Source organism: Pinus tabuliformis, chromosome 7 (genome assembly GCF_031772625.1).
Source record: "Pinus tabuliformis cultivar Carrire ecotype Pingquan chromosome 7, CPIR1, whole genome shotgun sequence".
Taxonomy (NCBI): domain Eukaryota; kingdom Viridiplantae; phylum Streptophyta; class Pinopsida; order Pinales; family Pinaceae; genus Pinus; species Pinus tabuliformis.
This window is the reverse complement of record NC_142293.1, coordinates 1,125,932,892-1,126,004,980: the sequence shown is the minus strand read 5'-3', so window position 1 is coordinate 1,126,004,980 and position 72,089 is coordinate 1,125,932,892. Positions and strand designations below refer to the sequence as shown.

General features: G+C 36.8%; 1 protein-coding gene across 1 annotated transcript; it reads left to right on the top strand.

Annotated features, from left to right (window-relative positions):
- Nucleotides 1-28,012: 28,012 nt before the first annotated feature.
- Nucleotides 28,013-29,424, top strand: LOC149251477 (1-Cys peroxiredoxin A-like). The gene is made up of 4 exons (XM_089459457.1): nt 28,013-28,416; nt 28,509-28,657; nt 28,834-28,980; nt 29,075-29,424. The coding sequence occupies exons 1-4, from the start codon at nt 28,299-28,301 to the stop codon at nt 29,318-29,320; spliced, it is 660 nt and encodes a 219-aa protein (XP_089315583.1). The 5' UTR covers nt 28,013-28,298; the 3' UTR covers nt 29,321-29,424.
- The last annotated feature ends 42,665 nt before the right edge of the window (nt 29,425-72,089 follow it).

The following is a 72,089-nucleotide window of genomic DNA, read 5'->3' as shown; positions in this document are numbered from 1 at the left end:
TTCCTTTTTCAGAAACATGCTCCACACACTCAAAATCTAACAAAAAGACTAAAAATGCTTACAATGCAAACTAACCTAATGCAAATTATAATGATGATGCAAGATTCTATGAATGCTCATATAATAAGAAAATGTGTTTCTTTACAAGATCAATAGGCCAACTTGACTACAAGGAGGGCATACATTCTATGAAAAGCTTCCCTTGAAACCAAGCAAAACCAACCGAGAAAAAGTTCACAATTGCTCAAAAACAACGAAGAAACCAAAAACAAAACTGAAAGAAAAAGAAAGGCAAGAACTATGTTTTTGTCTTTTTATTTTTAAAAGAACCCAAAGAAATTTTTGAGACCACAAAAGACTACTAAACTTCAAAGACCAAAAACAAGCGTAAAGAGTCCCAAAATTCGCAAGTTATGCACATCATCTATGTAATGAAACTTGAAACGATAAAGGACTACATACTTGCATAGATTGATCTGAACAACAGTACAAAAAACTTCAGCAAACCAAAAGAACGTCAAGAAAGACTTTCAATATTGCCAAAGAGGCACTCAAAAACCATGAAAAACAAAATAGGTCAACCAAAAAGGGAAAGCAAAGTAAAGCAATCTGAAAATTGGGTTATAAACAAAACTGCAATTAGTTTCTTGTTCTGCAAATTCAGAGCATCCAACAACTTCCACAAGAAGCCTTGAACCCAAAGCCCAAACTGAAAAATTACTCAAAGTGAAAACCCTAGGTTAACTAGGTTTTTCAACAAGAGGAAGATTAGAGATTGAAAACTTACAAGAAAGCAAAGCTTCACTGACAGTGAATGACCAAAAAATAGCAAACAACACCAGGCAACAATTTTAACTGGGCCAAAAATTTTGAAAAATTAATTCAAAATAAGGTATACGCAACTGCGTACAAACACAAAAGCATGTATACGTGACTAAAACAGAGGAAAATTGCATATACGGTAGCCTATTCAAAGAAACTAGTGTGCATACACTATTGTTTCCTCTTATAAATGCATATATAATGCTCAATCAAGAAAAACAAAAAATCTAGGTCTGATCCAAAAGATCAGATTTGATGCCCAAGAAGCAAAAAGATCACAAACACTGTAAAAGTAAGAAACCAATCAAATAGGCCATGATAAAAAAGAAACAACCCAATCTAGGAAAAACAAGAATGTTTTCCCTAGTGGAGTTGCCAATTTTGTTATGGGTAGAATCACCCTAGGGTCTTGGGTTGAGAACCCCAACAGAGCGGAGGGCATACCACATAAAGGGACATGCAAACAAGAAGTCCTAATACTTAAAGTATTGAAGTAGGAAGAAGATGTATTAGCCGGAGGTCCTCTGTTTGAGGTCGTTCCTGTAGGGTCCAAACCCTCTGCTTCTTCCAATGCTTTAGAACCTGCAACTCATTCAAGAAAAACATATACAACATCAGTAATATAAATAATGTTCATGATATAGGTGTTAGGTAATATAAGCATGTAAGAAAATAAGCATTAACATAAGATTTCATAAGCAAATCATAACATAGATTAATGCATTAAGACCTTAAACATCAGGAACAAGATAATGCCTCTTTATTGATGTAAACTAAAGAAAGTACGGAATAACTACAACTTGAGTCATTCGCCGGCTCCAAGCGAAACCATCCTCCTGATCCATCCTACCCAAGCCTCAACAATCCTCCTCCATAGGTATACACAAGGATGTCATAAAAGGATGAAGGACATCTCAAGAAGGAAACAAAGGTTTCCTGTGACTTGGGGGTGCAGAAGGCACAAGGATTTCTTTAGACTTGATCAGGGATGTAATCAACTATAATATCAATATCTAATCCTTTTTCCTCTTTTAGGAATTCCCATGGAGGTTTATTTATACTTCTCCAAATTAGTTTTTTAATTGGGAAACAATTGGGCCACAGGGTACAGTAGGTGAATAATAGGTAAAACCTGTAAACTCCTCCCAAATTTAAGGAGATTATATATTTTTTAATGTTTTAACACATATACGCGGGTTCGGTATAGACTGACCCATTTGTACATGATCTTTATATAGGGCAAAACAACGTATGGGATTTAAACCATTGTTTTTTAAAATTTGGACCAGGTCTGGAAGGGAAGGGTTGCCCTGGGCCATAACACAGAGCATCAAATCTACCAAGGGTGGTAAATGGTGCTATAATAAGGAAGGCTGCAAGAGTTGGAGGACGTTAACCACAATCTTCAACTAGAAAATGAAGAGCTCAAGAAAGTGCTCAAGACGCAAATGAGGAGAAGCAAACATTGTGTCTCGCGCTGCAAAAGGTCAAGGAAGAGAAAGTTGGAGAAAATTATGCTATACCTCTTGTAATTAGAAATGAAAAGATGTGTGTACATTTAAAGAATACGTCATATGTGCCAGTGACTCAAGATGAAATTGAGGATACCTGCTATGTGCCAGCCATGCAAGAAGATCAACAAGAACCTTCGTTTGACAATAAGGCATGCGGGATGTCAAGTGGAAGAATGAAAAAAAAATATTCACAACATGAATTCATTAGGAACGATAATCTAAGGTATAATAAAGTTAGTTTTTTAGCATTCCTTTTGATTTTAGGAAGATTTGCGATGTGAAAAGTTTATGGCATAGAAAACCGTGCACTTTTTGTGGGTTATCTAACCATTGTGTTTCCAAGTGCTGGAAGAGAAGAACTTTGTATAGGAAGATGATGGCCATGAGGAAGGAGGAAAAGTATGAAGAAAGTATTCCAAGATTTTATGACGAGAAGAAAGATATGAAATGATCTTGCTCGTACTACAAGAAAGATGGCCATGATATAGAACACTACTAGGAGCTACACCTTGAACAAAAGCCTAAGCAGTTCCAAGAACCAAAAGGGAAGCAAAAGGGCAAGCAAGAAATGGGAAGCATAACACATTAGAATCATGGACTTGAGTCTAAACATGAGATTCATATTTTATCAATGGGGATCAACAATGAAATTTTCCTACTCATGTTTATAGAAGTGAGAAAAGTAGTTGAATTGAAGCAAGAAAGCGAGATGGTGGCAATAGGTAGATCTAACCATGCTATGCTTCAAGAAACAAAAACACCGCGACATGAGGAGTTGTCATGCAGACTTGGAAATAAGGGTAAACATATTGGTTTGTTTGCATTAGCGTATTTGCTCCTATTATCGATATTGATATGTTGTATATGGGTTATGGCGAAATAAATAGAAAAAGAAAGATGTGGAAACATCTAGATAGCTAACAATGTGTTTTCAGTTGTGATGGTGGTTTTACAACAGATTGCGTTGAGACAGGTGCACCAGACAAAATGGCTTGGTGATATAAGACAGGTGGAGGAGCATTGTCTTCACGTCACAACCAAGTAAATCCTTTTGGTGGTCCAAAAGGTCTTCGTGGGGATGAATGATTCAAAATGATCTAGATTGATCTAAAAGGGATTAATGGCAAAAAATTCAAAGTCATCGGATTCAAGCAAAACCCATTCCATCGTGTAGAGCTCAAAAAAACAATTCCAACGCAACTTGAACAAGCAAAATTTGACTCCATATGTAGAAGTTATTAAAGGTCAAAGTTATGGTTAAAGAAGGTCAAAGTCAAAGTCAACGGTCAACTCATGGTTACGGCTGCCACGTGGCATCAAGATGGGGCAACAAGTGGTAGATTATGATTGGAGTAGGAAGACCAATGCGACGTTGACAAGTGGCAATCTTTTAGTTGGTTGAATACAGACCAACCGCAAAGCGACACGTGGCCCTATTAGAAAGTGACACATGGCCCTATTAGAAAGTGATACATATGACCTTTACGGATTGGCCAAAATTATGATTAATAAACCAATAGATCAGACATGATTCAATCTTGATACCTCTGCTGAATATGACACCTTACCAATTAGGATAATGATGTTTCATGTTATGAATAGCCTACCAAATATATATATAGTGATACAAATGATATTTGACAAAGAAAATGGCAGAAACCACCATGGTTGGCGGCTCCATCATATCCATCACTCTCCATACTTATAACAACTTTCCCAATCACCCCCACCAAATAAAATTCAATGGTCAAACGTATAACATAGTGGTAACCATATATTAAATATGGTTTAATATTTATGGTGTTGCATATTATATATGAGGTTGTTATAATATGTGGTATGGAGTGATACTTATGAGAGATATACGTGGAAAGGTGGAGATATGGCGTGGATATGGAATGTTGATTAGCCATATCAAAAATAAAATCACATTTATTATATACTTCGAATATTGGGTGGAGGGATAACGATGAGGAGAAAAGGTATGGTTTACAAAAAGGTGGGATTTTTTATATGGTGAATTTATTAAGTGGCTATTTTTGGTTTATTATAAATATTATATATGTGTAATGTTATGTGAAGAAATATATATGAGAAATAAAAATTTATCAAGTTTTTATGTTGAGAGAAGAGGCGACGTAACAAAATTTTGGAAGCTCGTTGCGGGAGTTTTAGGAGGATTTTTTTAGAGCCAAAAGTTGCAATGGGTTCCAAAGGTCGAATAGAACACAGTAAGATTGACTAAGAGTTGTTTTGATGTAAAATCATTGTATTTTTTTGGATTTTATTAATTAATAGTTAAGACCTCTTCACTAAAGACTGGGCCAGAGATTTAGGCTTGAAGATAGCCGAACTCCATTATCAACTTTCTAGTGTAATTTTATTTTGTGTGTTTTTCTATTGCTCTTTATTTGCTATAATTTCCTTTCAAGTTGCTTATTTCATAAATTGAGCTTTGTTTAATAATGTTATTAAATATATGCCAACATTTTTAAAAAACTAACAAAGCAAGTATCAATTTCGATCAAGATTCAGATCATTCATAATGGAAAAAAATAATAGTATATTTTCCAATATTTTAAGTATCATTACTATTAACAAAATAAGGATGCAAATTTGACATAAAACATGATGAAATAGTACATGCACACCAACAAGCAAAAAACAACCAAAAAGTTTGAAAGTTATAATGATGAAAACTAAAATTTGCATCTATTTTGGTGACAAATTGAAATGTCTTCTTACCAAAAACTATGCCAGTTGGCTAATGCAGAGCACCAATCTCTTTTCATCTAGAGATCATTTAGCCAAAGTGAAGATATTAGGCGTTTTGGGATGTTATAAATATTGCATGTGTTTTCATTCTCACCGAGGTGTTCAACAAATTTTAGACAAGGAAACCAGCGTAAAATAAATTTGTGTGAGGATATCTACAACGTGAGGGATTGCGTCAAGGCTTGCATGGAAGTAGTCAGCCTAGCAAAACAATTAAATATAAAAGGTTGTAAGTCTTTTTTCATTAACGTGGAGTTTAAATTGGAAAAACACATTTTCAAAGGTTTAAGAGTTTAATTTTAAGTTTAACGTGAGCATCTTTTTATATATATCCTTAACTTCATGTTTGAAAAGTGTGAAAAAGTGCAAAGGAATGAATACCTTTGGAAAGTAAAGTCTCTTTTTATGGAGAGATAAGGTGTTTTAGGGAGAGATGAGTTATTTTTTCTTAATGTGTAATATTTTGGGAGTGATATGTGATCCGTAGAGTGATAAGTTTATTTTTATTTTATTATTTTTGTATATTTTCTGGAATAGTAAAGTGTAATTTTGTTTTGTAAATTTGAAGTGATAAAGTGTGATTTTTGTAATTTTGGAGTGATAAGATGTAATTTTGGAGTAATAAGGTGTAATTTTTTGTTTTGTTTTGAGGGAAACAAAATTGTAATTTAAAGTAACTTTTACTGAGCAGGGGGACTATAGTCAAAGAAGCCAAATTGAAAGAGCATTGTAAAAGTCAAATTTTGAAAGTTTCATTGTAAAATTTCAGAGAACTTGACTAGAGCTAAGTACAAAGCTCAATCACTTTTCTCCTCAAATGACTATAGGAGGGTGAAGGCCAAACCTCGATAGACCATTTTTTGTTGTGGCGTTATGTGTGTGGTGTGTTGTCCATCTTTTTGTGGTGCATGATCTATCTTGGTGCCTGTATTTACTTTTACAATGTCCAAGCTGGTAAATTTATTTTGGGAGTCTGACAAACCCTAAGGCTCAAATAATTACAATACATGGAAAATGCACATAGAAAGCAATCACATTTACAATGAAATTTGGAAATATGTATGTGATGCTGATGCTAAATCAAATAAACATATAGATACAGACTCACTAGCTTAATGAGATATCAAAAATGCCAAAGCATTAGCATTAATTAGATCTTCAGTTAATGATAAAATGCATGTTCACATTGGAAATGCTTCTAATGCATGGTCTTCCTGGAAAACATTTAAAGATTTATTTGATACACAAACATAATCTAAGAGAGTTGATCTTCAATTGAAGTTGCTTCAACAAAAAGTGACAGAACGGGGAGATGTACTTGAGTACATTTCCATACTTAAGATCATCAAGCAAAAAATAGTAAAGGTTGGATTTCAAGCAGTCGATGATAGCTTCATTACTACTATTTTGGTTCATCATTTTCCTTTTTCCTATACACATTTCTTGGAAACTTTACAAGTGACTAGAAAACTAGAAAAATTAAAATTTGATGAGTTAAGTGAAATGCTAGCTAAACATGGAAAAAATCTTGGAAAAAGGAAATAGGTTGGAGAAGATGTCTTCTTTACAAAAGCTAGCACTAGTAAATCTTCAACTAAAAGTTCCAGAGGTAAAGGAAGACGAAACAAAAATAAAATTCAAGGAGCATATAGAGGACAAGGTCGTGGTAGAAGTCAAGGCAGAGGGAACAACTTCAGCAGAGGCAACAATTTTGGCAAAGGAAACATTCAAGGTAGAGGACAAAGCAGAGGTAAAGGAAAAAATCAAGGTAGAGGCAATGATTTCAATAAAGTTTTTTATAAAAGATGCAACAAAGTTGGTCATTATGCTAAAGATTTTCAAACTTCTATTGAAAAATTCCAAAGTTTCAACAACATTTGGCACAATTTTCTAATGATTAGGAAGATGATGGCTTAGAATATGTCTTCACTACACTTCAAAGTTTAGAATCAACATCCTTACAGGTTTCCACATATCTTTAAAGTGATTATGAAGATGTTTGGATCTTAAATACAGGGGCAACACAACATATGAATTTTTAACATGACTTCTTTTGCACTTTTCAACAATGCCAATTCAATTCAATATTTCTTGTAGATGATACAAGACACACTACTTGTGGAAAAGGTGTAGTAAAAGTTTCTCTTCTTGGAATTGCAAAAAAAATAATTTCAAATGTTTGGTATGTACCAACTTTCAAGAATAATTTGTTGTCATTAGTCACAATTTGACAGGCAGGACATCAGGTTGTTATGGAGGATGGCTTAGTAAAAATCAATTCTATTAAATAGAATATGAAGACAATCATGATAGGATATGAAGATGTAAAATTTCTAAGGATGAAAGGAACAATCATTCCACGGAAGTATGATTTTGCAGGAAAAAGTACAAATATTTCACCAATAAGGTTGTGGCATGTTGGATGTGGGCAATTAAAATTTGAAAGCCTCTCTCAACTTCAAAAGAAGGGAATGGTTAAATGACTTCCAACTTTTAAGAAAGAAAATGCAAGATGTGAAGCTTGCTTTTATAGGAAAAAAAGTTGAGACACTTTTCCAACAAGTTCATGGCATGCAAACAAGCGTTTGTAATCACTTCACAATGACATTTGTGGGCCTCTATAGACTTCTCTAGGAGGTTGTAGATACTTTTTACTCTTCATTGACGATTTTAGTATAACAAATTGGGTTTATTTTTTGAAACAAAAGTAAGAAACATTTGAAAAGTTCAAGACTTTTCGCCAACTGGTTGAGAATGAAGTTAAAGAGAAAATTGACTCTCTTAGGATAGACAATGGAGGGGAATTCACTTCCAATGAATTCAAAAATTATTGTAGAGACAATGGTATCAAAATATAACTTGTAAATGTATACACTCCATAGAAAAATGGAGTAGCAGAGAGAATTAATGACACCTTATTAGGGATGGAAAGATCCTGCTAACTTTCAAAAATTCAAGTCCTTTATACTGGGAAGAAGTAATACATACACCAATCTACTTAAGGAACATGTATCATACTGCTTATGAGGCATGGTTTGGTTTCAAGCCTCGAGTCAAACATCTCAAAGTTTTTGGTTCAGTATGCTATGCCTTAATTCCAAAAGAAAAACGAACTAGGCTTGGTTCACGAAGTTTGAAGTGTACATTGATTGGGTATTCTGATGAAAAGATAGGATATCATATTCTGTCCAATGGAAAGTTTATTGTGAGTAGTGATGTTATATTTGATGAAATAGAAAGGAAGAGTGCCCTAGAGATAGAAAGTTTTCTACAAAAATTAGAAAGTAAGGGTGATAAAAAAGAATAGCATAATTCAAAATCAACCAAGTACACAACATTGGTATCATATTGAATTTCCTTCTTCAGAAAATGATCCTTTCAACTCGCCTTCTTAATATGGGCCATATGGATCTTCTGGAAGCTAATCTAAATCTCCTAGCAGTAGTTCATTTGACAGTGACTCTCCACCCCTTGAACCTTTAGATGATTGAAGGACATCTATTTATATCAATCCACTTATGTTATTATTGGGATATCATTTGTTGATAAGGCATAATTTTCTTCATTTCTTTGTGAACTTCTTGTTCCTAATTTTTTTTGTTCATCTAGCTTGACATCCTTAAAAAGTTGAATGGCCCATTTAGGGAGTTGATGTTCACTTGTTTATGGATTTGAATAATCACCATCATTATGCATACAAACTATTGAAAAGATTTGGGATGCAAGATTGTAAGCCACTTCTCACCCCAATGGAACAAAACTTAAAACTTTATGAAATTTGATTGGTAGCTTGGCCTATTTGACAACCACTAGTCTTGACTTATCTTATTAAGTTAGTGTTCTCTCACGATTTATGCATGAACCCAGGGAAAGCCGTTGGAATGCAATAAAAAGGGTCTTTAGATATATCCAAGGGACAAAATATTTTGGTATTGTTTACAAAAAGACTAATAACTTTGTACTTGGTGGATATTCAGATTTAGATTTTGCCGAAAGTATCAATGATTGGGCATCAACATCAAATTATTTGATGAACATGAGGTCATTTACATTTTCTTGGAGAAGAAGCAAGCTACGGTGACCACTTTTTCGACAAAAGAAAAATATATATCAGCATGGAAAACAACATGTGAAATTGTTTGGTTGCATAGAGTTTTTCAGGATTTAAGCGTTCCTCAAGCATAAGCCACATCTTTATTGATCGACAACCAATCAACCATAAAACTTGCCAAAAATCGAGTTTTCCATTCCAAAACAAAGCATGTGGAAACAAAGTATCATTACCTTAGGACACTCATTGCAAATGACATCATCAAACTAATATATTATCCTTCAGAAAATAAAATCTCAAATATTTTCACAAAACCACTTGGCATGATCAAATTTACTAAGTTCAGGGAAGAGCTTGGTATCTGTTGTAATGTACCTTTGGATCAAAGGGGGGAATGTTAGATGTATGATCCAAAGTACATAAATTAATATTTAATTATTTAGAGTTTTCTTAGATTAATTATTTAGATTCCTAGAGTCTTCTTAGAATATCTATTTGTTATATAAGATATGACATCTAGAAATGTGTCATTTCTTAGGAACTAATTTAGGAAAATAGTTAGGAGTGTTGTTACAAGTGTATTAAATGTAAATGAACACTTGTAAATGAAATAAGTGATCCATAAAAAAAATAGTTTAGGACACAAGCTTATTTAAAGCTTGTTTCTCTCTACTCGCAAGAATGTTGAATGATTATATGTAAGCTCTCTCAGATTTTATGTAATTTTTGTTTTCCTTATTAATAAAATTTACATGTCTAAGGACACTTCTGCTATTAATATTCCATCATAGAAACTACAAATATACCATCTATAAGGAACCATTAGATAATTCATGGAAATTATAATTCATGATGTTATAAAGACATAAAACAAAAACATTAATACACATTGAGACATTAATATTGTTTAATAGTGCTTAAACAATGTTAAAGAACTCTATTAGAGCATATTATACAAGGGGGCATACAATTATAAATACGATGGAGAAGCATGCTATTGAAAAATAAGCAAAGAGAATGAGACAAAAAACAAAAGGTAAAACTCATCTTTATAAGGATAACATCTTGTAATAGATGTTTTTACAAAAACTCCTCAAAAAATTTATCACTTCTCTATTTATAGTGGAGGCTGCTAGTGGAGGTAGGAAACATGAGGTTTTTACAGGGATTTTTCCTTTGGTGTGCCTCACTTACCATGATAATCTAGTATTCTCCAACTTACAGTACAATGTTGCTAACATAGTAAGGACATCAATAATATAAAAGAAAAATATTAGTTTTTATATTTAAAAAAATAAAACACATATTGGTGCTCTACATTAAAGTTATAGCTCCACTGAACACGTTTTCATATTAGGTTATAACAATTGATTTCCTAAAACACAATACTAGTGCATTTGAAAATACACACAACATCGGTGTATATCTATAACACATTGCAAGCTTAGGTCTTTCAAAATATAAATTTCCATGGTTAAAAACATAAACATGGTGAATTGATGCACTCCTATGACCCAAATGCTCTGATGCATCCCTTTGTTGAGTGAACTATAAAAAGGTCCAATAAAAACAAAATTACCAAACTGAATTTGTGATCACATTTCTTTTTGTTCTTCCAACCATTCATATAAACATCTTGTATGACCACCCCATTTTTAGTACTATATAGTTTTGATTTCTCAATTTGATAGATTCATATACGAATTCAATTCATTTTGGAAAATAGTGTAGATTTTAGTTTTTTTCTCTACAAGGAAAACCAAACCTCCTTGGGTGGGAAGAGCTCAAGTAAATTGTTTGTTAATTCCTTATTTTTACTTTCACTGGATTAAAATTTTCAATTAGCCTTAAATTTCACCATTTTTTCATATTAAAAAAAATATATGTGTGGTGCATTTCATGAAATCAACTTACATAGAACACTTCTTCAGTGCTTAATGAGTGGATAAGGCACACCACTAACAATGAAACTTGGAAAACTCCCTTTAAAGGTGTGTTATAAAACAAAAGACATTGTAATGATGCAAAAAAATAAAATAAAATCCACATTAATTTTTAGAAGACACAATGATAATGATATGTATCAGTGCCTTTAATTAGTACCTAACCACTACTACCTATGGGGGACACCTTGTAACTAATGCATTATAACGCACCATGCACTAAAACGGCTATTTCACATTCACGGTGTGTTTTGTCTTAAGAAAGGCACCAATGTGAATATCAATGCATATCTTAAATCCAAGCACAACAGTGCATTATAAATTAAAATGCATCAAATTCAAAGTGTGTATATATTTATCATAGGAATTGTTGTGCATATCATTGCATATATATCTTTTTTTCTTATGTATTAATTAGACCTTGTTTGTTGTTTTTGTAGGTTTGTCAATATACAGACGAGTAGCTATGCCTATCGATGAGAGCAAGCTTATGAGAATTTGCATATTGAAGTGCAAGAAAATACTTTTCTTAAGCCATAAGCTGACAAGTTTTGGGTTGTTCAAATACTTTGAGCACCCTACATTTTTGCTCAAATGAAGACTTATTGACTGACAATCTATGGATGTTGAGTATGTAGGAGGGTATATTTGTATTACAAGGGAAACTAATATCCTTGATCACCTTGATTGATATTTGTTTCTTGATATTGATCTCGATTTAAGGGGAGAGTGTCTACCCTAATTCAATATTAGACATAGGCATATCAGTGGATCAGTTGGTTAGCAGGTATTATATAGGTCTAGAGGGTTGGGAGGGAGGAAATTTGTATATTCTATCCATTTGCTACCTATTGACCCAAGTAATGGGTACCATGGTAGTATGGATTTATGGCTTAGTGAGAGGTCATCACATCATAGGGGGTCAAATGAAAATTGTTGAGTAATTTTTTTGTGGTCGATTATTTTTCTGGGAATTTTTTATGAGAGAGGTCGTAGCATTATAGTTGACCCAATGTGTTAATTGATATGGAGGGGAATTTACATTTGGGTATATGTTGTGGTGTTTGTGTTAAGGGTGAGTACCCTCTTTATGACCTTTCCTAGATGTACATTTTGGGGGCTCATGAGAGTATGATGCATTGGTGGGGGGAGGTGCTTACACTAGTTAGTCATCCCTCCTAGTGAGTTATGGAGTTCACTTGGTGTGTTATGTAATTTAAGTTCAAACTAAGTTGATTTGTTTATTATATAATGGTGTGTGATTGATGTTCTTATTATGTTGATGTGAAAATATTGGACTTGGGGGAAGGGGTTGTTTGGGAGCTTGGTTATAATATTGTTAAGGCCTTGGTAGTATCACAACCAGTTCCTACATAGATTATTTTATGGGGGAGGTTCATTGGTCCTCATGACCAAGAGGTATTGCCTTATGTACCGAGACTTATAAAGGAACACTTAGTGGAGGCGAGATAAAATATTACATAGCTTTGGATGATAATAGGGGATTTTTAGTTGTGGTTTAGCATAGCGTTGGTGGGGATACTTGACTTGTGGGAGACAAGTTCTTTAATATATGAAATTAGGAGGATTACAATAGTGTTGGTTGCTAAATGGTGGCCACTTTTGTGGCATGCAATATTAATAATGGGAGTGGTGAGAGGTTAGTGGTCACTAGTAGAGGAGGGAGATGGACCCATTTTCTCATAGAGGGATCTCAAGCTTCCACCACCCTATATGTGGTTATATTGTTTATGGAATAGGGCCACATTTTTGCATATGGTCTAGGCCAAAAAATTTGTACATTATTCACTATTTTTTTGGCATAAGCGTATTGAGGGCTAACTATATGTACCATTGATTTTAATGAAATGTATATTTCACATGTATATTGATATGTATATTTCTCATGTATATATATTTTTCATGTCATGTTTGATGTTGTTATCATTTGATTTATATATTGTATTATGAGAAAACTAATGATTATAAACATTATTAATGAATTTTTTATTTTTAAAATAAATTTGATATGTACCACTCATTTAAGTTTAGAGTTGTCATATAATTTTTAACTTTTCCTTAAGATTAATTGTTTGTTGTCCAACAAGATACAATGTGCTTATTAAACATGTTTACAATCTTGATTAAATTATTTAATTAGTGATTTCCCGATTTGATTAAGTTTTTAAATATATATGTTTTTATTAGATAATATTTCACAAATTTAATCTTAAATATTTTTATTAAAATTTTCATGGTAAAATTAAATTATATGATAGTTAAATTTAAGAAAAATGTATTCCTACAAATTTATATAATTATAACATCTTTCATGTTAAATAATGAAAACAATCCTAAACATTATGATGTATAAAGAGAAGTAATATGTAGTGGAGAATAATGGAAATAACCGACACAACCATAAGAACTTGCTAAAAGGTAGATTATTCTTATAGTAGCACTAAAACATGGAGAAAATATGATTATGAGAAAAAGGAAAAAAAACTTAACCATAATAATGTTTTTCTGTGGAGAAGAAGTGGCTCAGTAAAACTATTTTTCAAACTAGGGGCAGATCCAAAGGTAGATATTGTAATTTTTTCACAATATTAATATTACAGAGAACATGGTACTTTTAGAAATGGTGGAGAAATTAGGGTTGATATGACAAACAATGTCTAGACATGAAATACAAACATCAACAATATTGGCTTAGGAAGTGGTGTGACATATTTGTGAGAAATCAATGTTTGATAGCTTTGAACATTGTAGAGTATCAAGATTAGGTTCTATGTAATATCATTCTAATGGATGTTTTCCATATATTGATATCTAGTTCATGGGATTTTTATATACATCTAATGCATGATGGAATGGAAATTTGAATCGCTATTGCTAATGGTCCAAGAAGAACCAAATAAGATTTTTGTATTTGGGTCGTGTTGTTATTATTATTAGTTATCATGGTGGCTTATATTTATATGAAAAGTTAGCTTGTATTTCTGTGAAAGGTTTATGTTTCAATTTTGTACAATTTAATTCTAACTGAATGTTATATGTACATTAATATATGTTGAATCCTTGATATCTACCTAAATAAATGCCACCAACAAAAATGTGTTTGGATTTGGGACTTCTTTTTTTTGTAAGGTTAGGAATTTTCTATTAGATTTAAAAAGGATGTATATAGTTGTTTTCCTTCGGCTATTGGTATGCCACTTGGGAAACCATACCAGTGGAAAAGGTTCAAAATGTTTACGTTATATATTGCAAAATTTATTAGTCTATCACTTAAACAAAAAGATCAATAACTGAAATACATTTCTAGAGATTAATAGCTAAAATAAAAACATTGCCATTGCAAAAAATTGTAACATACTAGCTAAATCTCCTGATCATGTCAACTTAAAGGTGATTCCACCTAGATTGGTGGGGAGAGTCACTTTATTTTCAGAGAGAGAAAATAATATCATATTGCATCTCGACTAAGATTATTTTTTTTGGTTTAGCTTCTCATTTTTTTCCATCATTTCTACCATGCAAACCAAAATCCCTTGTTGAGTGTCTAATAGTTCAATAAGAACTCTTCACATAATATTTTTGACATGCCAATAAAGATTTATAGCCTGCACGTAAACGTTCTGGTGAGATTGAGTTGAAATACCATCTTTTGGTATCCATTGCCTTGTTTCCCTTTCCACATGGTGGTCAAGGATAAATCTATGACAATGTCGCACTTCCTCTTCGACCTCTACAATTGTTCACTGAACCACTTTAGGAATCACTTCCAAATAACGAGTCATATCTTAGGGAGCTACATATTGAGTCTAAGTTTGTGAAGTGGGCAAAGGATGGGCATCATAACTCAGTAAGGGGGAAACTTTACCCCTTCTTCCTCCTCTGTGTCTTGTAGATATTCTATGCCAAGCCATAAAAAGATGGGTGAGGGTAGAAATGGATAAAATAGAGAATAAAGAACAACCCAAAGGAAGGTTAAGGGAGAGGTACATGAGAACAATGGAAAAAGCTACACCTTGAAGAAAATACTTCCAAATCGAGGGAGAAATCAGGCCAACTTACACGGTTTGAAAGACTTTAGATATTCTCAGACTTAGAAACCTAAAAGGGGGGATGGGGGGTGGGGGGACGCATAGGAGTTTAGAAGGAGAGGGAAAAATGGGAGAAGAAACGAAGACCCAAACCAAAAGCTATTAAGGGACTGAGGGATTAGTAGGAGAGCCAATCAACTAGAAAAGAGAGAATGAGATGTGAAACTAGAATCGATAAACTTGAAAAATGAAAACCAATTGATATTAGAATTACCATAAAACTAGAGCACTACGTCTCTTGAAGTTTGGGCCTATAACTAATCATGTTGAATCCAAAAATATCTATATTTAAGCCATGTATCTAAATTAAGCTCGAGAATAGGGACATTATCTCTGGAGAGAAAACTTTTCATGGGCTACCCAAAGCATGACAACCTCCAATATCATAATAAAAAAAAATTCCAATTACAGTACTATAAAAACTAGAAAGGGAAATTCTTGAGCATACCACAGAAAAATATATAACTTACAGATGACCTTCCATGCCATAACTTCCACCACATGATATACCATTTAAAATATTCTACCAAATTCTTTGTTTCATCCACCATTCTTGGTCATGACTCCTTTGATTTTCATCAAATCCAACATAATTATGCTAAGGGTGGGATTGAAGGCAATGTTTATGGTTGATTGTCCTTCTAGAGTTACCTTTATTCCATTTTCAATGAAACAAATTGCACATGTCTTTACCTCGTGTTCAACCATTTGAATGCATTGCACATCGCATGAGATCAACCATTTGGCTGGAGTACAAACCCCATAATTTATTGACCTAGATCTCATATCAAAGCATGGGCTCCCATCCCACTTCTAATCACTTACTGCAAGGAGTGTTTGGTTTTGACACTCGTTATATTAATTCCAAAGTTATTTAAAATTCCGATGTGTCTTCTATATTTGAATTATGTGGTTAAGTTAAGCTAAAAATAATAAGCTTGAATTTATCATTACTTGGGATATTCTTGTGATTGTAGTATTACATTGCAAATATAATCAATATTCTCACTAAAAAAATTGAATTCTTACAAAATCCCACCTAGGTACATTGTACCTAATTTAGTTAAGTAATATCATTTACAAAACATCACAATGATGACTATTGAATATGTGTGTTGTATTCATTCTCTTCATATCAATAATTATTATTTGTTTATGTTAACTTGCATATCCTATTATGGAAACTTTGTGTATAAAAAATAATAAAAAGATAAACAAATAAAAATAAAAGAAGGCCTAACATCATAGAATGCACAAGAAATGGTATCTTTGATATTAAATGTTTAAAAGCATAGGCTAAAATTTTCATAGAACTTCTTTAGTTAATGGCTAATTTTTTCATATGCTATCAGGAAATCTTTTGTCCACATTAATTTTATAAATCTTGCTATGGATCCTTTATATAAAAATACACAAAATGATAAAAAAATAAACAATAAATCAACATCATAGATTGCACAAGAAAGAATATCATTATAATAAATGTTTAAAAGCATAAACATACAATTTTTCCCAATAATAACATGCAATCAACCTCTTCATAAAACAAAGTTTGATTTAAGCAATACATTTACATTAGTTCCAATGAGAATTCAAAAATACAATTACCCAATCATCTTTTTTTTTATGCCTCGGGGGATATCTAAAGGTAGAGATAATACAATGCATTTTTTAGTAGTTCTTAGTGGTCTATGAAAACTATAGCTTATTTACAACTCTTCACTAGGAGATAAATTGTGTATTGCATGCATACCAACAAAGGGAAAATTTTCACTAAATAATGAGGATCTACAATTATTTATGTACCCTATAATGTTCCCATGAGTTCTCGGATGAAAATCATATATAATAGACTTTTCCTATTAAAGTTTCTAGAACCATAACCATTTATGCACATAATATACATGGAGATGCTATGTTTGTATTTAACAATATTCAAGTAACATGATTGACTACAAAGAGGAGAAAATAATGGCATAAGTGAAAAATTGATTATTTCGGAGGAATAGATACATGTGAAAGGATAAACAAATCAAGATTTGCAACATCTGTTTTAGACTTGGCAATTATATAACTATTAACATAAAAGGAGAATTTGGTTCCAATATCAAGCATAGGCATGGAAGATGACCAACCACCATAAAAAGTGTAATTATGATAGATTTGGTATTTACTTTGTAGATGGATAAAGAAAGGATAGTTATTACTGCCTTCCAACAATTAAACTATCTTTAATGCATACCTGGAACTTTTTTTTCTCAACCCATACAACTTTCATATTTCCGAGAAGATATGTTTTGGGTTTTATTGGTGTCATACTTTAGCTCACAAGAAATCTCTATTGACTTAATGAAAGGGGGCAAGTTGATGAATTTGGGATGAAACTTAGTTGATCTAGCTTCCAAATTTTCAAAATGGTAGCATATGGAAGTGTTCCTACATGTATTTTTTATATCACCTATAGGATTCTAGACTATTATAGTGGGAGGTATTGTACTGTCAACTTTGGGTAGTCAATCATTATTATAATGGGTAAATGTGACATGTTTAGGGTTCCCCTTTAACCCTTTACATTTTGAACAATCATGTACTATTGGGGTTTCATAAAAGATATGGAAAATACACATTGCAGTACCATTGACCCAAGTTGGTTGTCGGAAGATGACATGTTACAATTGGTAGGGTAAAGCAACTGTCCACTTCCGTCAAACATCCTTCTGTGGTATATTTCTTTTGATAAGAGCTTGTCACATTTTTGGACCAATGGAATATCTTACGCATCCAAACTCAATCCTGAAATATGATCCTACAAAATTCAATCAACAATTATTCAAGTGCACAAACATAAATAATATAAATTAAATGGCATAAAATTATCGTAAAAAATATAGAATTATTCAAAATGTCATGGGAGAATTTGAAGAATTTGCAGTGACATGGAATGAGCTAGAATTTGGATCACTGAGAATTTGATATTATTCATTTTTTCCCCTACATTTGAACCAAAACAATCATCAATACATTAATCTATTTTTAAAAGAAAGTTTGCGAGCATAGAACAATCTAAATTCAAAGAGAGTTTTGAAGGTATTTTAAAAGTTAATTATGTGCTATATTATTTACCGATGCACTGATGCTCTAAAAAATGATATGCACCAAAGAGTGACCTATGTTTTCACCTCCACAAAGAAAAGCTCTATAAAATTTTAATTTTAAGGGTTTACATTTTTAGTTTGCCAATTAAATTGTTCAATGGTGAATTTTGTATAAAACAAATGCATTGACATGATTTTACACTATGTATTGCACCAAATAAAGTAAGTTAAAATAACAACCATTCCACATTTATCATCAATGTGTCAAAATATACTACAAAAATACAAGAAAGAATTTTATTTTTCTAAATGTGAATTTTACAAATTAAAATCATAATTTGTATTTCATTGTTTTACCAAAATTTAAAGGAAAGATTTGTGCATGAGAGATTTACCATGAAAGACTTATGGTAGTGGGTATATTTATTTGAAGAGCCAAATTTGTAAGGGATTACTATATGCACATAGAAATCATTAAAGGAAATTTTTAAGATATGTAACTTCATTCTATGATCATCTCAATCTTTCTAACCTATTTGATTGAAACAATTTTTAATGCTTATTAAAAAATTAGAAATAAATTACATTTCTTTTAAATGTGTGTTTATAAAAGAACACCCTAACCTTTGTTTCATTAATTTTCCAAAACTTAGAAATAAAGGTTTTTTTAAGACTCAAATTTGTAAGGGTCATCATAAGCTACATACAAATTTGCAGAAAACAAAATTTAGGTATGTAATTTCATTCTATTGATCATCTCAATCTCTTTCCTATTTCATTCAAATAATGTTTTTCGAGCCCCGGTACCATCCCGGCGGGCCGATTCTGGTGAAAAACAAAAAAAAGTTTTATAATTACTTTTCGTATTATGAGCCATATATTTCTTGTTGTTTCTCTTAATTTCCTTATCTATATTTCACATAAAAATTTGATTTTTTTAATAAGTAAATTTTATAGTTTCCCACTTTATATATAATAGTTTGTGTCCATTACAATTAGACCACTCATTATATTAAATATAAAATTGTATTATTGTTTATTTATTTGTTTGTTTGGTGTCCATTACCATTAGACCACTCATTATATTAGATATAAAATTATATTATTGTTTATTTATTTTTTAACATTTCCATAATAATTGATATACACAATGCAATATTTTACACCCTAATATGTATTTTCTTATCCACCACACTGCTTAATAAAAATGTAAAATCTGTTATTTTTTAAAACATTTTCATGATAATTGATGTACACATTCTAAGAATTTATTATTAACAACACCTCTTAATAAAAATGTGAAAAATATTGTTTTTTTTTTCAAAAACATTTTTTGAATTTGTACTTGGTTTCGGTGGTGCACAATAAATAGTAATAAAGCACATGTGCATGTATCCCTATATAAAACATTACACAAATATAGCAATATGTAAATAAGGTTTTTGAATTTGCAATGTGATTGTAATCGTATACTCTGTAATGCATTGATGCGTAGATTTTATTAGGTTTTATTATCCACACCATTATCTTACTTCGTAGGAAAATTCACAATTTCCAAGAAAAGTAATATATTGTACTAAGCACAATGTGGCAACTCTTTTCAAGAAGATAACAATGAGAACCATGCAAATTATTTAAGTTTTATTAAAAATTTAATACATTTAAATTATTTGTAAGTTTAAATGAATGATGTGTATTGGTTAATGTAGGTTATGTAGAACAAAAAATTGGAATAAATTTAATAATATTGATTACAATATAGTGTAAAAGTTTTATGGAAATGTTGCCAAAAAAAGAATTACGTGGATTAAAAGTAATTAATATGAATCTTTTATTTTTATTAAGTTTTTTCCTTTTAACTAAAAATGAATTTATTAATATTAATTATTCACATGTTTTAAATACTTGATTCACAATTTTTTTTAATCTTTTGTAAATAATGGTAGAGAAGGAATATAATGTTTTCATAATAAAATAAAAATTAATTTATGAAGAATGTAAATGATAATGATTTAGTTCCTTTGTAGTGGCATGGGAAGTTAACAAGAAGGGGGAGGCATGTGCATTTTTAAAAAAATATGAGATATTTAGTATAAAGAAAGTATAGATATTTTTTTTTTTTGTATTTACAATATATGAAACATTTAAGGAACAATAGCCAATGAGATCGGTGAGACTTGCAATAGAAAAAATATTTCACCCTTCAATGGACATATTTTAATAGCTGTTAACATACAAAGAAAAGTCAATTGAGGAATTGATCAATATTGAGTTACTTATGGGTTGTGGTTATATGTTGAAGTATCAAGGTTTAATGGAGAAATTCGCTAGCAATTATGTTGTTTACCTTCCCACATTTTATGATTGATGGAAGAACAAAAAATATTTATATTTATTATATTTATGCTTTTTCATAACACATTAAACATGTAGGAAACAAAGTATGGAGTGGATCCAATGGAAGAGAATTTGAGGAAAGACATTGAGCATGAATTTGAAATAATGTGTATTATTTATGAAACACTTGCTACTATGGTATGCTTTTTTATTTATGCAAGCATCTATATTCAACTATATAAATGATGTAGATATATTTACTACACTTTATTTTTATGTTTGTAGATGGAATATGAGGGGAAAAAATGTAAAAAAAAAAGTCAATCAAGAAAACATTAGCTTGGCTAACCCACCTAGAATATCACTTTCAAGTGATAAAGAATGAGGCATGCACACAACTCTAAATAGTAGTTCAAGTGATGAATGTCAATCAATAATATTGTATATTACTCAAGTTGTATCATTTGGAATATTTATCTATGAAAATACATGATTTTGTTTAATTTACACATGTTATTTCAATTGCATGTGAACATGTTGCCAACAAGTGTAACAATTACATATTGGTACTTTGTTTAATGTGTATTGTCCCCATTAGATAATATATTACCAATATGGGTTACAATAACATATTGACTACATTTTGATTATTGTGGACCTTTGTATTGTCCTATTTTGTATAATGATAGGTCTCTTATTCATATATAATTGAGTTGGGTCTCTTATTTAATTGCATTATACAATGTTGTGTTTCTAATTAATTAATATATTGATCATTTATATTATTATTGTTGCACCGAGACACATTCTACAATCTAGTATGGAGGAGATGTTGTCACATAATGTTACATTTAAAATTAATAAAATAATACATACATTAGCAAATAAAATAGTAATACTCAATACAATAAAATAATAATAATAATTCAATGTCTGCAATAAAATAAAATATTTCAATTTCTACCTTCATTTTACATCAATTCTATATAAAGAACTAAATTAATTGAAAGTTAAAAAAAAAGAAATAATTTCTTCACAACTTAATATGAAATTGATAGAAAATAATATTATTGATTCATACAAAATAATATTATGTAATCATTCTACCCGGATGCGGGTGACTCCAACTGCAATCAATGACAGAATCCGCTATTCAGACATCTGGCCTGACGGATGGCAGGCGGATGGTATGCAGGGTACGCGTCGTAGGATGGCGTATCAAGTTCAGGGCAGAGGAAATAAATTCTGAGCAGTCTCGAATTTGGTTTGAAATTAATGCGAGTATGGCTGCATTGCTCACAAGTTGTCTTATGGGCATGGAACCGCTCAACGCCCCTGTCGCAGTTAATGACCCTTTTTATTATGAAGCAGAGCCGCTTCAGCTCCCCTGTCTGGTCTTTCGGGTCTGGATGTTAGCTTGGCTCTGGAAGCGTCCTGAATCTTTCAGCGCTCTTATTGTTTCTGGTCTGCTTTGTCTTAATCGATCTCCCAGCTCATTTGCCTCTTTGATCATGCCTCGCAGCCGAGGAATCCCACGTCGAGGAAGCCATTCAAGGAACAGAGGTCTCCCTTCTCGACCTGCTCCTCAGAATGTTGCTCCCATAGCCTTAGCTCCTCCTTCATCTCCGCCTCTGGATCAAGATAGGCTTATCCCGAACAATTCTTATCAGACCTCCAGGTTTACGTTTCAAAGTCGGCTCAACAGGCCTGTGGTGACTGTAAATTTTACCATATTTGTCTCGGAGGAGGAGAGCAACCAGCTCAGTTCGACCCCTTCCATCTCCTCACATTCTCAGGATGATAGTGTTCTGCTAGGGGACTTGATAGGGGTAGTGTTCCATGCGGATCACATGCAAGAGGACACCCCTGTTTCGAAAGCGCCTCAGCAGCATGATCCGACTCAGAATGATGCTTTAGTCTGCGGGCCATCTCAAACGGCAATTAGTATTTTACATCTAGTTACTAATCCTGATGGAGGTGCACCGGTACTGGATGAAGACGGTTTCATGACCTGGGCAACTTCCACTAGCCAGGTGAATGAGGATACGCTAGCTTCACCAAAACATGTAGATTAATCATGCCTCCTCTCTGCCGGGTGGCCTTCTCACCTACATGCTATGCAATTTTGGTTTTGTGTCTTTGATTCTGAAGTTAGATGTCTATGTCTGGTTCATTCTCATGCTACAGGCAGTGGCAACAATCAACACAGGTTCTACTTTTTGTCTTAAATATGGCTATGCTAGTTGCTCCTTTGTTTTTTTGGTCAGTAAAGGGCATGACGATTGTAGTCCTGGTAAAACTTTTCAGTATGTCAGGGTCCAAAGTCAAAATTTTGAAGTCTGTACTGTAAATCTGGTTGAAGGCCTGAACTGTAATGTCTCTGAGTTTCTGGTTGAGGAATGGCCTCGGCCTCCTCTGAGGTCTTGACCTCATTGTATATATTTTTTCACCTTTTTTAATAGAATTAGTATTTACGAAGAAAAAAAAAATATTATGTAATCATTCTACGTTCATTTTACATGTAATACTTAAAACAAAAATATATTAATAAGGAAAATGTTTTACTGTATAAAATTTATTTTATTCTCAATATGGAGCTCATATATAAAATTTAAAAAATATTAGTAACAAAGAAAAGTTTAACGTAAATATTTAATATACCTGTTCTACTAAAAGATTTTAAAGCACAAATAGAGTGAGATAATTCTTATTCCATTAATAGGTGTTTTCTAATTTAAGGTATGTTAGAGATTTATAATTCTATCAATGTTTAAAATAGATATGATATGCAACATTTTAAAGAATATTAATAATAAAAATAATTAAATGTATGCATATAGGAAAATGATGTTAATAACAAAAATAAGTCAATGTGTGTGTGTATAGAGAGATGTTTTCTATTTTAGAATATGAGGGGATATGCATTAACATTTTAATGTGTCAAATGTGAATCATAAATAAAATATTTCAATATCAACTATGTATGTATTATATAAAACAAGTGAAAAAACAAAACAAAAAAAATTAATTAACATATTTTATTAGTGTGTTGCTCAAAACTAACATAGATACATCTTAACTCGGGATCTACCAAGAGCCTATTGGAATCAAATTTTTGAGGTGCAAACCTTCCCTCAACTTTTGCACTCAGAAAAAGGTATGCAACTTGAGAGATTTGATCCCTCTTCACCCTTAGTAGATCCATAGTTAAGATGGATATATGTTAGTAGATAATAAAGATACAAAAAAATTTATAATATAATAATGCAATCTTATATCAAAACACAATAATTAAAATATAAAAATATTCGATTTTGAGAAGAATATTTGCAATTTTGTTGGAAAAACAATTGGTTAAGTATATCATATTGGTACATTGTATCCTTTTGAACTCATTAAATGGTGTTTTCCATAAAAATAGAAATCATTGGATTTTTATGAAACCTATGCAACAATACTTTAGTTAAATATATGCATAGGTTCTTAGTAGCAAATAATGGTGATGGCATATCACATCAAAGTGGTTAAAATTTCACATCGCTTTAGTGCACTTGGTAATATAGGCACCAATGTTGTTATGTGTACAATACAAAGCTCAATACACCATAGTGTTGCATTTAGGTGTATGTGCATTGAAAATTTTATAAATAAAAGGAGAAAGATGGTGCCTAAAAATTATACGAGCATCAGTGTGCCAGAAAACAAAAAACAACCCAATACCATCACATCATTAAGCCAAATAAGTTGTTGTGGTACACAATAATTATAAGAGCATCAATGTTTCTAATTTTGGTTATGCATTAGTGTGTGTTAATTCGAAACACATTGGTGCATGTTTGTTGAATGAGAATTGAATAAACTTCGCTAAAACCTTCACTTACCTATTTTTTTATAGTTATAGCAACCATATGTTAAAACATCTGCTAAAACCTTGAGTATGAATGACAAAGGTTATAATGGAGGTTTTATTGCAAAACTATGTCAATCTTATAAAACTAAAAACCTGCATTACAAGGGGTTCTTCTAGTAGTGCATAGAAAAAAAAGTTGAAATTTGTAGGAAAAACCAATAAAGAATTAGAGAATGGGAAACTAACAAAAAAAAAACAAAAAATTTAGTTTAATATTAGGGAACCAAAAATTAAACCTTACCCTTGACATCTCGACCATTTCATGAGCACGAGACTACAAAATTATAATGGATATCATTAGATGGGAATACTAACACTGTGAGGAAAGAAAGGGATACTTTATAGCCATATAAGTTATTCCAATATGCCACAAAATAGGTGTATCCTGAAATTTTCTTCACACACATGTGCCTATGTAATAGATTCCGTAGAGGAGAAGGGGAAGGTTGAGTAAGAAAGAAATCATAATCACCCTACAATAAATGAACCATAATGTTAGCAGGAGACACCACTCCCTTGCAACTACCCCAATTGGCATAAGGATCATAGTAATTTTTAACATGTATTCGTTGTCTCAAATGAATGTGAACTATTAGTTTTCAACCTAGTAAAAATATACATCAATTCCATGGTAGACTTTGAACACAACAACATTAGAAAATATTATCTTTTATTCATAAAGGACACATCTCAATCTAAGTTGGGTCATAGTCTAATGGGAGGCCAATATCATTCTACCACAATTATCCAAGGTTTGATTATCTTCATAGTTGTGCATGGAAGCCTCCAAAGAAATAATAAGTAAAATGCAATTTCAATACTTGCAAAAGGGAAATTAGTTAACAAATAATTGATATTTCTATTAGGGATCATGCATTATGGCAATTACAATAAAAGTGGCTTTTCATGAAATTAAGTTTTTCGTGGAATTAACATGTGAGCTTTACATTGGAATGAGCTTATGATGCTAAAAATTGTAAAGGATTACAAAGTTATTAAGAATATTTGTGGCTTTACTGTATTGATGATTCATTTGATATGCCATCCAAAGATCTAGTAGCAATAGTGATGATGATATTTTAGAAAATTATTATCAGTGTACTCACAAACAAGTGCATTATAAACTTGTCTTTCAATGCAACATTTTCCATCAATATATTCTTTGATTCCTTTGAGTAGGTTTCTTTGGTGAAGTTTACAAATGATGAAGCAACTTTGCATATCTAGAGAGTATCCTAGTGAGACACCATCAACACTCTAGTTGTACTTTTAGGCTATGATGTTATGTGTAAGAAGATTCTACCAAGGCGTTGAAAGTTGAAAGTCTATCATATGGTAGACAATTTATCCTTGGCTAATTCATGAATTTTCCACCAAAATATCTTGATTCCAATAAGTATGTGGATACACAAATCCTTTTAAAACCCCTCCAAGATCGTAATCACTTTGAAAATAGAGAGCTTATATTATATCACTCATGTTAAACCTAAAATATAAGATAAAAAGTACTTGGATTTCCATTAGTGAGCACTCTAGTAATAGAGAACTCATATTCTGTCACCAATGTTCATCTAGAGAACTCATATTCTGTCACCCATGTTCACCATAAAGATGAGTCCTTGGTTTTCCATTAGTATGGTGAATAACTAGATAATAGATATACCTTAGATGAGTATGACATTTAGAGAGATTCTATCTTGTTTCTAGCTTATAAGGTAATCAACATCTTTGCCAAAATATATGTAGAATTTAACTTCAATAAAAATATCCTTAATCATATCAACATACAATATGGAGAAAGTTAATAGTCCTTAAGTCTTAAATAATGAGAGCGTGATGAGAGCGTGACTTTTCAACGTTGGATTAGTCGATACACATTGATTTGAAGGATTCTACTCCATCAACCTTATGGCTGAAAAGGTAAAATCAATATAAAACTATGGAGGCTATAATAAAACAAATTTTATAGTTATAAAATCTATTTCAAAAAGTTACATGATAAACATATCTCACCATGAATAATGACCAATAATGGAGAATCATGACCAATAATGTTTTTTTATAAAAATAATATCCAAACAATGTATAACTTGATTGAAAATTTCACCAAAACATAAGTACACATTCCCCCTCTTTAGCTGTCATATTCATATGGACTTAATGTGTGCCTCTTCTCTAATGATAATCACAATTAAAAAACCATTAAACAAGATAAAGAAGTTCTAACTTAGATAAATAAGTTAGATACTTTGAAACTTTGAAAAACGGTTTCTTTATTACATTTAGAAGCAAGGTTTTAGCAGAACCGAGTTTCCATTTCTAGAAACCTATTATCTCGCTAGAAATTGGTGAGACGAAGTAAAAATAAAAGTAAAAAGTAAAGTAAACCAAGTTTCTTCAAAATGACAATGTAAAAATGTACGCACGAAGAAATTTGACAATGATTGAGCGAAAGTATTCCAGTTTATAAGTGTTTATTTTTATTTATATCTCATTGGAAAAAGAGTTTCCAAATAAATATCAAACCTCAATGCTAAGTCGATGGGGGTGTCTTAACTTTTCAGGTTTATCTCTTTTTAAGATAGGCTATTTAAATGAATATCAAATCTTATTATATATGTTTTTTTTTATTTGCGGAATTTATGAATATGTTAGTGAGTAGTTTTTAACATAGGCTATTTAAATGAATATCAAATCTTATTAATGTCTTTTTTTTAATTCGCGGAATTTTATGAATATGTTAGTGAGTAGTTTTAATGGTTATGAGTATTTGTTTCTTCTTAAAAAGTATAGATTTAAATTTAATGTTAGAGCGTGAGTGTTGTTATTTAAATTCAATAATAAATTATTATTTTGTTGTTAAATTTTAATGATAGAGTATGATTGTCGTTTTAAATTTTAGTAGTTATATAATTTATATTGTGCGAGTGGTTCTAATGGTAAAGAGTCTGTTTTTTTTTTTAAACTTTAAATCTAGGGTTAAAGTACTTTTATTGTTTATAGATTAATTGGTTTGTGTACGATTTAGTGCCCACCAGATTATAGGTTCAAATCTCATGAAAAAAAGTTGAAAAAAATTGAAGATGAAAATTACCTTTAAAAAACTATTAAACTATCCTAATATTACTAATTTAATATCTGAGTTAACCACCACCCTAAAATTAAATTATTAATATACACTAATATAATATCTAAATTAACCCTAACTTCAAAACTTAATTATTATCATTATAAAAAAAACTATTCAGATATTCCTCGTCACAAAAATTTAGTTATTATTATAATAAAAGAACTATTTGCATATACCTCATCACAAAGCAACCGTGGCAGAGTTAGGGATACGTGTGAAGCTACCAAATGTAGAACCTTTCGGGTTACTGGCACGTTGCAGCATGCATAGCCGCCGGAAAGCCTCACAGGACTTCTAACTAATTTTATCTTTTCTTCTGCAATTTTTTTTCCGCCAAGCCTGGGTCTGTGATTCATTTGTCTACTTCAAGACAATCACAAGCAACCATGGCAGATTTAGGAAGACGTGTGGATTTTAGGACCTTTCCCACTATTGGCACGTTACAGCATGCATAGCCACCTGAAAGTCCGAGAGTTGGTCCTTAGTACTATATAGAGGACTCAACTTTATTCTTGATTCCAGCAAGTTAAGGCCTGCAAATCTATTGAAGTTGAGGTCTGTAATAGAACTATAAAGCTACTGAAGTTGTGGTCTGTAATTCTATTGAAAATCATGCCGGGGCTTGCGTTGGGAGATATTGTTCCAAATTTTGAGGCGCCTTCCACTCATGGCCATATTAAGCTTCATGAGTATATTGGAGATAAATGGACTATCCTCTTTTCTCACCCTGGTTAGGAGATCCAGTAATATTACAAGCATGGTCTGATTTCTGTAATGTATGTGCTTGTGTCCATTCTGACTCTGCTAAAATTTTGATTGCAGCGGATTTTACACCCATCTGTACTACTGAGTTGGCAAAGATCGCTGACTACACTGATGAATTTGAAAGGCGTGGGGCAAAACTTCTTGGGCTCTCATGTAATGACGTTGCAACACATGAAGCTTGGGTAAAAGACATCGAAGCCTTAGCGGTTAGTTAATTCTAACTCATGTATCTTTCTTTTCTCTTCTGATAATGATGATCTGGAATTGAAAATGATGTATCTGATAATGGTGATCTGGAATTGAAAATGATGTATCTATATGGTGGTCATTTGTGATTTTGAAAATGATGTATCTATGTGGTGCTCATTTGTGATTTTGACAGAATGGAAAAAAAGTGAGGTATCCCATAGTGGGGGATCCAGAGAGGGAGATTCTCCTGCAGCTGAACATGTTGGATCCAGATGAGAAAGATGCCAAGGGGACTCCATTGCCCTCCAGAGCCCTTCATATTATTGGTCCAGATAAAAGGGTGTGTGAAAATTAACCTATTATCTATCTATTTCAGATTCATATTCATGTTTTGAGTATTAATGTTTCAATGGTGGTGACATGTTTTGAAGCAGTTGAAGTTGAGTTTCCTGTACCCGGGCACAACAGGAAGAAATTTTGATGAAGTGCTACGTGTATTGGATTCTCTTCAATTGGCAGCTAAACATCCTATTGCCACCCCTGCAAATTGGAAAGTGGGTGAACGTGTGATGATATCACCCTCTGTCAAAAACGAGGTGGCAAAACAGAAGTTCCCACAGGGATATGAGACGATCAGCCTGCCATCTGGCAAAGATTATATTCGGCTTGTACATGTTTGAAGTGACAGTTTCCTTCGTTTCTTTTTCACTGTTTAGTGCTCTTACCAGATGTAATATCTCATCTTTTAGTAATATAAGCGGAGTGTAAATAGTTAATTTGATTATTTTTTTCCATGGGTGTGAAACTTGTGAATCTCTGGTAATATCTCATCTTTTAGTAATATAAGCGGAGCGTAAATAGTTAATTTGATTATTTTTTTTCCATGGGTGTGAAACTTGTGAATCCGTGTTCATATTGTACATTAAATTGAAGTTGAATTTCTATGTTGCAAAAGGCACTCTACGGATTTTAATATTGCTCACAATCAATGTGCCAACTAATAGATTATTGATTCATTCCATAATAAATTACGCAGCTTCGAAGTCACTAGTTTATATGCCTTTAATACAAAGTTCTTCAGGAAGAAAAAAATAGATACGAACACAAACAGAGCATAATCAAAAGAAGCACTTTTGAAGTGCTTTGAGGCTACCACTTTATGGGCAACTTGGGTTTGGGTTTGGGTTTGGCAATCCTATGAGAGTAGTTTGGGAATCCTATGAGAGTTTTTACCCCATTGGAAGCCATCCCATTATCCAAAAACAACTAGTGAACCCGTCCCATTATCCAAAAACAACTAGTGAACATTGGTTCCTTTGGTTTCAATGTTGTTTTTCTTTGTTTTCAACGTTGGGGCACACCAAACACTAAGAAGACCTAACTGTTTTTCTGTTCGGAATTCACTAATAATATTATTCAACCCTAGATTTTCTGATTGGAGTTCATTAATAAATATTATTGAATCCTTCAGAAGGGCCTTAGCATAGCCATCTATAACCCAACTAGACTCGGGTTGTACATGGTGATGTGTGGTGCTTTTCCCTATTTCTAATTTCTCCACCAAGTCCTTAGGGTTGTTAATACCCCAATGGGTTGTTAATACCCCAATTTCTCCACCAAGGACTTGGGGTTGTTAATACCAATGTACTAATCAGATTGTCATGAATCAAAGCCTTGAACTCATTCCAAGGGCCAAATGAAACTTTTGTTTGATCTTGGGCTGGTGCAACCCTGTCTCACTCTGAACATTAAAAATGCCACTCGCTTATTACAGGTCTTTCTTGAATAATCTGAACCCTGAAAATGTAATGAGCCTGATCTTACTAACTCATTACAGGCCTTTCTTAAACAACCTGACCCTTAAAAATGTAATGAGCTTGATCTTACCTACCCTTAAAAATGTAATGAGCTTGATCTGACCTACCCTTAAAAATGTAATGAGCCTGATCTTACCCAACTCATTACAGGCCTTTCTTAAACAACCTGACTCTTAAAAATGTAATGAGCTTGATCTTACCCACTCATTACAAATGTAATGAACCTGATCTTACCCACTCATTATAGGCTTTTCTTAAACAACCTGACCCTTAAAAATGTAATGGGCTTGATCTTACCCACCCATTACAGGCCTTTCTTAAATAACCTCCCGGTATAGAACTTAAAAATGTAATGGGCTTGATCTTACCCACCCATTTGTAATGAGCCTGATCTTACCCACTCATTATAGGCTTTTCTTAAACAACCTGACCCTTAAAAATGTAATGGGCTTGATCTTACCCACCCATTACAGGCCTTTCTTAAATAACCTCCCGGTATAGAACTTAAAAATGTAATGGGCTTGATCTTACCCACCCATTACATAAATAACCTCCCGGTATAGAACTTAAAAATGTAATGGGCTTGATCTTACCCACCCATTACAGGCCTTTCTTAAATAACCTCCCGGTATAGAACTGGGTCCATCTTAATCAAAGGTTTTTCCTGCTGCTCTAGGTCATCTCAATTAAAGTTTTTTCCTCCTGCTCCAGAGATTTTTAATGATTTTTTATCATTAAAGGATTTAACCCAGATCTGATCGAGGGTCTCTCCCATGAGGGAATGGACTCGATGATCTTCAGAGTTTTGGAAGACAACTGGGTCATCTCAATTAAAGGTTTTCCCTCATGATCTACCGGAAAAGAAAAGATCCTTGTCAATTGAAGGAAAGATTGTCATCATTGAAGGATAACCCAGAGATGAGATAGGGTTGATCCTTATCATTAAAGGATAACCCAGATATGAGAGAGGATTTACAAGGAAGGGCTCGATGGTCTCCACGGCTTCCAATACTTTACACGATTAACATCCCAACAAAGGCTATGCATAAGGAAAAAGACAGGTGGCCAGAGCATAAGGCAAAAGAGAAGGTAGGCAAAAGACGCAAAAGAGAGGGTAGGCAAAAGGCTATGCATAAGGAAAAAGACAGGTGGCCAGAGCATAAGGCAAAAGAGAAGGTAGGCAAAAGACGCAAAAGAGAGGGTAGGCAAAAGACGCAGAAGAGAGGTGGCTAGGGAACAGAGCATAAGGCAAAAGAGAAGGTAAGCAAAAGACGCAAAAGAGAGGGTAGGCAAAAGACGCAGAAGAGAGGTGGCTAGGGAACAGAACATAAGGCAAAAGAGAAGGTAGGCAAAAGACGCAAAGGGTAGGAAAAAGACGCAGAAGAGAGGTGGCTAGGGAAAACAGGTAAAAGAGAGGGTAGGCAAAAGACGCAGAAGAGAAGGTAGGAAAAAGACGCAGAAGAGAGGTGGCTAGGGAAAACAGGTAAAAGAGAGGGTAGGCAAAAGACGCAGAAGAGAGGTGGCTAGGGAAAACAGGTGGCTAGGGAAAACAGGTAAACAGTACTTTACAGGATTAACATCCCAACAGAGGCTATGCATAAGGAAAAAGAGAGGTGGCTAGATAACAAATAACATCCCAACAAAGGCTATGCATAAGGAAAAAGATAGGTGGCTAGAGAAAACAAATAAGGCAAAGGAAAAAGATAGGTGGCTAGAGAAAACAAATAAGGCAAAAGAGAGCTAGGAGATTCATAAAGAGAAGGAAAAAGAGAGGTGGCTAGATAACAAATAACATCCCAACAAAGGCTATGCATAAGGAAAAAGATAGGTGGCTAGAGAAAACAAATAAGGCAAAAGAGAGCTAGGAGATTCATAAAGAGAAGAGAGGTCGGCTAGAGAAAACAAATAAGGATAAAGAGAGGTAGGCTATGCGAAATAAGGATAAAGAGAGGTAGGCTATGCATAAGGCAAGAGGTAGGCTAGATGCATAGGGAAAACAAATAAGGATTGAGGTAGCCTATGCATAAGGCAAGAGGTAGGCTAGATGCATAAGGATAGAGAAAACAACACAAGGCAAGAGGTAGGCTAGATGCATAAGGCTAGAGAAAACAACACAAGGATAAAGAGGCAAAAGAGAGGTCGCTAGATAAAGAGGTCGCTAGAGGAAGGCAAGAGGTAGGCTAGATGCATAAGGCTAGAGAAAACAACACAAGGATAAAGAGGCAAAAGAGAGGTCGCTAGATAAAGAGGTCGCTAGAGGAAGGCAAGAGGTAGGCTAGATGCATAAGGCTAGAGAAAACAACACAAGGATAAAGAGGCAAAAGAGAGGTCGCTAGATAAAGAGGTCGCTAGAGGTAGCCTTAAAAGGATAAAGAGAGAGGTAGCCTTAAAAGGATAAAGAGAGGTAAGAGGTAGGCTCGATGCATAAGGCCAGAGAAAACAACACAAGGATAAAGAGGCAAAAGAGAGGTCGCTAGAGGTAGCCTTAAATGGATGCATAAGGCTAGAGAAAACAACACAAGGATAAAGAGGCAAAAGAAAGGTTGCTAGATAAAGAGGCAAAAGAGAGGTCGCTAGAGGTAGCCTTAAAAGGATAAAGAGAGGTAAGAGGTAGGCTAGATGCATAAGGCTAGAGAAAACAACACAAGGATAAAGAGGCAAAAGAGAGGTCGCTAGAGGTCGCTAGAGGTAGCCTTAAAAGGATAAAGAGAGGTAAGAGGTAGGTTAGATGCATAATGCTAGAGAAAACAACACAAGGATAAAGAGGCAAAAGAGAGGTCGCTAGATAAAGAGGCAAAAGAGAGGTCGCTAGAGGTAGCCTTAAATGGATAAAGAGAGGTAGCCTATTCCTTGTAAGGATAAAGAGGCAAAAGAGAGGTATAAGGATAAAGAGAGGTAGCCTTAAAAGGATAAAGAGAGTTAGCCTATGCCTTATAAGGATAAAGAGAGGTAGCCTATTCCTTGTAAGAATACATGCATAAGAGAGGTATAAGGATAAAGAGAGGTAGCCTTAAAAGGATAAAGAGAGTTAGCCTTAAAAGGATAAAGAGAGTTAGCCTATGCCTTATAAGGATAAAGAGAGGTAGCCTATTCCTTGTGAGGATACATGCATAAGAGAGGTATAAGGATAAAGAGAGGTAGCCTTAAAAGGATAAAGAGAGTTAGCCTATGCCTTATAAGGATAAAGAGAGGTAGCCTATTCCTTGTAAGGATAAATAGGCAAAAGAGAGGTGCTAAAGAAAACAAATAAGGATAAAGAGAGGTAGCCTTGTAAGGATAAAGGGAGGTGGCTAAAGAGAGGTAGCCTTAAAAGGATAAAGAGAGTTAGCCTATGCCTTATAAGGATAAAGAGAGGTAGCCTATTCCTTGTAAGGATAAATAGGCAAAAGAGAGGTGCTAAAGAAAACAAATAAGGATAAAGAGAGGTAGCCTTGTAAGGATAAAGGGAGGTGGCTAGCGAAACAGACAAGTGAGGGGAAGAACGCTAGCGAAAATAGACAAGTGAGGGGAAGAACACTAACAGTTTGTATTTTTTGCAACTTCACTTATAATCCCATCACTAGATGATCAACCTCATATTCCCATCACTGGATGATCAAGCTCAAACTGTTCAACCTCATATTCCCATCACTGGATGATGAACCTCAAACTGTTCAACCTCATATTCCCATCACTAGATGATCAACCTCAAACTGTGTTCTAAGGCCTAAAAACTAGGCAGCTATCATGCATACAATTGTAAGCCATAAAAACTAGGCAGCTATCACGCATACAAATAGAATGATAGTATTCCCATCACCAGGTGATCAACCTTGAACTGTGTTGTAAGCTATAAAAACTAAGCAGCTATCATGATAGTATTCACATCACCAGGTGATCAACCTTGAACTGTGTTGTAAGGCATAAAAACTAAGCAGATATCATGCATGCAAATAAAATGATAGTTTGTGCATCGGTTGAGACATATTGTATATCATGTACATATCTTCAACCAAACTTGTGCATATAAGAATTAGCAACCAGAATAACCCTTTTCAACAGGATGACAATCATCAAATCAGCCTTTATCTCCATCCATAACATCATGGACATACATTGTTAACAGTAATATAATCCTATAACATAACGGACATACATTGTCAACAGTAATCCAATCCTATAACATAACATAATATAATCTTATAACATAACGGACATACATTGTCAACAGTAATACAATCCTATAACATAAGGTGATTCACTTCCAAAGCCGGTACACAACAAGACTAATTAATTCCATGCATGGCACACATACAGTAACAAGGCAATGTATAAACTAGTCAGTAGTTAAGCACACATACTAACGTGCAAACATGTTAGGTTTTAAACCAATTAAATGTATGATCGTTATGTTATCCCTAGAAAAACATGTATAAACAAGAGAATGAACCATCAACCAAAACAAGTATAAACAATAAATTAAGCTAAGCAACAAATCTTCAAGTAGATGAGCAATATGAATATTATACACTATTTATTATCAAACACATTCAATATGTACAATTCTATAATTACCATCATACTAGTTACCATCATACATAAGATGTGATATTAAAATTTTATATATATGATATTAAAATTATGTATAATATTAAAATCAATAGATGAGCAATATGGCTATTCTTTAATATTTACAATCAAATACATAAGGTTTACAATGCTACAATTATCATCCTACATGAACATATAATATTCAAGATATGATATTAAATTTAGATAAACTAATTATATTAAAACGAGTGTATATATATATATGTTGTATAAATGAAGGAAAGAAACAGAGAAACAACAAGATAAGAAATCGAATGCTAAACTGAATTTTGGATCGGACTGTTTTATTTAACAATGAGTTTCACTGCGTTTCATTTCATGGGCAAATGCCTGTTTTATAGTTACATAACTAATCAACCATTACAAACTTATTCGTTACAAGGAACTGTCTATACCTAAATTTACTAAACTGACTAAATTGTTGTCAAACTAACCAACTCCACCTTGACAACAATTTTCCCATTCATCATCTTTCCTGCAAGCCAAGAGAAGCTGAACACCACCGCAGCTTCTCTACTGTAACTGGCTTTGTGAATATGTCTGCACAATTTTCTCGTGTATGGACCTTTTTAAGAGCTACTTTTCCGCCATCGATCACATGTCTCAGAAAATGATACCTTACATCAATGTGCTTGGCTCTGCTATGATAGGCAGGGTTTGTAGCCAAGTGAATAGCGCTTTGACTATCACAAAGTACATTCACTTTCTCTTGCGTCCTTCCAATCTCATCGAGCAAACCCTTTAACCAGATTGCTTCTTTACTAGCATCTGAAGCAGCTATATATTCAGCTTCGGTAGTGGACAACGCAACTGTTTCTTGAAGCTTTGACATCCAACTAATTGCTCCACCTGCAAGAGTAAAGACATAACCTGTAGTAGATCTTCTTTTGTCCAAATCACCTGCATAGTCAGCATCTACATATCCGCAAACTGATCCTTCACTACCATTAAATACGATGCAATGGTCACTTGTGCCTCTTAGATATCGAAGCACCCATTTCACTGCTTGCCAATGTTCTTTACCTGGATTTGCCATGAACCTGCTGACAACTCCAACTGCATGTGAAATGTCAGGTCTTGTAGATACCATCGCATACATTAAGTTGCCTACAGCGTTTGCATATGGTACATGAGACATATACTGCTTTTCTTCATCAGCTCTAGGACTCAAAACCGAAGAAAGCTTAAAATGGGAAGCTAAAGGAACATTAACAAGTTTCACATTATTCATAGAGAACTTTTCAAGTACCTTCTCCACATACTTCTGTTGTGACAACCAAAACTTACCATTTTTCCTGTCTCTGTGTATCTCCATGCCCAAGATATGTTTTGCTACTCCAAGATCCTTCATATCAAACGTCCTAGAGAGTTGAGCCTTTAACTTGTTGATCTCTTCCATGTTTTTGCTTGCAATAAGCATATCGTCAACATACAAAGCTAAGATAATGAACATGTCATTGAAACTTTTGAAGTACACACAATGATCATACTCACTTCTTATAAAGTTCTGGCTCACCATGAAGGAATCAAACTTCTTGTACCATTGTCTGGGAGACTGCCTCAGACCATACAATGATTTCCTGAGCTTGCAAACTAATCTTCTGTTGCGACCTCGTACAAAACCTTCTGGTTGTTCCATATATATCTCTTCGTTCAAATCACCATGTAGAAAAGTTGTTTTAACATCTAACTGTTCTAACTCAAGATTAAGCAACGCAGTTAGTGCCAACACAGTATGTATAGAAACAAGTTTTACAACTGGAGAAAAAATCTCATGAAAGTCTATACCTTCAACCTGAGAATACCCTTTCGCTACCAGTCGCGCCTTATACCTTTCAATACTACCATCAACTTTCCGTTTCAGCTTGAAGACCCATTTACATCCAACAACACTTCTCCCTTCAGGAAGCTCTACAAGATCCTAGGTATTGTTCTTGGCTAAGGAGTCCATTTCTTCTTCCATAGCCATTTTCCATTTCTCGCTATCTATATCATCTACTGCTTCCTGATAACAAGAAGGTTCCTCATCTTCAATAACCAAAGCAACAGATGAAGCAGAATCTTCATACCTTTTGGGAGTTTTCCTTTCTAGCATATAGACCCAAACTCTACGAGAGTAATCATCAATGAACGTTAAAAAATACAATGCACCTCCATATGACATAACAGGGGAAGGCCCCCACAGATCAGAATGAATGTAGTCTAAAACATCTTTACTATTATGATTGGCAACTTTAAATCTCTGTTTACATTGTTTTCCATACACACAATGTTTACATAAATCTAAATTCAAGGATTTCAGACCGGGAAGAGATTTATGTTTCATCAGTATGTGAAGACCTTTCTCGCTCATATGACCCAAACGCTGATGCCACAGACGAGTACCTGCTTCTTCCTTTTCTGACGCAACCGCTGCTTCACCGACCTGAGTACTTCCTTTTAACCTGTAAAGATTTCCGACCTTTTCTGCCTTCATAACCACAAGGGCACATTTGAAGACTTTCAAGACGCCATCCTGACCTGTAAACTTATAACCATTGTTTAGAAAATCTTCGGCAAAATCACATAACCAATATTTTGTCGACGCGTTTCGAACCAACCAGTGTGGTTCATCGTCAGGACAAGTTGAAGAACCAATCCGGCTTAGCTTGATTAAATAGAGCTCTATTTAATCAAGCTAAGCCGGATTGGTTCTTCAACTTGTCCTGACGATGAACCACACTGGTTGGTTCGAAACGCATCGACAAAAGATTGGTTATGTGATTTTGCCGAAGATTTTCTAAACAATGTTATGGATCACAGAAGTCTTAATTCCTTAACTTATAACCATCTGAATCCAACACTCCCAAAGAGATCTGTATAACTGTCGTTTCAGATAAATTCTGTTGGTTAATGATTTTGTCATATAAAGGTTTTCAAGTTTTTCCCACAAACCTGACGCCGTAGTCTCTTCAACGATGTTGAAGAGAACTTCATCCGCTAGACATAACCGGATGGTACTGAGAGCTCGGGCATCCAAGTCCTCCCAGTCTGAAGTAGTCATGGTTGTAGGTTTCTTAGTAACCCCATCCAATGCCTTGTGCAACCCTTGTTGCACAAGCAGATCCTTAACCTTCAGTTTCCAAAGAGCAAAATTGCTCTTTCCGGTGAATTTCTCCACCTCGAATCTTGCATTCGACATCTTGGCCATTTTTCCTCCTTCCTAGGGTTTCAGTCTTTCCAAAAAAAAAAACTTCCCCAAATCAAACAGAAAAAACCAATTTCAAATCCTTTGTTTCCTTTCACCCTTTAAATTTCTGTGAATTTCTGGGAAAAATAATTCTTGCTTTCCTCCAAATTAAAAATTTCTGAGTTTTTTTTTGGGAAAAAATAATTCTTGTTTTCCTCCAAATTCAAATTTCTGAGTTTCTGGGAAAAATAATTCTTGCTTTCCTCCAAGTTAAAATTTCTGAGTTTCTGGGAAAAATAATTCTTGCTTTCCTCCAAATTAAAATTTCTGAGAAAAATTCTCTATAAAGGAAAAATTTACCCGGTTCCACACGCCAGCAAGCAGGCTCCTCCTCTCCTTCACGCAGGACACACGCCAAGCTTCTGGCAGCAAGCAGGTTCCTCCTCTCCTTCACGTAGGACACACGCCAGGTTTCGGGCAACAAGCAAGCTCCTCCTCTCCTTCACGCAAGATACACGCCAGGCTGCGGGCAGCATTCCTCTGCGTCCCAGCTACACAGCAGATACAATCCACCACACAGGGTCTTCAACAGGCAGACTTCACGCAGGCAGAGTCATCAAATTCCTCTGCGTCCCAGTTACACAGCCACCACGCACCAGCAGACTTCACGCTTACACAGCCACCACGCACCAGCAGACTTCACGCCTACACAGCCACCACGCACCAGCAGACTTCACGCTTACACAGCCACCACGCACCAGCAGACTTCACGCCTACACAGCCACCACGCACCAGCAGACTTCACGCTTACACAGCCACCACGCACCAGCAGACTTCACGCTTACACAGCCACCACGCACCAGCAGACTTCACGCCCAATCGCTCGGCCTCTGCGTCCAGACTTCACGCCCAATCGCTCGGCTCTGATACCAATTGTTGTATAAATGAAGGAAAGAAACAGAGAAACAACAAGACAAGAAATCGAATGCTAAACTGAATTTTGGATCGGACTGTTTTATTTAACAATGAGTTTCACTGCATTTCATTTCATAGGCAAATGCCTGTTTTATAGTTACATAACTAATCAACCATTACAAACTTATTCGTTACAAGGAACTGTCTATACCTAAATTTACTAAACCGACTAAATCGTTGTCAAACTAACAATATATATAATCAAAACACATCCAATCTTACATAAACATATGATATTTAACATAAGAATGTGACTCATGGTTAATGTTCACCATTAACACATCCAATACTTAGTATCACACACTGTAGAAAATTACCATAGGGCTAATGTTTGATGATGTTTGATGGTAAACCATCAAACACATTCAATATTTAGTATCAGACACTGTAGAAAATTACCATTGTTATATAAGCATACGATATTAAAACCAATCAAATACATCCGACATTTTAATTGTAGAAAATTAACCGCCATATATTAAAACCCGAATCCCTGTTGGGTACTATCACAATTTTAGGCGATCACCATGATGATATTAAAACCAACAACCCAACTGTCTTGTATTAAAACCAACAACCCAACTATCTTATCAGGAGTAAAGTTCTATCACAGTTTTTGTATACAATGGTACGTAACATTTAATGTAAACATCAACATCAACTTGCTAGGTATATAGTTATTCAAGAGTATACTTTCACCATGTCTTTTTCATGCAATGTCATGCATGAAAACATCAACTATTTCCTTCCTAACCATTTATGTTTTCGCTCTCTCTCATTGTTATCCTCCTTTATTACTGCAACTTATTTCCTTGACCTTCACTGAAAATATATTAGGTTATCTTTATTTGACATTCAACATAATATATTAGGTTATATTTACTGAGTTGCCCATAGTCCCATTTTTTAATACCCCTTATTTTAAGAGCAAAATAAAAGTTTTCTTGTAATTTTAATTTTGCATGCAATGTTATACCATATCAATTACTAACTATACATATATACAGTGGTGAATATAATAACTCTTATATAGTGGTGAATATAATAATTCACTCTTGTTTTTTGGTATGTTGAATGATATGTTTTATTATAAAATGTATTGATTTGGTTTTTTTGGCATATTGAATGATATGTTTTTATTGATTTGTTTTTTGGTATATTGAATGATATGTTTTATTATAAAATGTATGGATTATTGTCATTGTTATGTGAGTTGTTTGATAATTAAATAGTTGTTTTTAAAAGATACAATTTACTAGTTTACAAATTAGTGTTTAGTTGAAATATATTTTCAATTAGTTCATGGTTTAGTATTTAATTGAGATATATTTTTAACTAATTGATTATGCAATTAAAATAGTATTTTATATACTTAAATATTTATATATATGAAATTATTGATATTTAGTAAAATAATATTTATATATATGAAATTATTGATATTTAGTAAAATAATATTTATATATATGAAATTATTGATATTTAATAAAATAATAAATATATTTGTATGATTTTTTTTAAATTGATATACAACTAGTAGCTTTCAAAGTAACTCTCTAATAAAATATATGTGAGATTAAGTTAGTGTAAATTTATGAAGAGTGTTGTGTACTTGTTTGATAAGCTATGTGCATATTGTCTTGAGAAATCCTACAACGCCAAAATGGGATTTAAAAGATAATTTCATTTTTACTAAATGATTGCACAATCAGTATAAGTATGGAATTACAACTTCACAAGTTGAAATGGGGTGGCAGATTATATTATGTATCATAGCATTTTATACGAGCCTCTTTTGCCTCAACGTAGAGGAATTCGTGTCAACACGTTACACAAGGTGTTAATAAGGGAATTGCTTGGAGAACTTGTTGCTCTTATCTCAAGGACATTGAATCGTCATAAATGAAGTTGTTGTGCATGTTGACATTTTGTATGGGTGTTGTAATCAATCAAAGTAGCTCAAGCAAATCTAGATCAACAACGAATATATGTGGTAATTGAGTTTCGTTGCAAGGTCAGTTTCATATTTGAGCTTACATGTGGAGGATGTTATGATCGAGGATGGAGAATCTGAGTGCCAATACCCTGCGACAAAATTTGTGAAGAATTTTTCATGGGTGAAGGTGTCGATTTGTTGTCATTGAGGTGAATTGGAGTAGCTGAAATGAAAATGTTTTATCTTCTGCATCTGTTATCACCTCTACTTCAGCGGTTCTTCAAGTTGGATTTTTTTTAATGTTTCTATAATTTTAGAATTCATGTTTGTATACATGAAGAGGATAGATCAATATGTTGAAGTAGCATGTGGTTTGAAATGTACAATGAATTAAACCTAAAGGAGAATCGAGCCATATTTTTTTGTTGATTTATTTCAGAAAATTGGATAGATGAAGTGTTCATGGCATGGAGGATATGCTTCTCTTTGTGTTGTATATAAGTATTATTTTTGTTTGTAAAATAAATGATCAATAATGATTAAAATTAGATATAAAGGTCATGATGTAGGACTAACTAGAGTACATTCAGTATCTAAACTATTTTTTTCAGATAATTGGTGAATACTACTATTGGCACCCATGTATCTCGGTTGAAATTGGGTAGCATCCAAGGTACTCTCACATGTCCTTAGTGCTAGGCTTGTGAGAGAGAAACACTCATTTTATGAGTGTGTGGGCTTTCCACCCAAGTTGTGGGCTTTATACCCAAAGTGATGGGGTTTTATGCCCAAGGAAAAAATTTATTATTCTAATATAATGTTGAGGTTGATGTTGGAGGTTTCTTGAAGGACAAAAGGGATTCCAAAGGGACCTAAAGACAAGTATGAATAAGAATACAATGGAGAGGCTTGATGGCAAGGAGCATAAAGGATCATTCTTCTTGTGTGATGTTAAAACTGACCTAGTTGAAAGCAACAAAAGGAGCCACAGAAGAGAGAAGACAATTGGTTGAGAATGAGCTTTGTATGAGGCATTCATTAGCCTAAGGAAAGGATCTGTAGGACGAAGGAAGTAAATCGTGCCCTAAGGAAGGGCCAACAGTCTGAGATAGAATGTCGAGAAGGATTTGAGGCTAAAACAAAGTTGACAACAACCTAAAGGAGGTATGTTTAAGTAAGCCACAACAAGGGAGGGTTGCATTTATGGCCTTCTGGTGATTTTTAGTGAAACCACAAGTAGAGAAAGGACAATCATGCCCTAGGTAGGGCCATCTAGAATATTTAAGGTTTTAAGGACCAGACTATAGCTAAAAAGGAGGCCAAGGACCTGTTGAAGTAGCCTACAATCAAAAGAGAAGGGGTCGAGATTTAAGGAGACATGCAACAGGCTTGTAGGTGGATCCAAGGGCCTTAGGGAGTAGGATGAGGCTATAGGAAGGTTGAATAAGTTGGCTGTAAGGGAAAATAGGTTGGTTGTGGAGAGAAAATGAAAGTTTCTTGCTACATGAGGGATACAAAGAATTGTGAGGTAAGCAAACTATTGTTTAGGTAATTTAAGGTGGGTTGGTAAAGCCCTAGTTTGCTACAATAATGTTGTTAGAGTGTTGTAGGTGTTTATATTTGGGCATGAAAGGTTTAGAAGACAAAGCCTCAACCTTAGGTGATTTGGTCAAAGGATTAGACATGATAATTGAGATTATACAAGGATTGTAAAGGGCCATTATCCCTGGTATAGGAGCCCTATGGATTTTCCTATTAATGGAATTGTAAGAAATCAGTTTGGGAATTAATTCTTGTGTATAATACAATTATATAATTGTTGGTATATTCCCATATGCATTTTTTTTTAAAGTTAGGCATTTTTAATGTGTTTATGTTTTCTATCTAAAGCATAAACCAGACCTGGGGTGCATGGAATTCTAACATGGTACCAAAGAGAGGTTAGAAAATAAGTTGGGTTAGAATTGTGAATAGGTGATAGCTTTAAGAGGGAGATGAGTTGTCTTGTTGTTAAAGAAGTGACAACTAATCTCTTGGATTTCTGAGTAAGAATCCAATAGAGAAAATGGTTTCTAGCTTAAGGTTTGAGGGTCGATTCGAAGGGATATCCAACTACAGTTCGTGGAAAGAAAGAATCAAGCTAGTGTTGTTGGTGAATGATCTATGGGATTATACCGACACCCAGATCAAGATATCCAACTGATGTAGCATCTCTGGCTTTGTATATTCTCGCTGATGCAAAGGCCAAGTTGATCATTCTTGATGGAGTCAAGGATCACCTGATACTTCATCTTACCAGAAAAGACACTACATGGCACATGTGGGAAGCTATGAAAGCGTTGTTTCAAAATATGAACAACAACCGGAAGATGGTATTAAAAGAGAAGCTCAAGGATATTAAGATGATAGGTTTATAGAACGTGACTTCATATCTCACTAGGATTTCACAAGTTCATGATGAGCTTGTAGTTATAGGGGACATTGTGGAAGAATCAAAGTTGGTGAGGATTGAAATAAAGGGCTTCTTTGAGACGAGGATCCTTAGTAGAAGAGTCCAAACAATGGAAATGTTTCCCTCGCTAGTAAGCTAAAGAAGGGAAAATGGAAGTTCAACAATGGAAACAAGAAGAAGGACTTGAGCAAAGTGAAATGCTTTGCATGTGAAGAGTTTGGTCATTATGCATGCAAGTTTCCACATAAGAAGAAAGGAGGGAAAGAGAAGAAGCTCGAGATGGTAATGGTTGTTCCAACTATAGTCGACGAGGATGAGTTCATTAGGAGATTTCACAAGGAGTTTTCTCTTATATCTCATTTCTCCTGGAGTACCATTCATGAGGGTGCTTGGTTCCTAAATAGTGGGGATTTGAAGCATACCATAGGAATAAGAGAATTTTTTGAGAGTCTGACTAAGTGGGACTCTGATCTACATGTGAAGATTGGTGATAAGAGTCATCATGTTGTGGGAGGAATGGGGATTGTACCATTTAGGATGGATTCAGGTGGATTGTTGTGATTCCAGGATGTACTTTGGGTCCCATAACTCACATGTAGTTTACTTTTAGTCTCTAAAATTGAGGAAAGTTGTTTGGTGTTTTATTTCATAATGGAAAAGTGATGCTCAAGAATAGTGGATCTAAATATCACTTAGGGGTAATTCTTGGAGTTGGATAGAATGGTTTGTACAAGTTAAAGGGAAATCCTATTGACCAAGGAAAAAAGATAGTTCCAGAGATTCAGAGGGAGTCTTGTTCCAAAGGGAGCCTAGTTCCATAGGGAGTTCACCGATTTAGAGGGAGAGTCAACAACCCCATAAGAGTGCATCATAAGAGAGAAGAAAGGAGACTTCCATAATTGATGGGAAGGAGCCATGGATTGGCTTGAAGGCCTATCAAGAAAAGAAGAGGTAGGAGGCTTCTAGTAGCAAAAACACTTCCAATAAGAGTTATGTGCTCACAACAAGTTTTGCTTCTATGATGAAAGATGAAGCTTATGATGAATGTTGGAGAGTAGCTATGGAGGAGGATTGTGTTCCAATGTGGGAGGCATAGAGACTTATAAAGGATGGAAGTACCTCCCTCGCCAAGAGGGAGTGTTTAAATTAGGTACCATAAGGAGGTACTCTCACATTTCCTTGGTGCTAGGCTTGTGAGAGAGAAACACTCATTTTATGAGTGTGTGGGATTTGCACCTAAGTTGTGGGATTTGTGTCCAAAGTGATGGGGTTTTGTGCCCAAGGAAAAAAATTAGTATTCTAATTTAATGTTGAGGTTGTGTTAGAGGTGTAACAACCCTGGTGAAAATTCCATGTAATAAAAGTTAATAAAGGGAAAATAATAACCACGATTATGGGACACTTATTCCAAGATGAAGTAAAAACATCCTAATGTGGATGTTCATTTGGTTTATTATGGCTAAGGAAATTGGCAAAGGCAATGGAAAAGGCTTTGGAAAGGCATGAGGCATTATTTGGCATTTTATTTATGAAAATAAAGAAAATTAGGAGAAAAGGAAGGTGAAAGGTCATGGGTTGCATGTGAGGAGGAAAATGAAGGAAAATAATGGAAAATTGAAGAAAATAGAGGACTCACTAATAAAAAGGCTTATGAGAATCAATTGTTACCTTTTGTCAGTTCAGTTTTGGAGCTCTCTCTCTCTCTCTCTCTCTCTCTCTCTCTCTCTCAATCTTGGACACAGAGTTTTCTTGGAGCACTTCAACATTGGATCAAGGAAAGAAAAGAAGGCAATTTGAAGTAAAGATCCAACAAGGAAGGGTAGGATCAAGTAGCTACAATGAGATTATTTGCATATTTAAATTTGCATGTGTTATTTCCTTGTTATTTTTGGCATGCATGGTCATGCATGTGTGTTCTTGGTTCTCTTGTTGTCATGGGCATGGGTTTTTCCAAGCGTGACAGTGTTATTCAACCTCGCCTTTCCATTTATGGATAGCCATGGTGTGATTGGTTCTCATGTTTTTGGTTGAGATGGATTGTTGAATGGATTCGAAACTGAGTGAGGTGGATCTTTGAAAGAAAGAACACATGGCCTAGTGACCCCTGAACTAGATTATGGGTTGCGGTAAAGCCAAAAATTTTGTTACCTTGGTGGGCCCAGGAATCATTGACCAATGAATGGTGGGATATACGGTAAAGCCTAGAGGTGGGTGCTCTCCATCAGGCCTAGGAATTCCGAGATGGGATATATAGTAAATCCTGAAGGGTGGAGTCTCGATTGGGCTTAGGAATCCCATGATGACATATACGGTAAAGCCCAGATACTGATGTCTTGATTATGGCCTAGTGATCCCTGAATCAGACTGTGGATTGCAGTAAATCCTAGAGACTAGGAGACAGGAAAATTCCTCACGGTGTAGGTGGAGAAACTCTGGTGCCATCCATGCTTGTTTTGGCCTCATGATCCAGTGAGGATTACGATAAAGCCTAGTAATGTATGTTTATTGTTTAGGGCCTAGTGATCCATAGAGGATTGCGGTAAAGCCTGGTTATATTGATGAGGGTAATGTGGTTTAGCCTCAGGAAGCCCTGGTTGATTTTGTTGGTTTGAGTCCCACATTCATGCTTGGAATATGGTACGAGGGTGATTAGTTGAAAGAAAGATTTGGTTAAGCTAATCTATGGTCGGGTGGTTCATGGAAGTCCCATACCTGGTTGGATTTTGCATCCATTAATAAGATTTCCTTTCTTTGGTATTTATGAGAAAATGTACTGGTTCATGTGTGTGCATTTATGGCTGATGTATCCCTATTATTTATGTTTTTTATATGCTAGTTATGATTTATGACATTAATGATGTATGGCTTTCATCATTTCTTGATTTGTAAATGAATGAAAAATGAATATATGACCTAATAGATGATAATGCAACTAATGTGATAATTCATCAATGCTTCTTAGAAATTCTCAGATAAGTATAACACCCTTATGCTTAGATTTTTTGTTATGACCTGTAGATTACGTATTTGTGACATGTTTGATGAAATGACTATCATGGCTAGTAGGGGTCTAGTCAAGTATTTATTCAAATATTTGCAGTTGTATCATTGTCTCAATGTTACTTTTCATTCCTGAAGGTTTCATGGAGTTCTGAGCAATGTCATGAGTCCTAGCCCTCAAAAGGTGGCACTGAATCTGGGGTCGCAAGCTTAGAACTAGCTAAAAAAGGCCCTAGTCGCTCGCATGCCCATGCCGTGAGAGCGAGTGGAGGGCCCCAGTCACATGCATGCCCATGTCATCAGAGTGACTGGAGGGCCCCAGTCACATGCATGCCCATGTCATGGGAGCGACTGAGGCTCTAAGGCAGCGAAGTGTCAGGTTGTATGAGGGGTTGATCACCTGGAAGAGTTGGTTGGCTCCTGTTAATTTTAGGTATGTTTTATGCTTAGAGCAATTTCTTTCAGTTTTCACAGTTAGCTCAATATCTTTTCTAGATTAGCAATCACATCAGCATTAAAGTAAATTGCAGATAGAACATAAATATAGATCGTAGAAGACAAGCCAAGACAAGAGGACACAAGATCTGGCGCTAGCCAGGGACAAACCCCAATGTGGGGAAACCCTTGATCAATTCTTCTTATATGTTCTTCAATAGTTCAACATAGAGAGAGAGAGAGAGATAATACATTTACAACATAAGTCAGCACTTTGACTTATCTTCAATAAGAGCATAGATCATCTCTAAGTAGATGATACATTAGGTAACTGAACTCAGTTGAAGACATGCTGCTTCAACTAATTCTCCCAGGTGACTCCATCACCCATCATAGTGATGCACCTCGTCATCATGCTGCACCTCACTGTGCTACATCATGTTGCACCCATCATCACTATGTTGGACCTCATTACCATGCTGCACACATCATACTATTGCACCATGATTGCTTGTTGTCCTATGCAAGCACCATGTCCTTGTTGTCCCATCGATTAGCATTATTGTGCCATGTCATAGCTTGTTGTCCCAAGTACCAAGCTCCAAAAAGCACCATGTCCTGCTGTACCACTTACCATGTTGTTGTCCCACTGTTTAGCATTGCTACTGTTGTCCTAATGTCCTTTTGCTGCCACATGTCATTGTTGTTATTATGCTGCCCATACATCTTGCTGCATTATCACATTAGTATGCATTCAAACTTCATGGGTCACTTTGTTGTTGTTGCTATCCCGTTGTGCCATCATTGCACCATGCCATTGTTGTTGACCCACTGTCATTGCTATTCCATGTTTTCCATACTCTTCCATGTATTCTAGGAAGCCTTTATCATCAACAATCTTCACACTTTAGCATGCTGCTCCAACCCTGTTCGTTAGTGCATATTGGAGTAATCCAATATGCCCCAAACAAACCTTGAAAGATTGTGGCTTGATGAAGGTGAACTCCTTCCTTGCTAGGTTGCTTCCATGGGGTATATGACAGCTCTTAACAGCCCAATGCAAGCCCAACTGTGGGCTATGGCCTGAGGCCTAGCACAACAACAATTGGCTTTTGGTTATGCTCAAAACAACAACATTTAGCCCTTAACACTTCGACCTTCTAACCATAGTTCAGATATCCTTCAATGAGCCTTAGAATGGTCCTTAAATTGCCTTGCTGTTAGTTGTGTCTAAGGGTTCCATTAAACATTCTATTCTCTGTGGCTAGGGCATGTTTTACTCCAGCTATGGTTCCTCCAAAAGCTGCAGTTATAACCCTTCTTGTAAGACTTTGTTTAGGGCAGTGTTAGTGTTATATATCTAGGGGGGATAATATGGGGTACCAAGGGAGGTACCCAAGGTAATAAAGTAATAATGTAATGGGCCCATGGTATTAGTTGATGGTATGAGGGAACCATGGTAATGATCCATGGTATTGTATGTATGAGGCCTATATAGAGGCTAGAGACTCCAGGTGAAGGAATAGTGTCAAGGAATATTGTATGAACAGGCATATGGCTTGTGGAGTGTTCTCCTTCCTTAAGGAGTGAATGTATGGTGTTGCCCTACCTTAAGGGTTTGATCAATAAAGTGAATCATTTCTATCTATTTCTCTCTTATTATTTCTGGGTTTATTTGCAGTGTCTTATATTTTCATATCAGATCTATAATATTTCCGGGTTAGATCCATAACAAGTGGTATCAAAGCACTTTCTTGGGCAAAAAAGTGGAGATTTTTTTTATTTTTTTTTTTTGCAGGATTTCGGGGGTGGCGAGCTTACAGATCAGATCTATACGTTTTGGTACAAGATCTACAAAATCTAATTACAGATCTGGATTTTGTGAAAAAATACCTGATTTAAAAAAAAATCGGCTGAATCAGAGTCCGGATGAAGGAGATATCACTGATCTAAAAATCAGTGGTGTTGTAGACAATTTTTCGGGGCAGCGAATTTTCGGCGCCGATATGGACGTCCTGGCACAAGATCTACAAAATCTAATTGCAGATCTGGATTTTTTGTGAAAAAATACTCAATTTCAAAAAAAAAATCAGTCGAATCGGAGTCCGAATGAGGGAGATATCGTTGATTTAAAATCAGCGCTTTTTTGCAAAAATTGTGGTGAAGGCGGGAGAGTAGCAACGCAGATCTGAAATTCCAGTGTCTGGATCAGGATTTATATCACATAGGCAGATGCAGAATGGTTGTTCCATTTCCGAAAACAGGTCATAATATGAATTCTGAGCAATATTGACGAAATTGTGACCATTTCAAATTTTGGCCAATTTTTTTGTGATGGTGGCCCTAGGTCAGAATTTCAGGGACTTGTATAATTTGATGGCTCTCATCCAGCCAAATGGATAGCAAAAATGGAGAAATATTTTAGATTGAATTACATCATGGATGATGAGACTCAGTTGAGTGTGGGAAAACTGTACCTGGACAATGAAAGACGACAATGGTGGCAATGGCATCAACGTTGCTATCGAAGGCCCTTGACTTGGGACACATTCACAAAAGATCTTATGGACCACTTTGACCGTAAATCTAATCTTGTGGATAAGATCACACAGACAGACACACACCCTAGCAAAGATGTTATTTTAAAGAAGGAAACCAATGAACCTAAAGGGTTATTTTCTGCTGGTATCCCCTTATTGCAGGTTCATGGATTGATTAAGAAAGAGAATATCACTGTTTCTATAAATCCTAGTTGCAAGCATAATTTCATCAATGTTAATTTGGCAAAAAAATTGCAAATTCCAGCAAAACACATTGAAAACACACAAGTGGATAATGATGATGTTCTAGTGTATAAGGATTTGAAGATTTCTATGGATAAGTATGTGTTGCATGGTGATTTTTATACTTCAAAGATGGATAATATGTGTTACACTAAAAAATGTCACCATGACTATTTGCAGTTAGTATGGCTCCATCCACTGTCATACTATCCTCCTTGGCAAGTCTCATGCCTCTGCTCTCCATGTCAAACTTCAAGAAAGAGAGAAAAGTCATTTAAAGTCAATTATCTCTGGTACGCAGTTTCTCTTAGCCTTACCTGTGGGTACGCAATCCAAGTTCACAATACCTGCGTACTTGTACGCTCTGTATGTAAAGGGATGGGTGCGTACTCCTGTAAAGGTCAAAAGGCGCAAGTTTCACTCCAAAAAAGTTACTTGTGGTCATTTCTAGAGTCTTCTAGAAGTATGTTTGACGTGTATGAAGCGCCTCCAGATGGTTCATGTATCCCTACCAAAGAGGAACTTATCCCATCAATAGGGGAGCTATCCCATCCAAAGAGGGGCTTATCCCATTGATGGTGGACCTGAATAACTTCCTCTAGAGCACTATAAATACAGGCATTGGGCCAAAGGGAGGGGAGGTTGAAAGCTGAACATTCCTAAGGGTAGATGCTGCTGGAATTAGGACTTCCTTGTAGAAGCTTGTGAGGAGAAATTACCATCTTTACTTGTTTCCATTGGGAGGTGGGTGAGCTGATCAGAGTAAGGGAGAACTCTTGTGGACCCTGGAAGGAGCTTGCACAACACCAAGGCTCAGGTTGTAATGGTTCCTTTTGTTACCTTTTAATACAAATTAGTCCATTCTTCTCAACAATTTGTTATTAATGAGTTGTTTCATGTACTCCTTGGTCTATATGTTAAATATGTTTTATTTTATGTGATATTCAGGTGCTATTTAATCGTTTGATTGTTGGTGAATGCAGGTTTCGAAGGGAAGGAGGAGCTCATCCGGATCAACGAAGCTGGACTACTACAACAGCGTTGGATTACAGGTAGGATCTAAACACTTTATTTCTCATATTGTAAAAGCATATTTAGGGAAGGATTGCTCTTATTTGTCTTGTTTGTCATTAGAGAGTCTTAGGCTTTCTAGGAAGGTCAGTTGTGTCCGCACTAACGACTCTTTCCGTGTGACAAAATGGCGACTCCGCTGGGGACTCCATGAATGTGTTTGAGTTCTTTTTGATTTGATATTTTGGTCTGAGAAAAATTGCTTGTTTTCTGATTTTTGGTTGTCTAACCGTGTATTTGGGTGGGTTAGCTTAGAGTCAATTTAGTTTTTTATTTTTCTTAGCTTTGCCAGCAGTACGCAGTCTCTGGGTTTAACACAGTGCGTACTTGTACGCACTGCGTCTTTGCGCACAGTGCGTACCCGCGCCTGTGTGAACAGATGACCTGCGTACCCCTGTCAATTTTGAGAAAATTTCAATTTTTGCTTGTTTGCTCTTTAGATTTTGTTTTCAATTTGTTTTTACTGCCCAGATCCATCAGTTTACTGTCAAATATCTTCACCTGAACTTGTCCCGTTAGTGTCGAGGGTTTTGGTGGAATTCATAGGGATTTTGCCTTAGGGTTTGATTTTTAACTGGTCCTGTAGTGACTTTGGCGTTAGAGGTTGTCAAACTTTGGATCTCCCTGGTTTTGATCAGTCCTCTTAGGAGTCGGACCTGTCATAGAAGTCACCCTAGTGAGAGACCTACCTTTGTGTCTTCTCTTTGCGAATCTCGAAAAGTTTGTTTGTTAAAGCCTTGAATTCCATTCTTGAGAAAAAACAACAAAAAGATTTCGATTTTGTTTTTGGTTAGTTTATGATTCTGCATGAACTGATCCTTAGTTGCATTTTGACTAAGTAAAACATCCGGGAATCATCCTTGTAGGCTTTTGTCCTCATTATTTTTGCTTTTAGGTAAATTTGCTTTTGATTTGCTTTTGAGTGAATTTGATTTGATTGTATTAGATTTCTTAAATTCGATTTGATAAAATAGTTTTACATGCTTTATTAACATAGAAAAAACACAAAAATTCTTTTGGAAAAAGTTCGCTTTGGTAGCATTTGTAGACTTTTGAGAGAAAAAGGAAATTTCGTAGAGTAATTAGTGGTCATGAGTTGTGTGTTTTGAAAAGATAAAGAGAATTGTTTCTTTGATTGTCTTTACTAAGAAAGTTGTTTTGTATAAAATTTGCATTTTCCAACTCTCTTAGTTAGGAGATTCATTGAAAAGGAAAAGTAGTGTAAATCATCTTAGGTGCGTCTGTTTCACCCTCAGCAATGTCGGCTTTGGAAGTGCTGCAATCATGCCCAGCACAACGAAAATTACTCTTGTCGGCTATAGGTGCTGTTGATATTCAGGACCCGAACCTGATAATCTTTGATCTAGAAAATAGTACATTGCGTCTCCCTCATCAAATGGCTTTCCAGATTCCAGTGATAGTAAAAAACAGGCCTATTCATCGGACTGTAATTGATGAAGGAGCTTCTACGTGTATTATGTCGATTCAGTGTTGGAGATCGCTTGGTTCTCCTTCACTGAACCAATCCCCGACGATTCTTAAGGCCTTTGATGGCCGTGGGTTCCATCCGTTTGGCATTCTACAGGATTTGCCTATAGGGGTTGAAGGAAAAACCGTTAGTCTGGATGTGGAGGTGGTTGATGCCCCTCTAGACTACAACCTTCTTTTGGGTCGCAGTTGGTCTTACGCTATGACAGCAGTTGTGTCATCGGTCTTCAGAGTTATAAAGTTTCCACATAATGGTAAGATCGTGACGATAGACCAGCTGGCTTACTTTTCATCCGACCCAGCCTCTTCAGAGAGTATCCAGCATGTCGGTAAAACGACTATCCCTTACAGGGATGTTGGTGTAGGATTGGTTAAAGATTCCGGTTTACTGGGAACTTTTCCCTTTCCTTCGATCAATGCAGACCCTTCATTCGCATCCATTCATATGATTACTTCAGACACTATTATTTATGATGATCCTTGGATTGTCCCATCTGAATCTGAAATAGACTCCTTCGGTAATGCAATGCCTTTGAGTCCATATGAAATTGCTTATGAGGCCGTGCAGTCTTTTTCCGACTCCAGTTCAACCCAATTCGACCAAATGAATGTGGTCCGTGAGGAATCACTTTTCACATCAACCTCAGAACGGATAGCGTTTCCCGAAGTTGTGTCATCTGACGAACAACTTCGCGAAATCCTAAGTGTAGACGATCTACCATGGGAAGATCTTCATCATAGATCTTCATTTTTACCTGAGGCTGATGACTTTGGAAATGATTTTTCATCAATTTTTACAGCTGAATATGTCAAGGACGCTCAGAATCCCATGAAACATCCTGATTCAGAGTTGAATTTGGGAAACATTTCCCAAACTATTGCCATCGACATTTCAGTCAAAACCAGAGTTATTGAAAACATTCATATAGGTGCCTCGTGTACAGATAACGAAATTCAAACATACAAGGTCCTATTTCAAGAATTCCGTGATGTGTTTGCCTGGTCCTATGAGGAAATGCCAGGAATTGATCCCTCCATTGTTGTTCATGAAATCAAGACCTACCCGGACGCTAAACCCGTTCGGCAACGTCTGCGTCAGATACACCCTAGGAAAGCGGCTGCGATTAAAGCAGAAGTCGAGAAGCTATTGAAAGCAGTTTTCATTTATCCAATCCCGTTAACGGATTGGGTATCGAATATTGTTCCGGTTAACAAGAAACAAGGAACAATAAGAATATGTATCGACTATAGGGATATAAATCGTGCTTGTCCAAAAGACAACTATCCTACACCCTATATCGATCAAATAATTGATGATTGTGCTGGTAGTGAAATATTTTCCTTTATGGACGGTTTTTCCGGTTACAACCAAATCAATATTCTACCTGCCGATCAACCAAAAACGGCTTTCATTTGTCCTTGGGGAACATTTTCTTATTGCAAATTACCTTTCGGACTTAAGAATGCTGGAGCCACTTTCCAACGGGCAATGTCTTACGCGTTTCACGACATCAAGCACATTGTGCAACCGTATCTCGATGACTTGCCTGCTCATTCTGTACATCGAGCTGATCACCTTGTCCACTTACGCGCTATTTTTATGAGGTGTCGGCATTATCGAATTCGGTTGAACCCACACAAATGTGTCTTTTGCATAGAAGTGGGACGATTGCTAGGATTTGTCGTTTCAAAAGCCGGTATTCGCGTCGATCCCTCGAAGGTCGAAGCCATCATCAAATTGCCTCCTCCTTCGAGTTTGCGCCAACTCCAAAGTTTGCAGGGGAAAGCAAACTTTTTACGTCGATTCATTCCTAACTACGCCGAGGTTACAAAGGGTTTCACCCGGTTGTTGAAACAAAACGCTCAATTTTCTTGGGATGAGATAGCTCAGAAATCTTTTGATGCGCTTAAGCACGCGTTGACCCATGCACCGTTGCTGCATCCTCCCAACTACAACCAGGATTACTTTTTGTATCTCGCTGCCTCCCACTCCACCATTGGAATGGTCTTAGTTCAGGAAGATGAATTCGGAACGGAACATGTGATATATTATCTCAGTAGGACGTTAAATCCCACTGAGCTAAAATATTCGCATGTGGAGAAATTGGCCCTGGCAGCGGTTCAGGCTGTCCAGCGTTTTCGTCATTACATTCTCCTCCGTAAAACTACAGTGATTTCGGATTGCAACCCTATGATCTATATTTTGACAAAACAATTGCTAGGGGGCAAGTACTCCAAATGGATTGTTATCCTGCAGGAGTTCGATCTGGAGTTTGAGAAGTCCAAGTCTAAGAAATCCTTAGTTTTTGCGGAATTGATGTGTGACTTCCCACGTGCTGACACGGAGACTATGGCAGAGGAACCCATTGCGGACGAATCTCTATTTCTTATCAGCACTTTAGATCCTTGGTATGGGGATATAATCGTCTATCTCCAAACCCAATCCTTTCGGCCCGAAGCTTCAAAGTCGGAATGCCGGAAAATTTGATTCCAGTCCCAACAATACAGAATTATTGGAGATACTCTTTATCGTCGTGGGGCGGACTTGGTTTTTCGTCGTTGCTTAACTCATGAAGAGGCAGAAAGGGTTTTGAATGACTGTCATTCTGGAGCATGTGGCGGTCATATGTCTGGGTATGCCACAGCTCAGAAGGTGTTGCGTGCTGGCTATTTCTGGCCGTCCATGTTTAAAGATTGTATCATTGTGGTCCGAAAATGCCACAACTGTCAAGTGTTTGATCGCAAGATGCGCGCACCACCTGCTCCTCTCCACCCTATAATTTCCGTTGGTCCTTTTGCTAAATGGGGTATCGATTTTGTTACTTGTAACCCTCACTCGGCCAGGGGGCATGCGTATATCATCCTTGCAGTTGATTATTTTACTAAATGGGCCGAGGCGATGCCTACATTCGAGGCAAGTGGCAAAACAGCAGCGATTTTCGTATTCAATCATATTATTTCTAGGTTTGGTGTCCCACAAGCGATCATCACTGACCATGGGCGCCATTTTCGAAACATTATGATGACAGAACTTACAAGCCAGCTTGGTTTACGCCATGATAGTTCTACTCCTTATTATCCTCAAGCAAACGGTTTGGTTGAATCTATCAACAAAGTTCTAGTTATCATGATCCGACGAATCATTGGGATCCATCGGTCGAATTGGCACAACATGTTATTCTCAGCGCTTTGGGCGTATCGAACCTCAGTAAAAACATCAACAGGGTTCACTCCTTTCCAACTAGTTTATGGTTTGGAAGCAGTGTTGCCCATTGAATGCGAAATCCCATCACTTCAAATGGCTATCGAATTACTCCCAGCTACTTCCGAAGAGGAGAATCGTCTGTTATACTTAGCTAAATTAGATGAGACTCGACATGATGCTGCTTTGGCAATCGAGACTCACGCAAAAAGGATGAAAGCTCAGTATGATCGTAACGTGACCCCTCGTAATTTTTCGGAAGGAGACCTAGTGCTATTATATGATCAAGCTAACGATAAATTAGGTGCTGGAAAATTCGTTCCCATGTGGCATGGACCCTACATTGTCAAGCGAAAGCTGGCAAAAGGGGCCTATGAGCTGGTAGATTTTGATGGGGACTCTTTGGGTAAGCCCAGAAATGGACTTTACCTAAAGAGGTATTATGCTTAAATGGTGGGTATGGAGATTTAGTTAGTTCTAGTTAGGTTAATTTTCTTTCTAGCTGGTATGTTTGCTTAAGTTTAGGCTGTGTGCTTAGTTTAAAGAGTGTGTTTTTGTCGTTATTCTGGCTTATCTTGGTTTTACTCTTGATATTGCAGATGTCGACGCCTCTCCAAACGTACACTGGATTTGCTGATGGTGCCTGTCGTAGTACACGGAATATCTCTTCCGCAGCTTGGGTTATCTATTCGCCCTCTGACAAGTTAGTTTCTATGCATGGGGTGAGCCTCGGTCAAACAACAAACAACATTGCAGAATATAGTGCAGTGATTGAATTATTATCTGAATCTATTTCATTTGGGATTCGGAGTTTGATAGTGAGGTTAGATTCTGAACTCGTTGTATTACGGCTTAATAGAGTCTATGCCATTAGAAATCCAGTGTTATTAAGATTGTTTTTGAGGGTGCGTCTCTTGGAACGTGAATTTGATTACATTGAATATCAGCATATTCCAAGGTCTTTAAATACATTAGCAGATGCAATGGCGTCTCGAATGTTAAATAGACATTTGTAACAATCATAAATGTAAATTTATAAACATTTCATCACACATGTTTAACAAAATAAGCCGGTAATAATGATATATATAGATAGGAGTGTGTCAAAAATATACATCGTCTTCGATCATAGGTTGAAAAACACCTTATGATCGGCAAAAATGATAAGTACAAAAAACCAAAAATGTCATATGTGTCTACAAAAGTGACTAGCCAATCACTGGTGGTGCTCTCTATACGAGACCACTGCCCGCGCTACCCTACACAGGAACCTCCTGAAAGGTCCTGGGACTGCGACCACGTAGCGCTGAAGTCGGATAGGAATGTCATCTATAGTGGTCTCTGGTATATCCGCCGTCAGACGCTCTAGATCCTGTTCCAGCTCGGCTAAGGTCTCTGCGGCCGCATCCTGTGGGGCTGGTGCTGGTACAGCTGGTACTCTCCTCTCAAAAGCCCGGAGGTTGGCTGGACGCCGTGGACCTACATCTGCATTTTGAAAATTTGTGCTGTCAGTTTTGGGGCGATATATAAAAAAAAAAAAACAAAAAAAAAATATACATAATTTAAAAACTTGTGAAAAATGAAATACCTCTGTCGTCCCATTGTTCTCCCTGTGGAAGAACCATGTTCGGATCATTGCGAAAATCCATTCCGGCATACGGAAAATCATGAATCGCAAAGACCTGGCCCTCCAGCCAGTGAAAGTAACCATCAGGAAATCGAACAACTGCTGCTCCCTCGTCAGGATGCCGGGCCATTACCGCAACCCATCTCGTCAACTTAGGCTCCCGAGGAGCCCCAACTGGAACTGTAAGATGCTGGGGGATCAGCATTGGAACTCTCTCTAGGGCAAAGCTCACAACTAAATGCCCATATCCAAAGGTCTTCAGTTGTCCTCTCTTTGCCCTGGTTAGTTGGCCCTTCATATTGGCCAACACAGCATCGCACCAGTTGAAAATGGTGCCTTGGAAGCAATCTATAGCCATCCGCATTTGGGAACCAGTGGCTATGTGCAAAGCGGTAGCGCCGCAAAGTCTGGTAACTGTAAAGGCAATTACCATGAGTTCAGGTCGGGATATGTATTTGATTTCTATCCCCTTCTCCTGGTTTTGATTGTTGCACCACTCTAGCCGGAGACTAGCAAGGGATTGGCCACCCGGCCTAGTCCCGAATAGAGAGAGTTGCCCACCCCTGTTAGGCAAGCCAGTGAGAAAATATATGTCGGAGGACTCTATCTCGAGCTGGTTTTCTCCGATGTAAAAACATTGATCCTGAATATTCCACCTTTCAACCAGCCACTCTAAGAATGGCACCTGGGCCCTCATGCCAGGTATAGCCCAGTACTTGTAGAGACCGCATGCCTTTAACGCATCAATAGAAGGTTGATGACCTATTGTGGCCAAATCAACGTCTTCGTGTTCTCTTTCACGCCAATCTAGCATGGTGAATGACCTACACACCAAAAAACAATGATTAGAATTCATTAAACAAATTTTGATTGGTTAAAATTGGGGTTTGGGGTTTCAAAATCCGTGTTTCACGGGGTACGCACCCCGCGTTCAGAAGACAGAGCGACGGTATGCAGCTGGTCTGAAGGCGGGCTGCGTACCCCGACCTTTTTCCCATATACGAAAAAGTCGGGGTACGCGGGTCGCCCATGGGGCACCTGCGTCCCCCGAGAAACGCATTTTAAAACCCTAAACCCTCCAAAAAATCAAACTTAAACTTGAAATGAAATTCTAAACGGATGAAATTGAAGAGGAGGATGTTGTGAAATACCTGAAAGAGACGGCGCTCGATTCTGACGGTCGGATTCTCCGCAAAGTCCACGGGAAGTTTTCTTGTCAAAAGCCCTTTTCTCAACCTCAACAGTAAAATGGTAAAAATGACATGGTAAAAAGTCTTTTTATAGGTTTTTTGGATGAATGAATGCTAAGTTTGTTTATTTTTCACCATGAAGGGACATTTTTCAATGTATTTTTACCCATCTTAAACAGGTATGAGTAATGTGTCGTTTTTGTGTAGGACAAAAGGACTTTAGAGTAAAATCATCATTTTTCACGAACCAAAACATCAGAGTCATCTTTTAAGCTCTTTTCTGACTCCTAAAACATGAAAAGATTGCCGAGCATTTCTTTTACACTCGTTAAAACGGAACTAAAAGACGGTCCCCTTATAGCTCTTTTCTGACCGTAAAAACAGGAAAATATTGCCGGGTTTTTGTCGTTTCAAACTCGATACGGAAATAAAATGGCGTGTCCTTGATCGCTTTTTACTTTTCAGGTTAGAGACACTAATCATGAAAGTACTCCTTGGTCGCGAGATCAAGCAGTTCTCTCAGGTATTATTTTATACTTTTCGGGCTTGGGAGACACAAATTTACGAAAAAGTTCACCGTGGAGTCTTCTTTAGTTTTTTCAGACTCTCTAAAAATGAAAAACGCCGAGTTTCTCCTATACTGGACTCGTTAAAATTTCACAGTAAAGGACCTGTTCGATTAAAACAGGAACGGACCACTCCTTCTTAGGGTCCGAATCTAAACTAAGTTGAACTCATCCGAAGGATGAGCTTATAATCAAGTATATGTTATCCTCCTCAAGCTTGTAAAAAATAAAGAGGTACTTGCCAGAAATGGTGGGGGAAAAGAGAGAAGAATGAACCAATTTGTCATCCTTTGTTACAGAAGAACCTTATCACTGCTCTTGAACACGACACTTTTCATTCACCTGGGTTGGGAAATCCTTTGCCTTAAAAGTTGATCAAACCACTTTGAAAGACTTCAACCGTTTCCGGGTATTAACTTTGGGTCAATCGTCACCAAACCATCTGTCGTGTCGTTATGTGTTCAAGAGGTCTCTGCAAATAAACCATTCATATGCAAAATACTTGTCATCCATTTGACCATCCCTGATTCAGCCCTTACAGCAACATTTCTTCAACTTGAACAATGATTTCGTGTTGTGGGCTTGCCTGCAACGAGTCGCTTTCTATCGACATCAGCACATTATCTAGAAAGATGACTTAGAAATCATCAGTACCTTGAAGTCTGCATGCATCAATGGCAGGTTTCTCACCTTTGACGACAGTTTACATCATTGACTTTCGATCGAAGGATTCCGTGATGTGTTCGACATCAACTCATTCATTCACATTTCATGGATTGTACTGGGTACTTTGAGAACCATTGACATCACTGGTGGTTTCTCTCACACTTGTTAACAGTTTATATCATTGACTGGTAATCAAGTGGTTTCTACCACGCTCGACATCAACTCATTTATTCGCATGGATAGAATCATACCAATTCGGGAAGTAGAAATGAAGACCCTGGATCTAGTTTTCACCATCCAAGCTGCGAGGAGTTTTGTATTCATTATACAGTAGACTAATCATAAACAGATGGCTGCGTCCATACTGTGTCTACAAAAGTCTATGATTGTGATGTACTGCAAAATCATTCTTGTATCAGAGCAGTAGTTAGATTGTTAGTTAAAGTTTTCAATCTGAGTATGGGAATGCCTACCTCAGCGATGATATCATTTTATATATGTATTTTGTGTTGAAAATTTGCAGGTTCTGACCGGGTCCTCCACAAGATACTCCTTGAAATGATAAAGTACTTCACCCTTCCTAGATCGTAAAAACCCTAATCTACTACAGGCTTCGCACTTTAGGGGGAAATCTGTTACACTAAAAAATGTCACCATGACTATTTGCAGTTAGTATGGCTCCATCCACTGTCATACTATCCTCCTTGGCAAGTCTCATGCCTCTGCTCTCCATGTCAAACTTCAAGAAAGAGAGAAAAGTCATTTAAAGTCAATTATCTCTGGTACGCAGTTTCTCTTAGCCTTACCTGCGGGTACGCAATCCAAGTTCACAATACCTGCGTACTTGTACGCTTTGTATGTAAAGGGATGGGTGCATACTCCTGTAAGGGTCAAAAGGTGCAAGTTTCACTCCAAAAAAGTTACTTGTGGTCATTTCTAGAGTCTTCTAGAAGTATGTTTGACGTGTATGAAGCGCCTCCAGATGGTTCATGTATCCCTACCAAAGAGGAACTTATCCCATCAATAGGGGAGCTATCCCATCCAAAGAGGGGCTTATCCCATTGATGGTGGACCTGAATAACTTCCTCTAGAGCACTATAAATACAGGCATTGGGCCAAAGGGAGGGGAGGTTGAAAGCTGAACATTCCTAAGGGTAGATGCTGCTGGAATTAGGACTTCCTTGTAGAAGCTTGTGAGGATAGATTACCATCTTTACTTGTTTCCATTGGGAGGTGGGTGAGCTGATCAGAGTAAGGGAGAACTCTTGTGGACCCTGGAAGGAGCTTGCACAACACCAAGGCTCAGGTTGTGATGGTTCCTTTTGTTACCTTTTAATACAAATTAGTCCATTCTTCTCAACAATTTGTTATTAATGAGTTGTTTCATGTACTCCTTGGTCTATATGTTAAATATGTTTTATTTTATGTGATATTCAGGTGCTATTTAATTGTTTGATTGTTGGTGAATGCAGGTTTCGAAGGGAAGGAGGAGCTCATCCGGATCAACGAAGCTGGACTACTACAACAGCGTTGGATTACAGGTAGGATCTAAACACTTGATTTCTCATATTGTAAAAGCATATTTAGGGAAGGATTGCTCTTATTTGTCTTGTTTGTCATTAGAGAGTCTTAGGCTTTCTAGGAAGGTCGGTTGTGTCCGCACTAACGACTCTTTCCGCGTGACAATATGGATGTTGTTTTGGGATATCTTTGGGTGGAATCTGTGGGTACTATCAATATTAATGTGCAGAAGAAATTCCTGAAGCTCTGGTATAAAAAGAAGAAAATTACATTACAGGATATTTCCATCGATAAACAGGTAGAGTACATGGAGGCTGAAGCAGAAGATGTTCCAGGGACTGACATATCAGATGATGAGCCTTTGATGATTGACAATCAAACACAAACAGAGGCTGAAGTAGAAAAGTTTACAGGTACATCAGATGATGGCTCAGTGGTTGAAGTCATATTGGAAAAGAAGACACCACAACAGGCACCACAGCAAGGTGAATTAAAGAAAAAGACACCGTGGGTTAAAACTTCAACATATCATCACCCATATCACCCCACAAGACAACCATCAAGATGGCAACCAATTAGCCACATGGACAACAACCCCCGCAGGACAGATAGAGAGGAGCAAAGATCCACCTACTACACATCAACACAGAAGAGCTACCACTGTCAACTTCCATCTCAAGCGAGCGAGACCGAGGGTTCACCTCTCTCTTGGATGGCTAGATGCACGTGCATGGTACCAGTGGACTACTCTTTTGAGTAGATCTTATTATTTGTGTTCTTCCCATGTTTCGGGGACGAAACATGCTAAGGGGGGTGGAATGTTATGTATCTAGGGGGGATAATATGGGGTACCAAGGGAGGTACCCAAGGTAATAAAGTAATAATGTAATGGGCCCATGGTATTAGTTGATGGTATGAGGGAACCATGGTAATGACCCATGGTATTGTATGTATGAGGTCTATATAGAGGCTAGAGACTCCAAGTCAAGGAAGGGTGTCAAGGATTATTGTATGAACAGGCATATGGTTTGTGGAGTGTTCTCCTTCCTTAAGGAGTGAATGTATGGTGTTGCCCTACCTTAAGGGTTTGATCAATAAAGAATCATTTCTATCTATTTCGATCTTGTTCTTTCTTGGGTTATTTTCTATTCTCATATATTTTTGGATCAGATCTATAACAAGTGGAATTAGAGCTATAAAAGTTAGCCCTTCTTTGATTGTCAATAAGTGCATGGTTTAGACAACAGTTTTACCTCCAAGTCCAGATTGCGGTTAGGGCATCATACTTATATTTAGGACAGCATATATCCTCTTCTTGACTGCGGCTAGGTTACCCTTGAGACAACGTGGAGGATTATGGCATATCAGCGTCCCCTAGGTTAGGACAACATATATCTTCTTCTTGACTGCAGCTAGGTTATGCGTAGAAGCTAGGGTTGTGCTAGGACTACGGCTAGGGCAGATTGTAACCCTCCTTTCCTCCTACGTCTTAGGGCTACTTCCTCCTATATTTATCTCACACTAAAACCAAAAACAAGTGGAGAGAAATCAAGAGTGAAGTGTGTGTGAAATGACTCTCAAGTCATCTCCTTTTATACTAAAACGTTGAGCACATGTGTGGGTTATTTGGTTATTGGCTGACCTTGATGAATTGTCTTATAACACAAATAAATTCGCAAATCCATGAATACTTATCGGAATCGGATGATCTTTAGATCAATCCTACACCTCTCGATGAGAGGAGTCCAAGAAAAATATCATCTGCCATAAATAAGATGACCCACATGGAGTTTGGCCCTAGTTGCCAGTTTTAACACTCCCTCTCAACTAGCGAGAACTCCATCCGCTGATCCATTTGCCAGACTGTACTATCTCTACCATCAATGCCCTGCACTACTCTACTGAACCATGAAGAATAAGAATTGATTGAGAATGTCACATACCATTCTCTACTGACCCAGAGTTAGTCCCATATGAAGTGAGTGTGTCATACCACTCTTACTGATCCCATGTCAGTTCCAAAAGAGAGTGGGTTATGTCACTCTTACTGACCCGAAGTCAGTTTCATTGATCCCAGATCAATATCAAAAGAGAGTGTCTCAAACCACTCATACTGATCCCAGACCAATGGAGGTCACCCTAGAATAGGGAGTATGGTAGATACAACGATGCGTCCAATGACAGTACTACTATGGTCCCTAACCCCATTTCCCTACTCATTGGCTAGATCAGAGGTACTTCCCATGAGTCCTAGACTGCATGGTTAGGATGCCTCAATAGGAGAACCACTCATCATGTCCATAAGGCACCACAGGGTATCACAAGGGAAGGCTTAACCATTCACCCTATACATAGCGCACCATTAGGGGAGGGTGAGTCACCCTATGGTCGCTTGTTGCTCCAAGAAGTACCCCAAGCCCCCCGGAGCTCCCAGAGCTCAATGCATGCATCATGTAGGACCCTCATAAGAGGGTCTCTCAACGACTCCAAGTCGTTCGAGAAAGCCAAAAATTTGACCTTCCCCAAGGCTTCGACAGAATCTCTACGACCTGTACATCAGTCTCAATGCGATGGAGCCTTCTCGCTCATCGATGTACTATATCCTAGATAAGGTAGTATCTGATGTCTATATGCTAGAGCAATCATAGAATATGAGATTCCTCAACAATCAAATCCCCCCCTAGTTGACACAAAATATCACGGTGGTATCCATCATGTGTAAAAACAACTCACTAAAGAGCTTCCACAACCAGGCAGCTTCACACGAGGTCATACTCGTAGCTATTTATTCGGTCTCAGCGGTGCTCAAAGCAACCATCTTTTGCTTCCCGCTCATCTAGGATATCGATCAGAACCCAAAGAGAATCAACACCCAGAAGTGCTCTTGTGATCCTCCACATTGCCTGCCCAGTAGTCATGCAGCTTCACATTTCCAGCAGTGTATCTCAATCCATAAGAGATTGTGCCCTGAAGATATCTTGGAAGATTCTTGGCATCAATTCAATGAGGCTCAACCAAATATGAGCCCAACATGCTAACTACAAAACATATATCAAGAAAGTTCACCAAGAACATCAATGCTAGTATGAGTTTGTGAAACTTAGAGGCATTTCCCAAAACAGGTGCAGTTTCCTTACCACATAACTTCTGAAAGTCAAGATCCATTGAGGCAGTCACAAGTTTGCAATTCACCATTCCAAATCTGGAATCCAACTACCTCTTACCTTTGCAAATGAGAGGGCCTGCACCTATAAGAAAGATTTCATCCTCAAAAGGTGCCGATATGAGAGGTCTATCATCCACAACCTTCAAGCAATGGTTTGGATCGGCTTAACTCCTAGTGAATCTTAGCTTCATCAGATAGCTATCAATCCTCTCATACTAATCCCGAGAGTTTTTCTTCAAGCCACAGAGGGCCTTCTTCCACCTACATACGTGAGATTCCTGATAATTAATCTCAAACCCCTTGGGTTGTTCCAAACCTGTGGACCTGCTACATGAAGGGAATGGTCCCCTTGCAATATTTTCCTTCGGTACATCTCAGACATGTACTTTCATTCTCTTCTTGAATTCAGGCATCCATATCACCATCTGACTCACATCGGGTAGGGCCCCATAATAAGTAGACCTCCAGTGATATAGATGAGATGTGTCAACTGACATGGTCCCCAATGGACCATCCTGCAATTTGATCCAAATTGCCAACCGTGAAACCATGAGTAAAAGCATCTTTGAAAAAATCCATTTTCAAACACGTACCTTTCCATCGATGAAGGCCACCCTAAAACCTTTGACTTCCATTGGCGAGATGGACACCAGGTTCTTCTTGTGATTAGGTACATGAAGAGATTCTCGTAAATGAATTGAGTTACTCTCATTCAATTGAGGGGTAACATTCCATACACCCTTCCGGGACAGGTGGCATCGACTCCAAGTATAATCCCACGATTGTTTCCATCTCTACTGAATTAGAGAGAGCACCCTTCTATCCGCTGAAGTGCCTTGAAGCACTACAATAAATAAGCTAGATTCCCAAAGATTCTGAAGGAGAGGGTCAATACAAGATAACACTTCTCTATCTTATCATAAACAACATTTGATTCTTCATACCTGGTGTTCCTTGCTTTATTTGAAGAGTCGGTTTTTTCCTTGATGACCTGCATTCCTTTGATCATTGACTATGTCCCTGGAATGATTGTTACCATCATCAAGTGATGTGTCCCTACCATTTGGACACTCTTCAGCATAATGGCCAAACTTATTACAAACAAGGCATCTGCCTTTCCTTCCACCCTTAGACTTGGACTTCCCATTGAAGTGATCTTTAGGTAGGCCTTCAGAAGCTTCCACTGCACCATTCTGATAATATTCTCTACTTCGACTTCAGCCTTGGTGAATTTGAAGAGGGATAAGGAATCCATTGATCCTTTTGTCCTTTCCCAACTGTCTTCAATGATTTCTCTTTCACTCTTGCTTGGGCTTTGTCTTCACCTTAACTCTGATACCGTGTTAATTTTAGGTATGTTCTATGTTTAGAGCAATTTATTTCAATTTTCATAGTTAGCTCAATATCTTTTCCAGATTAGCAATCACATCAGCGTTAAAGTAAATTGCAGATAGAACATAAACATAGATCGCAGAAGACAGGCCAAGACAAGAGGACACAAGATGTGGTGCTATCCAGGGACAAACCCCAATGTGGGGAACCCTTGATCAATTCTTCTTATATGTTCTTCAATAGTTCAGCAGAGAGAGAGAGGTAGTACATTTACAATAGAATTCAACACTTTGACTTATCTTAAATAAGAGCATAGATAATCTCTAAGTAGGTGATACATGAGGTAGTTGAACTCATTTTAAGACATGCTACTTCAATGGATTCTCCCAGGTGACTCCATCACCCATCATAGTGTTGCACCTCATCATCATGCTGCACCTTACTATGCTACATTGTGCTGCACCCATCATCACTATGTTGGACCTCATTACCATGTTGCACACATCATACTGTTGCACCATGATTGCTTGTTGTCCTATGCAAACACCATGTCCTTGTTGTCCCATCGTTTATCATTGTTGTGCCATGTCATAGCTTTTTATCCCAAGTGCCAAGCTCCAACAAGCACCATGTCTTGTTGTACCACTTACCATGTTGTTGTCCCTTGCATCACCATGTTGTTGTCCCACTGTTTAGCATTGCTACTGCTGTCCCAATGTGATTTTGCTGCCACATGTCGTTACTTCTATTATGCTTCCCATACATCTTGCTGCACTATCACATTAATATGCATTCAAACTTCATGGGTCACTTTGTTGTTGTTGATGTCCCGTTCTGCCACCATTGCACCATGCCATTGTTGTTGTCCCACTGTCATTGCTCTTCCATGTTTTCCATACTGTAGTCATACTATTCCATGTATTCTAGGCAGCCTTTATCATCAACAATCTTCACACTTTGGCATGCTGCTCCAACCCTGTTTGTTAGTGCATATTGCAGTAATCCAATCTGCCCCAAACAAACCTTGAAAAACTGTGGCTTGCTGAAGGTGAACTCCTTCCTTGCTAGGTTGCTGCCATAGGGTATATGACAGCTCTTAACAGCCCAACATAAGCCCATCTATGGTGCTATGGCCTGAGGCCTAGCACAACAGTAATTGGCTTTTGGTTATGCTCAACACAACAACATTTAGCCCTTAACACTTTGGCCTTCTAACCATAGTTCAGATATCCTTCAATGAGCCCTAGAACGGTCCTTAAATTGCCTTGTTGCTAGTTGTGTCTAAGGGCTGCATTAAACATTCTATTCTTTGCAGCTAGGGCATGTTTTACTCTAGCTAAGGTTCCTTCAAAAGTTGCGATTATAACCCTTCTTGTAAGACTTCATTTAGGGTAGCGTTAGCCCTTCTTTGATTGCGGATAAGTGCATGGTTTAGACAGCAGTTTTACCTCCTAGTCCAAATTGCGGTTAGGGCATCATACTTATATTTAGGATAGCGTATATCCTCTTCTTGACTGTGGCTAGGTTACCCTTGAGACAACGTGGAGGATTAGGGCATCTCAGCGTCCCCTAGGTTAGGACAATGTATATCTTCTTCTTGACTGCAGCTAGGTTATGCGTAGAAGCTAGGGCTGTGCTAGGACTACGGCTAGGGAAGATTGTAACCCTCCTTTCATCCTGTGTATTAGGGCTTCTTCCTCCTAGATTTCTCTCACACTAAAACCCAAAACAAGTGGAGATAAATCAAGAGTGAAGTGTGTGTGAAATGACTCTTAAGTTATCTCCCTTTATACTAAAACTTTGAGCACATGTGTGGGTTATTTGTTTGTTGGCTGACCTTGACGAATTGTCTTATAACACAAACAAATTCATAACTCCATGAATATTTATCGGAAACAAATGATATTTAGATCAATCCTACACCTCTTGATGAGAGTAGTCCAAGAAAAATATCAGCTGCCATAAATAAGATGACCCACATGGAGTTTGGCCCTAGTTGCCAATTTTAACAACTCCTGTAGGTTCTACGACATGTGTAGAAGGTCAGATTGGTTATGTTGTGTTGGTTCCACTTCCCTAACTATTGTGATAAAGTAAAGTGTTCCCTCTATGGACAGAGGCAACCCCTCTAGCCCTAGAGTGGGTCTAGTCACAGCAAAGACAAAACAACAATTGATTCCCTTAAATAGTCATCGTTGGAGGCCTACCTAAAACTGATGGTTGATGAAGTTTTCGTTGCACTGCTCCAACTTCCATTTCTTTCTCCTCAGTGAGCAATCAACCTGAAACACCACAAGGAAACAACATAGCACGTAACCGAGAACAACAATGATCTATTTATTTATAAATTCAAGAAATCATAAGTTATCAAGTAAATTGTACACAAGATATAGGAAATCATCATTGATTGTCTTAAAATGAATCAAAAGCAAAGCTTACAACCAATTCTTTACATCGCAAGCCTTCTCAGAGGGTCCAGCCAGTATGTTTCTTCAAGCATTCACTCTCAAGAATGGGTCTCCCAAATATATGATATCTCTCTCTCACTCAAAAGCTCTAATACAAGGTTAAGGAACTCCACAACGTCTTACCAAACTATTAGCAATCCCACACTTGTTACACTCACACCAAAGCTATCTACTTAGTTTCAAAGCAAACTCAAAAGAACTAGCTAGCACTGCAGAACCAGTAGATCATAGCAATGGTGAGTGATTTTATAGGAGAAGGAGTCTCCATGAAATGAGGGAGAAGGAGCTTATCATTAAGGAAGGTTGCACAAGAGGCAAAACCACCATCCCAGAGGAGGAAAAGCGACCCAAACTAACCCAACAACCAGCTCTAGAAACACCCAGAAGGCTGACTTTTTGAACAAATTTTCCAAATCTGGGTCATTGCAAGTCATGAACTAAGGCTCAGCGATGACATCACAAGGAGGAAATGCGTTCAGATGAATCGTCGCTGTAAATAGCTAGGAGCTTCGGGCCGAGCCCTAAATTCGCACCATTGCGGGAAACACATGTACTTCAGCGATGGTGTCGCGACGAGACAGTTCATGACAAGGGATCATCGCACCTTTTAATGTCTTATTAGTGACGATGCAGAAATGTAGGAAAAATGGTCAGTTCTTCAGCATCAGAGAGCACTTTTTAATCTTTTTGCATAAGTGGGAAGATATGGACATGCGTATTTGATACATGACACAACAGAGGGACTGAGATGAGGACAATGACAAATTATTGTGTAACAGATGCCCCCTAAAGCATGAAGCCCAAGAGAGTGGGAGGGGTGAAATGCTTTACGAAACCATGATCGAACTAGAACACCACCTTGAAAAACCTATAGGCACAAGTACAACTGATATCTCTGATAGTGAAATATACGTAGTCTAGGCATGGGCGCAGCCATCCAAAAGACATATGAAAATTGGTCTGTGGTATGGATGCAGCCACCTGGTTGATATGACCATATATAATGACAAAGGTATGGTCGCAACCATCCAATCAAAGAGTCATGTATGTAATCACGAACCAATCCATGTAGCCCGAACATATGTAAGCTTAGTCTGGGGTCTTGAAACCCTAACTGATCTTAGTACAAATTCTAGCATGCGAACAAATGTGTTGAAGTCGAGCATGATAGAAAGTAGCTTGATTATCGGTCAATAATGAAAACCATTAACAAGCACGAGAGAAACCATCAATAATGCCAATGGCTCTCAAGGTACTGCCAGTACAATCCACTAAGTGTGAAAAATGGGCTGAAGTTGAACACTTGTGGAATCACCTAATCGAAGACCAATGATGAAAGTCTGTCGTCAGGTGCGAAGAACTTGCCATTGAGGCATGCAAGCTCCAAGGTACCAAAAAGGATCTCTAGATCAACCTCCTAGATAATGAGTTGGTGTCGATAGGAGGTGATCTGTTGCAAGAGGGCCATAATGTTTCCCCCATCAACGATGCGAGATAAGGAACAAGTGGTAGATGGTGAAACAGAGAATGAGAGGAGGAGGTAAGGGTGTCAACTGCAGAAGGATTATACTCTTGAACATATCGGCGACACGACTCTAGAATGTGGCAACATTTTGGTACCAAGGGATCGGAGGTTTGACGGAGACAACATGGATCAGATAGAATGAGGCAAAATGGCAACCCAAAACCTCGGAAAGCCAATGAAGATGTGAGGATATCCGAACCCGATGAAAAGTAGAAGTGTTGATGTTTAAGAGTGACTAGCTACCATAGGTAACCAATGACGACTTCCAAATTCCCCCCCAACATTGTTGGCGAGTACCCCAGTTATTTTTGAAAAACAAGCTTGAAGGGGATAGCATATGCTTGTGATATAAGTTCGACCTTCGGACGAATCTAACCTAATGATAGTTTAACGAGCCCTAGGGAGGAGAAGCTTGAGTCGCGTCATGGTGACGAGTCCAATGTCGTCAGGGTTTAACGAGTCCAACACAGGTAAAACTCGGAGTCTTTTTCATGTTTAGAGAGTTTGAAAAAGACACGGAAAAGAAAACTCCAGGGGGGTCCTTTTTCGTAAATTTCTGTCCCTCAAGCCTGAAAAAGTAGAAAACAATACCCAAGAGAACCGCTTGACCTATTACAACCAAGGAGTACTTTTCGTAATTAGTGGCCCCAACCCGAAAAAGTAAAAATGCGATCAAAGACACATCATTTCATAACTAGTATCGAACTCGAAACAACAAAAGTCTTACGATATTTTCATGTTTATACGGTCAGAAAAGAGCTGAAAGTGGACCGCCTTTTATTCTGATTAAAGAGTTAAAAGGAAAACTCGACAATCTTTTGTCTTTTGTAAGTCGAAAAAGGGCTTAAAGAACACTTGTAGAAAATATGGACCAAGCATATATTAATCATTAAACATATCCGTTGTCCCTGTTTCTGTATAGAAAAACCACAGTATAAGATCCATTCGACAAAAATGCACTATATATTTGAAAATTAGGTTAAAAGCCCTAAAACCATAGGCAAAACCCAAAAATATATCACAAAACCCCAAGCCCTATAGTTTAAAACCCTAAAATTTGAAAAAAATGACTATAAAAGGGCTTATGGTAATTCATTTTCACATTTTCACTTTGAGTTTTTACCCTTGGTAATTTTTGAGTGCATACCTGTGTGATCTTCAGAGCTTGATTTCAGCATCGGTGACCCACCATTCCACCCGACGCTCCTACCAAGTAAGTACACCATCCTTGGCGCTGCATTTTCATTGTTTTTAAGTTCAATTTCATGTTCTATAGGTGGATTTCGGTGAATTTTTTGTTTCAAATTCGCTCCTCGGTCGTCGCGGAAATCCCTCACGGGTTAGCGACGACCGAGCATATTAACACACACCACCGTCGGGGTCGTCGCTAGAGACAGGTGTACTGTCGTGACGATCGAGGAAAAAATGAACTATGATTTTGAGCCGTCGCTACTGTTTGAAAAATAGTCGCGACGACGCCGTAAAGTTTGAATTTTTTATAAATCGCACATTTTAGCCCATAAAAATGATTCTAATTACATTTTTCTTCAATGCAGAGCAATAATGGCATTTGTATGGCAAGAGAGAACCCACGATGTCGATGACGAACGAGCAATGAATGACCCTAAGTGCAGAAGAGCCCTACGTGACTGTGGATTATTGAAATTCTTCCTTACACCACACCTTCGGGCACAGCCAGACTTGCTCGAGTTGCTGATCCGTTCCTGGAACCCGACAGAGGGCAAGTTCGTCATCCGTGGTCAGGACATCGAGTTTGACACGACGGACATATATTTCTTGATAGGTTTGTCTCGTCGCGGTGAGAGACCAATCATGGAGGGTGTACGGGCTACCGGCGAGACTCTTGATATGTTGATAGTGCGGGTGTGCCCAGGGGCGCACAAATCATCCACTAGCGGGAAACTGCAGATCTCGACAGTGGGGGATTTGACCCCTCGTTTCGTACTATTTATGGTTACGAGAGTAGCAAGCTCTCAAGCACAGCATGAGGCAACGAAGACCCAATTGCAGTTGGCCCTTGACTGCCTCACTCTGACCATGTACAACTAGGCCGACGCAGTGTCTCTTAGCATGAAGAGGCAACTGACTAAGTGCCGACGGGGGGAGACCAAACAGTTTGGATATGGATCCATTCTGATACTGCTCATGCTGGAGCAAGTACCATCACTTCAGCTACAAGATATGGACCTATATGTGTTGGGACCATGAGAGACTCACATCACCCGATGGGCACACGTGATGCCACGAGGAGGTGGTGGTCGGCCAGTATCATGGGGAGTACTGTTTCGGGAGTGGTTGGATCATCAGAAGATCAATGTCAAGGATTGGCCTTATGCAGGCATAGACTTCCGAGGAGATCCTGACATGCTGCTCCCACCTGGCGAGCAGTGGGACGAGGGAGGTAAAACACTTGGTCAAACACCACACTATTTATGTGTTTTGTTTTTTA

Bases quoted from the DNA above. Each gene is read 5' to 3' on its own strand.
- LOC149251477 (XM_089459457.1), top strand. From the start codon at position 28,299: ATGCCGGGGCTTGCGTTGGGAGATATTGTTCCAAATTTTGAGGCGCCT. The intron at 28,417-28,508 runs GTTAGGAGATCC...TTTTGATTGCAG, and splicing joins TATCCTCTTTTCTCACCCTG to CGGATTTTACACCCATCTGT. The intron at 28,981-29,074 runs GTGTGTGAAAAT...GTTTTGAAGCAG, and splicing joins TTATTGGTCCAGATAAAAGG to TTGAAGTTGAGTTTCCTGTA.